Source organism: Tachysurus fulvidraco, chromosome 10, assembly GCF_022655615.1.
Source record: "Tachysurus fulvidraco isolate hzauxx_2018 chromosome 10, HZAU_PFXX_2.0, whole genome shotgun sequence".
In the NCBI taxonomy this organism is placed as follows: Eukaryota; Metazoa; Chordata; class Actinopteri; order Siluriformes; family Bagridae; genus Tachysurus; species Tachysurus fulvidraco.
In genome coordinates, this window is record NC_062527.1 from 321,786 (window position 1) to 382,733 (window position 60,948).

General features: G+C 39.8%; 1 protein-coding gene across 4 annotated transcripts; it reads right to left on the reverse strand.

Moving 5' to 3' along the window:
* Positions 1-33,799: 33,799 nt before the first annotated feature.
* fbln1 (fibulin 1) lies at positions 33,800-59,400 on the reverse strand. 4 transcript variants are annotated; one of them, XM_027140914.2, is made up of 17 exons: positions 59,095-59,369; positions 56,305-56,416; positions 55,112-55,244; positions 51,417-51,561; positions 50,939-50,992; positions 50,699-50,794; positions 50,112-50,249; positions 49,849-49,986; positions 49,038-49,181; positions 48,684-48,809; positions 47,386-47,511; positions 47,153-47,272; positions 46,941-47,072; positions 46,698-46,821; positions 42,782-42,924; positions 42,563-42,700; positions 33,800-34,434 (listed from the first exon to the last, which is right to left on the reverse strand). In XM_027140914.2, exons 1-17 carry the CDS (start codon positions 59,147-59,149, stop codon positions 34,295-34,297), a joined length of 2,064 nt encoding a protein of 687 aa, XP_026996715.1. In that variant the 5' UTR covers positions 59,150-59,369; the 3' UTR covers positions 33,800-34,294. The 4 variants fall into 4 exon arrangements, with proteins under 4 accessions (XP_026996715.1, XP_026996714.1, XP_047675728.1 ...); XM_027140913.2 differs by having other exon boundaries at positions 42,782-42,927; positions 59,095-59,361; XM_047819772.1 differs by lacking the exon at positions 48,684-48,809 and having other exon boundaries at positions 42,782-42,927; positions 59,095-59,370.
* Positions 59,401-60,948: the final 1,548 nt, after the last annotated feature.

The window sequence follows — 60,948 nt, forward strand, 5'->3', positions numbered from 1 at the left end:
GACGACCTACTGAGGTGTAACTGTTCATTCTGCACGATGATAAATAGCAACCTACAGAATAAATCAGTTACATACTATTAGTTTATCACCAAAATATAAATCCTTTAGACGCAGTTACACAGGACTACAGTGAGTGTAAGGGTTTTTCTTGACTACCGATGCATCTTTAAGTCTACCAGATGCAAACAGTCTGCTAACTCCAAGTAGCTAAAGCTACAATACCTACTTGTTTCTAATGTATATTTTTTTTGTTTTTTTGTGTTCTCATTTGTGTATTTTGTTCTGCAGCCTGTCAGAAAAGCTTGACTCACCTACTTTTACACAGTATGACCCAGCATGAAATGCAAAAATCCTGAAACATTCACCAACACCTCCCACTAGTGACTAGCCTGCTATCATGAGCCCTCTAGCACAACACCTTCTCAGCTCCACAACTAGCATAGGTCTTCTGACAGTGATCAATTCAATAGCTTCAACAAATTAGAGTACAAAGAAATGCCTTACCTGTTAGCTAGGTGGGGGGTGGGGGGGATTGAAGCACCATTAGTCCAAACTAATATTGGATTTTTACTCTATCTTTTTTGTTCACACTCTCAAGCTCCTTCTCTTTCCTTATTGGCTTACAGTTTGGGTTTCTTGCGATTTGTCTTTCCTTAAATACTAATTTCTGAGCAACGCAGGCTTTAAATCATCTGCCGTAAAGCATGAGGTAATGACTAGTAAATGCTATTGGCAGCACAAGTGATCATACGGTATGTGAGAGATATGCACCACTTTATTTCACACTTCGGTGTATCACTAAAGATGTTTTGCTTTTACGAATATCAATTCATCTTTTATCAATCACCTCCTCCTCTGCATTCCAGGCTTCCTCCCACTACATTTTGCAATAATCCTCGCTTCGACCTTCATCTAAATCATGCCTATGTGCACGGCTGAGAACCTGTACGTGTTCCTCGTGTCTCCCTGAAGTTATTCTCAGTTCGGTAAAGCATAGTGTTGTTATATGTAAAGTGCAAAGAAGAAAATTTTATATATATATAAATGTAGTCTATGTAGCTAGTGTGTAAAAATCTTCAATCAATGAAGTTTATGTTTTAGTGCATTTTGACGAAACCCCCCCCCCCCCATGTGAAATAATAAATAGCTTTCTGTTTTAAAAAAGAAAGCCTGTTTTTCTAATTACATTTTGGCGAAAGGTGAAGCGCCTGCTGAACTCCATGTCCTCCACCCAGCAAAACCAAAATAAAAACAAAACAGACGTTCGCAGCCGTGGTCTTGCATACCGGCAAAGCCACGACAAAGGCTTTCCATGCCTTCATGCATGACAGAATCCAATAACCCCACAAAAAGCATAAGTGGGGTGGGGTGGGTCAGGGGTTTGGAATGAATGAATGAAGTCACACAAATCACAGCAAAGCAGTGCTGTTTCCTGCTGAGCCTTCTTCATCTTCTCATCTCGCTCAAGCTTCACAGAGGTCAAAGTTCATGGCCACAGGAACTACAAAGTTCTGTTCTCCGAGAGTTGTATACATTAAGGGAAGTGGGGTCGAAGTTGAATTCAAGTGTAGAACAACTTTTGTAGATATAATTCAAACAGACAAACAAAAAAAAGACCTTCTTGATGTTGCAGATAGAGTTTCCCAAATCGAGCTCCAAAACAACTTTATCGTAACCAATAAACTGCCTAAAAACCTATCAAATGTTTATCAGAATTCCAAATAAAGTCATAAACAAACAAACAAACAAACAAACAAACAAACAAACAAACGGATTATTAATTTATCTACATAATGAAGTCATTTTGGCTTTGCATTGTAAAGACAGCACACAACACAGGACACAGAAAACCCTTATGCCAATACAAACACGTCAGGTCCAAGTTTATATCTCATATTAGTTACCAGAAGAAACATAAAAAATGCATCATCTCATATCGAGTTGGATGATTTTGAAAACAACACTTAAAATACAGAAATGAATTATATTCCGTTTATAACCTTCGAGCCAAAAAGCACAGCATTGCTAAGACGTTTGGCCATGAAGTAAACACAGCATCAATAACTAGCAAAGTAGCTTTTAGACAATGTACATAGATCAGATGTAGAAGGGTGGTGCAGTGATAAAGACAATGTTAAATGCCATCAGGTGCATTTAAGTTCATTTGATCTTTTTTTTTTTTACTCGCTAGAGTTAAAGGAAGCCATTTGTCTGAGCAATAGGCACTACATACATCCACACACGAATAAACCATGCCACTAAAGTGTACACAGTCTGTCCAAAACCTTTTAAATATTATCATTTGTCACCATTCTGCTCCAGAATGGCCAGGCCTTGGGGATTTATCCGATCAGGTAGACAGGATGAATTTGTGAGCTCATCTCGCTGAAGAAATAGGTTTCAGAATGGGACGATCGATCACCGGGACTTGCCTGGGTGCACTCTCGTCTTCTCCAAGTTCTCAAGGCATTTAAGATTTCCATTCTTCAGAGAGATCAAATAAAGTTTCTGACACAAATAAGTGAATCTAGATTAAAATAATCCACAAAACCACTCTCTCAGAATATTATTAATACGCTCACTGGTAAATTAACAATGTACCTTTCTTAGCTGTGAGGCAAATAAATCCTCTTCATATCCTTAGTGTACAACAAAGTGTCACCTAGTAATGTGCTTTCAGTCCGGAGAAAGGTCTCGCTGACGACTTTCACGCTGAACAGAACGTGGGTTAGAAAAGATTCATGTGAACTTTATCTTACTAATTAATTATTATCCATTTAGTGGTCTTTGGGATTAACCTGAAGACATACTGTGCCTTAAGTATTAAGCAGGTATAAAAATATTAAACCAGTGTGTGTGTTATTTTCAGGGTGAATGAATAATTAATAAGATTACATTTATCTATTGAATTAATCTAGAACCAAGTGTTACTGAAACATACATATACTTTCTCTTCTTTCCTGAACTGTGCAGAAAATGATAAGACAAGAGATCCTTCCAGCCGACTCAACGGAATTGTATTTAAATTTTGAACCCATAATTTTTGACTTGTGATCAATAAATAGACATATTCATCACTAAAACAACAGAAATTTAAGCCAAGAGGCTTATGGTATTCTGCAGCATCTAGTTTCAGGGCTTTTCTTCTTCATCCCATTTCCCTCTCTGTTCCAGCTGGCTGCTTCTTGTCCATTCGTCAGAGGATCCACATTGCTTTCTGCATCATGCTGCTCTAATTAACAGAAGCTGGACGGAGATGAGGCGAATAACAACCGAAGCTAGTGGGTTCATGATTATATGGACCAAACATAATTTCTAGAAACCACTTGGTTTGGAATTGTGATTCTCGTTTAGTAACACTCCAAAGTACAGGAAAGTTTAAAGCCTGCTCCAATTAGACCAAAACTGTGTTAATTAAATCTGCACCAGCAACTCTCTGGAATATGATAGCAATAAGCTAAGTGACCTAGCAACATGTTAGCAACCTCTTTGGGTACCCTGGTACCGTGTGTCCACCTAGACACACGGTAGCAACTACCTCAGATAACATAACAGTGTTATCTCATAGCAACCGCATAGCAACAACCTGGGATAATAGCAACCAACATAGCAATCTGATAGCAACATAGCAACCATCTGGAATACCATAATAACCACCTAGCAACACACTGGTAATATGAATAATATTACTATATAATATATAACCCATTGTAATATTATTGCAACTGATTAGCAACACCCTGGCAACCAAGCACCATCGCCAATGCATGGGATAGCATAAGAATGACCTTGGAATTCCCAAGCAACCAGTCGGCACGTCAACCACCATAACTCACAACGTTTTAACATTTTAATGATTAGTCATTTTAACATTATAATCTTTTAATCTTTAAACATTTAACCTTTAATATTTTAACATTTTTAAAGTCGATAGCGGTGACATTGTCACTAGCAGAGATTTTGTTCTAGCATATTGTGGAACATCAGCAGAACAAACTCCTACAGATGAATCCCTTCTAGCCTTAGGCTCAGTCAATCAGTGTAGATTCTGAGGCGGATTTTAATTGCAAACTACTACGTACGATAAAGGAACTGATGAAATCACATAATGTAGTGTAGAATATAAGTGTAACATATCACGAGTGGGGTTTTTTTTGAGGACATTTGGACCGATAATTGCACTTTAAATATACTGTAGTCTGTCGGTCTAACTGAGTACGGAATGCAGAAAGTGGAAGCTGATACTCTTATAAAACGATGGCTGCCAGAACAGGTGTGCTTAAGGCTTTTATTGCTTTCACCCAAGCACAATACACACCCTGCGCTAGATGAGTTAGATATTAGCTCGGGTCAACAGAACATTTCAAAGGTAAGTGAGGAGAGGGTGGATTAAAGTAAAACTGTGTGTGCTCTAGTGTGTACAGTAAGTAGACACCCACTATTGATCTCACTTCAAAACCAGGCCGTAACCTGTGATGTGTCCTAGATATGAACTTAATTCACTAGTCCGCTGATGTTTTTTGAAGGTCTCTTAATTGTGCCTTTTGATTATTAGTGATAAAGTGAGGATGATTGGACATTATATACTTTTTCGTTGCAGTAGGTTGATTTTTTTATTTTCTTTAGTTTATGAAGTGAATGTACATTTATGTCAATATATATTCAGTATAAAGTCCAGCATGTATGTGGCAGTCTACAACACATTATATTATAATAGTCTACACAATTTACAATATTAGGCTACCTTAAAAAAGTTTCACAGTTTTCAATCGTTCTTAAAGAAAGAGCAAAGGCCATCCGTGTATTACTTGCTCTACTGTACCAACACACACACACACACACACACACACACACACACACACACACACACACACATTATGGAAATCCCACAGATTACAGACCACTTTTCACATAATTACTACTCCACAAACCACAGCATAATCATGCAATTTCCTCTGTGACGCATTATCCAACAAAATCTATATCAAGTCAGTCGGTCTTTACGCAGCTAATTTGAGAAATTGAAACCGTGTTAGATGATTAGTGAGATGAAATGATGTCGGTGCATTTGTCCACTTCATTACCATGTTACTAACCCTAACCCTAACCCAGGAAAATAGAAAATAAAAGGAAACCAAACCCAAGTGTATTAAGGCTAGGTCAGGTGCACAAATATAATAAGTGAGCCATAAAAAAATTTCTGCAAGGTAAAACAAATGAATGGTGTTTTTTTTAATCACCAGCCTGGAACAAAATCACTGTATTTCACAAAGTACTTTAAGGCACAAGTGTTTAAGGCTCTGGGTTGTTGATTGGAGGAGCGAGGTTCAAGCACAGCCAAGATGCCACTGTTGGGCCCTTGAGGAAGGCCCTTAACCCTCCCTGCTCCAGGGGTGCTGTATCATAGCTGCCCCTGCGCTCTGACCCCAACCTCCTCAGGTGGGATATGCGAAGAAAAGAATTCCGCTGTAATTTATATGTGGCGATAATAAAGGCTTCCGTGCTGTGCAGCTGCATCCAAGCCTTACATCACCTAGTACCATGCTATGTGTCAGATGCAGTGGTATAAATCACACCTCCACTGGAGTCTACAGCAGTGGAGACGTGTTCGCTGGATTGGAGAATCAGGCTTCACTGTCTGGCAATCCGATGGGCGAGTCTGGGTTTGGTGGTTGCCAGGAGAACGGTACTTGCATAAATGCATTGGTCCAAGTGTAAAGTTTGGTGGAGAGGGGATTATGGTGTAGAGTTGTTTTTCAGGGTTTGGCCCATTAGTTTCAGTGAAAGGAACTCTTAATGCTTCAGCATACCAAGACATGTTGGACAATTTCATGGATGGCCCATCCCTGTTCTAACATGACTGCGCACCAGTGCACAAAGCAACGTCCATAAAGACATGGATGAGTGGGTTTGGTGTGGAGGAACTTGACAGGCCTGCACGGAATCCTGACCTCAACCCGATAGAACACCTTCGGGATGAGATGCGAGTCAGGCCTTCTCATCAAACATCAGGTCCTGACCTCACAAATGTGCTTCTGGAGGAATGGTAAAGAAATTCCCATAAACACACCTCGTGGAATGCCATGCCAGAAGAGTTTAATCTGTTATAGCTGCAAAATGGTGGGCCAACTCCATATTAAACCCTACGGATTAGGAATGGAATGTTATTAAAGTTCATGTGCATGTAAAGGCAAATGTCCCAAAACATTTGGCCATATAGTGTATGTACAAGGAGTTGTACAAGATTCAGACAAATAGGGACAAAATAGAGCAGTGAACTACCATGCATGCATGATAATGGACAATGAACAGAAATAGAAAATGGAAATAAAATCCATAAATGTGAAAATGGAATGTGCAAACGTGGCGTTCTAGGTTACGGTGCAAAATATTAAATATCCTTAATAAGCATGAGTTGATGGTTGGTTGATTGTAATGTAGTGAGACTCATGTTAAAGGCATTGTTCATTCTGAAAGCAAATTGCTAAAAGGTATTTTAAGTGCTTACAGTATGTTGTCTGTCTGTGGCTTTTTTTAAAGTATTTAAGAATGAGGAACTTAAACATCTTCCTCAGAATAGATCCGAGATCTGATAAGACAACAGGTCTGTAGACATTGGGATCAGTGAGTTTGACATTTTTGGGAACTGAGATGATTTTATTTGACTGAGGATGTGGATGTTTTTTAGAAATATCCTGGGCAGCTAAGATTGCAATCCACATTTGCTGAATTGGACCAAGATGGTGGCTCCGTTCCCTCTCCTCATTCACCAATTTCTCCAGTACTGTACTGATCCCTGTAAAACAGAAGGTTCTTCAGGTGTCATGTGTAAATTAGGTGTGTAGATCATATGATAGTGAGTCTCTGTTGTTTAGGAGAGATTCTCTGTTAGAAGTAGTATAATATAGCTTTGGCACACCAAATAACCTAAATACTAATCACAAAAGGGAATCTGTTGTGGTGAACAAAGAGCTGAGCCACAAGGCGAAGCTCTCTATTTACCGGTCGATTTACGTTCCTACCCACACCTATGCTCATGACCGAAAGGACGAGATCCCGGATACAGGCGGCCGAAATGAGTTTCCTCCGCAGGGTGGCTGGGCGCTCCCTTAGAGATAGGGTGAGGAGCTCGGTCACTCGGGAGGAGCTCAGAGTAGAGCTGCTGCTCCTCCACATCGAGAGGAGTCAGCCGAGGTGGCTCGGGCATCTGTTTCGGATGCCTCCTTGACGCCTCCCTGGGGAGGTGTTCCGGGCATGTCCAACCGGGAGGAGGCCCCGGGGAAGACCTAGGACACGCTGGAGGGACTATGTCTCTCGGCTGGCCTGGGAACGCCTCGGTATACCCCCGGAAGAGCTGGAGGAAGTGTCTGGGGAGAGGGAAGTCTGGGCATCCCTGCTTAGACTGCTGCCCCCGCGACCCGGCCCCGGATAAGCAGTAGAAGATGGATGGATGGATGGATGGATGTCGGATAGCACAGCCATAACACAATAGTTTTTTTAGCACCATCAACCTATTGCTTCATTAATCTCAATTCAGTCCTCTTAAGCTAGCTCATAAATGCACCTTCAGTTTTCCAAGCCTTCATGAATAAAATTCTTTGAGTTTGTGAACCAATTTGCTGTTTCAGTATATCAGTGATATATTACTACTTTCTTCATTAAAAATATTTTGTGCATTTGGCTCAAAGTTCTCAAAAAAGTTTGGAAAAGAACGTCTAAATTTGTGAATTTCACCAGACATCTCCCAAGAGTTAAGGTACTAGAATTGAAGGGAATAAAAATGGACCAGACCAAGGTAGATGTTGTGACTGCCTGACCTCAACTGTCTACCATGTTCTTCAGATTTCCCAGGTTCAATCTCCCACATATTTGCATCCCTTCTGAAAGAATAAAACATCTTGGCCCTATAACGATCCACCGAAGCCACCCAAACACACATTCTTCATCAGGCAGGTCCATTACTTCCATCCATAGATCGGAGCATTTTTCTTACAATGTCTAGGTAACCTGGACAAACTGTAGCCCTTTGACTTAAGCATTGTACAGAGAAATTACTGTACAGTATGTCCTATGAAACCAAGGTCTCTTAAGCATAAAGGCTGGTCTGCAAGAATGGTGGAAGTAGCTGAAAAGAGCTGAGCATCCTTTTACGCTCACTGAAAACTCGTCTCACCCTGTCTGTCCAGTCAGTTCAATCCATGACAAGGAAGGTAGTCCCTTTTTTCTATAACTACCTACAGAAGCTACCAGAAACCTCATAATATTAGAAACTGGATCCTCTTGTCATATGGGGAAGGATGGTGGATTATAAAGAATATTAGGACTATGTACAAAGTATATCTACAACAATATTACAACAATTTATCTACAACAGTACTTTAACATACACTTTACAGAGCAATAAGAATGAGAACTGTAGAGAAGTCTAGGAGTTTGAGGGGTTAATTGACAGAATTGCCGATTTACATTTTTACCCCAGACAGGGTAGCAGTTGCCACAGACAGCTGGTTGACCTGATACAGGAATCTGTTATTAAGACTGTACTGGTCAAATTATTCCACTCATCTAATGTCTCATTGCTGTCCGTACACATGCGAAAGAGCTTACATCTTCCGATTTTCCGGGAGGTGGTTGCTGGTGTGCTGCGGTTCAGTGTGGTGAGCAGACTTATGAGTTGCTTGTGGTGCAGAAGTAAGATCATGCATCAAGGAAAGGAGGAATCTTGTGCATGTAGTGTCACTATATCACACTAACCACTTAGCCACAAGTAGACTTATCAGTAGAGAATGTGTCACAATGCAAACGAGAAAGAGAGATAGAAACAGAGAGAGAGAAAGGGGAAAGAGTTGAAACAAAGGGGAGAGACAGAGAGAGAGAGAGTTTGTCTAGCCATGAGTCACTCTTTCTGTTTACCTACTGACAGCTCTAGTGGTCTGCATATTCTTGTCACCATGGCGACTGTCTTACCACCAGGACAACCTTGCTCTGTATGGGATGTCGCACACAATTCCGCTATACAAATAGCCAAAACGTTTAGTTATTACGTTACTCCTAATACACCATCATCTGAACAACTAATGTTTCTCTAAATTTTCATATTTAATTTTCTGCACTGGAGACAAAATCAGTGCTCAATAGTAACAGGATCAGCTGTAAGCGTTAAGACATCAAACCCATTAGCATTCTGGTTATTACAGCCATTCACTAGCTAGACTTTCAATTTAATTTAATTCAGATTATTTGTACGGAGCTTTTAACAATTGACATTGTCTTAAAGCAGCTTTACAGAAGTATAGAAAGAGAATAAAATTTGTTTAAAATGAAGTTAGCATTTCTCTCTAACATCTATACCTAATGATAAAGCCTGAGGTAACGGTGGTGAGGAAAAGCTCTCTGAGATGATATGAGGAAGAAACCTTGAGAGGAACCAGACTCAGAAGTGAACCTCATCCTCATTTAGGTGACACTCGACAGGAAGTAATGTAAATGTAATTAATGTCCTTTCTATAACAGTTTATGAACCAGTGGAATCAACTAAGAGCTCCTACATCAACTCACATACACGAAAAGAAGAATTGTTATGCACACACACACACACACACACACACACACACACACACACACACAGTAGGGATGTAACCAAGCATGAATACATTATGCAGGTTCAACAGATAAAGTGATGAATACAAATACCGATATAAACAATATCTGAGTATTTGTTTCGTGTTTTGTTTTCAAGAAAGCTTGCCAGATTTAAAGATTACTGGAATCCTGATAGTATCACAACCGCGAGGAGGAAGACAGACATATACGCAGGATAGCTTCAAATAAACAGGGTTTAATAAATAATAAACACAAAACAGGAACAAAGGTACATGGCGAGGCAGGTACATGGCGAGGCAGATGGGGGAGCAAGGCACACGGCGAGGCGGATGGGGGAGCAAGGCACACAGCGAGTCAGATGGGGAGCAAGGTGCACGGCGAGGCAGATGGGGGAGCAAGGCACACGGCGAGGCAGATGGGGGAGCAAGGCACACTTCGGCGCAGCCAGAGAGGGCCGAGTGACATTCACAGCCGAGAAGAAGGGCCGAGCGACGTCCACAGCCGAGTAGAAGGGCCTGCAATACCCCCCGCAGAACAGAAGTGAGGTGACGTCCTCCTCAGGGAACCGGAAGTGGAGCGGCGCCCCTCACTGCATAAAAAGCATAGCGATGTCACAGAAAAAAGAAAAATGTCCAGGGGAAAACAGGAAGACTGGAAGAACTAAAAATATTGCTCCTAATAAGCCGGTCCAGGCTGGAAGCTATCCTGCTGGGTCCGAGTTTGCATGGAATCATTCTGTCACAACCGGGAGGAGGAAGACAGACCCATACGCAGGATAGCTTCAAATAAACAGGGTTTAATAAATAATGAACACAAAACAGGAACAAAGACTAAAACTACACAGGACAAAGGACGAGGGTACACTGACGAGGGTACGCAGCCGATGGCAGCGCGGCAAGGTGTGCACACACGGGGAGGAGTAAACAAAGGCGGGGCAGAGTAAACAAAGGCGGGGCAGACACGTGACACGGAACATAAACAGTAGCACGTGGCCAAAAGTAGACAGAAGTGTGATATTCACTTTCATGTTGAGCTTTAAAGAAAGCTCATGAGACAATGGCCAGGTTCCAACAAAATTCCCACCCTAACTACAATTCAAATACCAAACAACGACTTGAAATGTTCGGGCAGAGTAAAAAAGATGATTTTTTTTTTTTGAAGGAAACAAATTGTGGTGTGCATTTCTAATTTACAGGACCGGATATATGCAAAATAGACAAGTGTATCTGAGGCAATCATGCTTGTAGATCTTAAAAAAAGATTTATTTCATTAGATGCATTTCCATTACCATGTTACTATTATTAGATGCACTATTTGGTTTTAGCCTGTGCGGCGGAGGGGAATATGCCACCGCCTTGTGGGGGAGATAACAAACCTTTGACTAAGGAAGACTGAGTGGGCAACAGGGTCCTAGTCCTCCCACCCAATGCTTTAGGTCTCAGTATAACGAGTGGTTATATGTTGGTGTCTATCGTGTTGTCATGCGAGACTACAGATAAGGTGAGGTGGGCTTCAGGATCTCTCTTATTCACGGTGGTAGCCTGAAGTGTGTGTAAGTGTGGAGAATACTCAGGAAAACCCACCCAGATCTAACAGGATAGATGAGACGGCCCCACTCCTTAGTATAAAGGACTCAGGTTAACTTACACACGTTCAATTTAACTAAACAAAAATATTTATCTAAATACAAACCGTAATCTTATGAAACGGCTCAGAATTAAACCGATATATAAAGAAAATAAAACCAATGTGACTGTTTCAGTTAAACATTAAACAACCATGTTCTTTTGCCACACTGAAAATTTCACATTCACAATTAGTTTGAATCAAATCAGTTCACCTCAAACTTTAAAGAGTTCATTTAAAAAATCTAGGGAAAATTATACTCCGTCCATTCACGAGTCAAAATGTCCGTAGACTGGCAACAAAAATAGAGGAGTCTGTTTGTGGGAAACTCACATGTCAGATTCTCGAACAACAGTTTCTTTAAAGCACAGTTCTGTGTTGATTCTTGTTGAAAAGAAAAGGTAACTTGCTTATCGACCTTCAAGGAAAAATTAACAAATTATTGTACATCACCACTCTTGGGTCCTGGACGGAGGGACAAACTCACGGAGGGAATCTTCTGTGAATCAGTGTGTGCCTGATCTGTGGGGGCTCTAGATCCATGTCCTGATGTATAAGACCGTAGGGGTGACTGAAAAGTGCAATGTCTAAGTTGATCTCTGTGTACCACTTTACATGGACCCCCTTTCTCTGGGCAAATTGTATAAACTGGAGTGTGTGCGTGATTCTGTTTCACCACAATGTAAGGCAAGGGTTCCCAGTGAAAGATTTCGTAACAGAACACGGTCACCAGGTCTCACATGTGCACCATGGGATCTGCGATCATAGGCTCATTTCCTTCGTCTTGAAGCTTCTCGTGCTGCAGAGTTAGCTACTTCAACAGCGGTCTTCAATCGGTCATGATGGTTTTTCACCCAGTCATCAAGATTGTCGACTTCACTGACCTCCACATCTCTGCCTGTTAAGGATATCCATTGGCATTTGGGCATCCCTACCAAACATTAAGTAGAATAGTGAATAGCCAGTTGAAGTGTGGACTCAGCTTTTGTATGCCATAACCAACTCAGGCAGATACTGTTTCCAGTTCCTCTTCTTGTCTGGGGGTAACATTCTCAGCATGTCATGCATGATTCTATTAAATCTTTCGCACTGGGAGTTACCCTGTGGGTGATACGGAGTTGTGCAACTCTTTCCGATCCCATAGACTTTACACAGCTCCTTGATGACATTAGATTCAAAACATCGACCTTGGTCGGAATGTAGTCGTGCCGGACAGCCATAATGAACAAACCAATGTTGCACAAGGGCTGTTGCAGTTGTGTGGGCGGTCTGATTTCTGGTTGGCACTGCCACAGTGAAACGGGTGAACATGTCAGTTAAGACGAGAACATTCTCATATCCTCCCACAGATGCCTCCAAGACTGTGTAATCCATAGCAAGGACTTCCAGCGGTGCAGAGACATTAGTGCACGTCATTGGAGCTCTTATTTTAGGAAAGACGTCCTTTGCGAGAGCACGTCTCTTGCGTTCCTGAATCCAACGTTGAACATCTTTACTCATTGTCGGCCAGTAATAGCCCCGCCTCATGCGCTCCAGTGTGCTTCTTTCTCCGAAATGACCACCATGATCATGCTGACTCTCGTACACCTCGTAACGCAAAGGTTCTGGAACCACTAGTTGACAAATTTCTTCCAGGATCAAGGTACGGAACATCACTCCTCTTTTAAGCTTGAGTCGTATGAATTGTGTAGCAAGCTTCTTTAACTCAGCATTCATGTTATGCTGCTCAACTGGGCTCGGATTCTTGTTTTCAAGAACAACACGGTAGATGGGAGCTATTTGAGGGTCGGCCTTTTGTTGCTCTTCTAGATCGCTCTAGCTATATCCAGGGACTTTCCTTGTCACAGACACCTGGACCGATGCTTGTACCCTCTGCTGATTTTGAGCGGCTGGCCATAAGCATGTGCGCACCTCATCCGAGTTCATCTTAATGAAATCTTTATCAGAGTCCTCCTTAAAACCGCAGATATATCGGTTCATCTTCTTCATGTCTCCAGTAGTCATGAATAGATCTTTAAGTTCACGCAACACATTCATTCATGGAGAATACTCAAGAAAACCCACCCAGATCTAACAGGATAGATGAGACGGCCCCACTCCTTAGTATAAAGGACTCAGGTTAACTTACACACGTTCAATTTAACTAAACAAAAATATTTATCTAAATAAAAACCGTAATCTTATGAAACGGCTCAGAATTAAACCGATATATAAAGAAAATAAAACCAATGTGACTGTTTCAGTTAAACATTAAACAACCATGTTCTTTTGCCACACTGAAAATTTCACATTCACAATTAGTTTGAATCAAATCAGTTCACCTCAAACTTTAAAGAGTTCGTTTCAAAAATCTAGGGAAAATTATACTCCGTCCATTCACGAGTCAAAATGTCCGTAGACTGGCAACAAAAATAGATGAGTCTGTTTGTGGGAAACTCACATGTCAGATTCTCGAACAACAGTTTCTTTAAAGCACAGTTCTGTGTTGATTCTTGTTGAAAAGAAAAGGTAACTTGCTTATCGACCTTCAAGGAAAAATTAACAAATTATTGTACATCACCACTCTTGGGTCCTGGACGGAGCGCTGAAAGCTGTCTGGGTAAACAGGGTACTGTTCCCTAGGGTATTGTTCCCTTTACTCTTTGATCCCCAACGATTGCCCTCGTGACCCTGTAAGACACAACACGACCCGACGAGGCCACAATCGCGTCCAACGGTGATCAATTAGAGGAAACAACGAACACACGATGCCACCCAACGAATCAGCCAATAGTATCCACAACAGAATCCACTATGCTTTGAGTTCCTTTAAGCTAACAAAAATCTGGATGTAAATCACAAAAAGAACCCAAAAACACGGGGTATTAAACTTCTGCACTGAATAACTCGAGAAGGCCTGTTGTCGAGCCTCATTCACGAGCACAACGGAAAACTTGCTACGTTGCTAATGACAACAGGCTCATTAAGACGAACGGAGACGTAAAAGCACGTCAGGTAGCTTTGATGCATGTCATCAGTCTAAACGTAACTTCCCATGCTGATTAAGTTCAAAACAAACTGCACGTCCTTCATAATCTCACCTCAGCTCTTCTCCCGCTTTCCTTCTTCTACATACAGTTTTTCGCGCACACGTCGGAGCAAAACAAAATGGCGGCGCCCATATCAAAATAAAAGTCCCCTCATAATTGAATCTGTATATCTACATATCTACACCTGATTCCCTGTCCACTTTGTGAAGGTCAACAACTCAACATACTAGACATAGATACATTACAAATATACACCACTCTACCTACTGTATCTGAGATCTTTATCTGTCAAATCTGTCTCTGCCCATTATTGAGCAATGGCTTTCTGTTCAGGCTGTATTTTGATATCAACATGGTTTTGGCTGGCTGTCAAATACACATTCCTTTAGTTTGAGGGAAACATGGGTCACATATTTGTGTCTAACGTAGTCTAAATTATGCCATCTACAGGCTGTCAACAACCTGTAATTTGATTGTCAGCAGTCAGAATATAAACCAAACTATATGTTCAGAATAGTTGATGTTGTTGATGTTTGTCTGATAATGTACGGTATACACACTCTATAGACTACATGTTATAGGGAAGTAGCATGCCAGCTGACCAGAGACAGAAGGAGGTAGCTAGTGCAACAAGCACATCAGCTAGTCAGGACAAACATCAGGAAACAATCACACCTTTTGACCAGGAGACATATCCTCGCCGGGATGCACTAATTTCCAGGGATTTCAGAACAGCGTAACAGATATTGTGTCATCGGGTGGGCGTGGCCTATTTGACAATCTAACCCTAACCATAACTGTAGTTTTTGGTTGTTTATTTGTTTTCTAAAATAAATCTACCTGTTTTGTCCTTCGTAGTATGCTGTTTTTTTTTTAAATGGGCGTTTTTTCAAGACCTCCGGAAACACGCCCACTTTACGTCGTGGTAACGAAACCCCTGGAATTTAGTGAATGCCTGACACTGGCAAGGATAGGAGGCCAGTTTCTGTATCCATCAGTTTCAAAACACAAAGCCAAAAATGGACCAGTTCCCTCTTACCTCAAAGCTCTTATCACACCTCGCAATGTACCTTGCTCCCTCAGATCTACCAACACTGCTCGACTGGTCCCACCATCTCTCAGGGTAAGATGGAGGTATACATCAAGACTCTTTTCTGTGAATGAACTTCCCCTAGATGTTCCAACAACTTAATCACTGACTATCTTCAAAGGACAGGTGAAGACCTTCCTCTTCCTAAAATACTGAACAAAGTTTTAGGTTGAGGGTATACAGTACTAAGCCTGTGACCTAGTGAACCAGTGTTAATGTATTTATTGACAGAGACTTAAACGCACTGCGGTGTGTCGCTCGGGATAAGGACATCTGTCAGATGCCATAAATGTAAATAGGCATTTTTGGTTCCGTCTTTAACGGTCCTCTCCCCAATACCTTTTGCACTCATGCAGTCCCATGTCATCGCACTCCCATCTCTGTGCTTTATTGTTTGGACCATGCATTCACTGTTGTGAGTAGCAAATACAAGTGCTGCCACTGCCGGGCCCTTGAGCAAGACCTTTAGCCCTCATCTGCTCAGTTGTATAATTTGTATGCGCTTTGAGATGTTCTTTTAAAGGCACTATAGAAAATAAAGGTTATTATTATTATTATAATATGTTGCACTGGATAAGCGCATCTGTAGTTGAAGATGATATAGCTATAGGTAGAGGTGGATGTAAGTTTTGGTGAATTTGTTCTCTCTGGTATTCAAGTTATTACATGGACAATATTCTCTGCAGGAGGAACTTTTAATGCAATGGGAAATATTTTTTGCAAATATTATAGCCATTCTGTTTTACCACATTGATTCCTCTGCTACTGTTTTCTCTGCATCAGAAAATATAAAGTAGAATAAAATGAAACTGTTAAAAGTGTCAATTTAATTAGAATTAAATTAAAAAAATTCAGTAAGCACTAGAAGACTTGCAAAGGACAAAATATAGATTATGTAGAAAAATCTATACGCATATATACACTTTTTTGACATCTGTGTTACCCTTGTACACAAAATAAAAGAATAAAGACTCATCAAGAAACAGCAAGGCTTAACAGGAAACACCAAGGCTTAACCGTTAAGCTGTTGCTGAGCTGGTCATTGTGCCAACACGTTCTTTGATGGAGAACCCTGCAGCCACTGCAGCTAATAAAAGGATCAACAAAGAAGATTCAAAATGAAGATTAAGGATTCATTGTCACTGAATAAAGTATGAAGAAAAAACATCGCTATAGTAAATTATTTGGAATTGATCAGCTGTGGCATTGTCTTGCACTGGTTAAAGGATTATAGTTTTGGTTTGGAGCTGTTAGGAAGCATGGCTGCTTTCCAGCTTGCACTTTATTATGTGTGCTTTGTCCCCTTGAAGACTTTGTGGGAGTCATGAATAGCTCACTCTTTCCCATTAAAATAATAGCCTCATCAAACACACTTATGCCAGAGCTGCCTGTTCGGTGCCAGGCCGTGGTATTCATGTCCTAAAAGCCCATGGAATGCCAGTTTAGAGCAGGAATTTTAATTGCTTCATTAAAATTATCCAGTCATTGAGAGTTCGAGTGCTGCGAAAGAGGAACGACATCGGTAGTAATCATTTGGTTTGTCGATGAGGCTAAGTGGTGCAGCTTCACGAAATAAAATCTGATCAGGTTGGCTTAGAAGAAGGAGAAACTTCCTCTCAAGCCTATCAGGTTGCACAGGTCTTGAAGAGATAGTTGGATTCGCTCAGTAATATCACGTGAAACTAATCAAAGACTGATATCACATAGCCATAATAAGCTCTGTCGTGTTAGACAATTTTATGGACCTTTTCAACCTCTACAGAAGAGAAGGAGGAGACGAGGGAAAAATAACTAGACACATGCAATCATTCTTTCCCATGTAAAAGAAGATTGTAGGAAATAAATGTTTTCCACCGGGAAGGTTCAGAGAACCAGGTAAGATATTGTGGAAGGTAAACCGTCCTTCGTTTGACACGTTTAGGGTTTTTAGCCGCGAGGCTCTGGTAATTGGCCTCTGACTCTTGGGATTGAAAGAATAAATTCCTAGAATTTATGTCATGTTGCAAAAAGAAAAGAAATAAATTGTAAAGTTTCAACACATGGTTTTATTCAAATAAAATGAGACATGACTTCTAAAATTGCTCACAGTGGGCCTCGTATTTCAGGCTGCATATGATTTATATGTAAATAGTTTTTAGGAACATTTAGGAGAAATTTGGTATTCGTGAAAATCCTATAAGCTCGAAAAAACATTTCTATCCAGCTCATGCTTCTGAGTGTCTGTAAAGAGGAGTAAAAAAACAAACTAATAAAAAACTCAATTGACCTGCATTTTTATATATGGATTTTCAGGGTATATTATTATTATTATTATTATTATTATTATTATTATTATTATTATTATTATTATTATTATTATTATTATGTAGTAGTAGTAGTAGTAGTAGTAGTATTTGAATTGTACACTAAACAGATCAATCCAGATTTGATTTAACTCCAGATTTCGATCTTTAAGCAATTGTACACTATAATATAATATACACTATTATTCGCATGAATGTGACTGAAACACTTTCACGTCTACCTTTGAAAGCATGTTTGTTGTTCACTCGTCATTTGTGTGTCAGCTCTGTGTGTTTTCCATTTTATGGTGTTTTCTGGGCCTTACTAAATTCAAACTAGCAGTGTATTGCACATGCATGATTTCGAAGTTGCCCAAAGATACTGTAAACAATGTGATATTTCGAATGCCAAAACCTTTAGTGTTCATCTTTCCTTCTTCTGTGAATTTGTTCTACTTGAAACTGAACTGAAAGTTAATTAGGATGTGTTGGAAAGTAAAGGCTTGCAACCAAATCATTTATATTTTCATAAGAGTCATTTATTATAATAAAAGTATAAAATTGATCGTGTTCATTCTTGCATTCAGACCAGTACACCTTAACAGGCAAGTCTTGGGACAATTGCAGCCTTAGTTTAGTTTAATTTCGCATCCATAATTTATTGCATTGAGTTTCCATCTATATGTCCAACCTTCCCCTAATTAAAACAGCCAGTGAAGGCGAAATATTAAACAGATCCGATGATTAGGGTCACTATATTCATGATCATAGCTTAAGCTCTGGTTTTACACTGTATCATTTAAGTACGCTCAAGACCATCAGATCTTACAATTGGCAAACAGTGCAATTGTAAAAGGGGCCTGTATTACAATGAAAACAATGAAAGTGTTTTCACTGGTGTGTGTGTGTGTGTGTGTGTGTGTGTGTGTGTGTGTGTGTGTGTGTGTGTGTGTGTGTGTGTGTGTGTGTGTGTGTGTTACAATGAATTTTCAATCTGTACATCTTAAAAAAAAACATTGTTTTCCGTCACACACAGTATATAAATTGTAATGTCTAGATTGGGCTGAGTGAGCAATATCTTAAAGTCTTCTAACAATATACTTTTGTTTTTAAAAAAAATTACACCATTTTAATTGTTGTACATTAATATAAAACACTATTTACAATCTTCTCTTTTTTAATCGAATATCTATAAAAACCCACAAAAATTAAATTAGAGCACAGCGAACTGCTTCCCCATTTCTCACCCATGTGGAGAATCGTGAGCTTTGAAGATTAAGACAAAACAATAAATCCGTCAGAATCCATAGCATGCAGCTATAGTTGGTTGTATCAGTGATGCTGATGAGACTGAATACAGGTTTACAATGGATAATTTTGTCATATGGTGTAAGCAGAACCACCTACTCAATGCTCAACATGACAAAAAACAAAGGAGCTGGTGGTTGGCCTTTGGACTAAGGCATCTATGACCCCTGTTTCCATCCATGGGGTCTCAGTAGACATGGTGGAGGATTACAAATACCTGGGAGTTCACATTAATAATAAACTGGACTGGACTAAGAACTACAAGAAGGGACAGAACTATCAGAACTTTCTACTTTAGGAGGAGGTTGAGGTCCTTCAACATCTGCAGCACGATGCTGAAGATGTTCTGGGGTAGCCAGTGTTATATTTTTTGCTGTTGCATGCTGGGGCAGCATACTGAAGGTAGCTGATGCCAACAGACTGACCAAACTCATCCATAAGGCCTCTGACTGTAGTGACAGAAAGAAGGATGTTGTCTAAGCTACTGGCCATCTCAGACTGTTATGTTGTTTAGCAACCAAAGCTTACTGTTAATCGACTACATTATGTGGCAGACGAGCTGTTTATTGTAAATATTATTATAATAATCATACTTATTAAAAACTGTATTTTATCATATTGGTTTTATTGCCATTAAAAGCAGTAAGCCACGAGAGGGTGTGGCTAAAGTACCCCTTTTCCACCAGAAAGACCCGGGTGCTGGTTCAGAGCGAGTTCTGGTGCAGGTTCAAAGAACCGGTTTGCCTTTCCATCAGTTAGAGATCATCACAGCGCCGAGTGTGACGTCACTGTATACGTGTCACGTGTCCCAGCGACGTTAGCGCAGCAGCGACAAACACAAACACAACAACAACAATGGTGGATGTTACTTTACTGTTAATACTCATGGCTTTGTGAACCTACATTAACACCCAAACGCGGCGAATCCGACGTGTACGTGCGGCTCCGTGTAATCTGTATAAACGGAGGTTGTGATGGAGAAAGTACTTAACGTTATTTTATCATTAACACAGAAAAAAGTTAGCCTTAGCATGTAGCTACCTACTATCATGTGTGCTGATAAATATCATGATATCGGGCCGGGTTTAGGTGACGTCTGGAGCTGAGCGGCTGCGAGCGGCAGTGGTGTTGTAGCTTTGGTGTGGAGAGAAGGTGTGTATCGCTCTTCTCTCTGTTCACCGGTACTTTGTCATGTTTAACAGTGCTTGGTGTACGTGTATATTGTGTTTGCTCAAATTTAACCCACAAATTTGCACGAAACAGACGTCGTTAGAAAGTTAGAAACTCTGCCGGTGTTCTGGATTAAAGTCATGGCGGAATACCCTGAGATTGTCACCACAGCACTTACATCCCTATCGCCATTTCCGACATGCTATCTGTGTGAAGCGGGGATTTCTGCAGTGATGGCAACCGAAACAAAACAACGGAATAAACTGGACATAAAACTCGTCTCGTTGTAAAAAAAACAGGCTCAGGGTTCTCATTGATTTAGAGTTGTAGTGAGTTAAAAAGGCATGTTTAAATACAATTAAATTTTTATTTAATTGTATAGCCGCCACCCCCCACCCCCAGCGGGCCGCGGTAAAATGATCAAACATTGACCGGTCCGCGGTGAAAAAAAGGTTGGGGACCACAGGTATAAAGTACTAGAAAGCAATACTTGAGTAAAAGTATAAGTATCGTACTAGAAAAAGACTTCGGTAGAAGTGAAAGTCACCTTTTAGAATATTACTCAAGTAAAAGTCTTAAAGTATCTGATATTTAATGTACTTAAGTATTTGAAGTAAAAGTAAAAAGTACAATTTTGGTGATTTTCGGTAGGTATAAGAGGCGCTTCATACAGAAGGAAGAATCTTTCGTTCCAATGTACAGAAACATTTCTTGTAAATACGGCCACGTGTGTATAACGTTATCTTCATCACCCTGTTCACCGTTATCGTCTGGGTGGTCGTCTACAACAAGGGTGGTCCTCTCAGACAGGGGTGACCAACCCGCGGCTCCCGACCCGCATGCGTCTCTTTGCCCGGTTTCATGCGGCTCTTACGTTCATATTGAAGTTTGAATTTTGTCCTTTAATTGTGCGTGTTCGCTTCGCTTGAGTTAAATTTGGTATTTTCATCAAACGTGCATGTGAGTGGGATGAAAATACCTCAAAGTTTCCCAGTAGGAGCAAGAGCATTTGAGTAAACAATTTGTGTCAAGTTTGTTCTCAAAATTGCAGGAAAAAGGTGATGATTGTGTGCCCATGTGTATGATGTGGCTCCTTGCGGTAAGACGGTAAATAATGTGGCTCTTGGTCTCTGACCGGTTCGACACCCCTGGTCTACGGTAACAGGAGGTCCTCCAGTAGGTGCTTTCATGGCGGTTTCAGTTGTGCTTCCTCCTCCTTTGGCAACATTCCGCTGAAAAAGAGCGTGCGGAGCGTAATACAATCTAGGAGCAGTGATACACCAAACCTCCCTTATTACAGTCACACACATTTCTTCTGATTTTATTTTGTAGTAACGAGTAACGAAGATGTTTAGTGGGAATATAACGGAGTAAAAGTGAACATTTTATCTCGGAAATGTAGTGGAGTAAAAGTGAAAGTTGTCCTAAATTTAAATAGCGAAGTAAAGTACAGATACGTGACATTTCTACTGAAGTACAGTAACGACGTGTTTATACTCCGTTACATTACAACACTGGAAAAGGGGCATAAGATTCCTGCATTTACATGTACAGTAGGTGTTTACACACAGCTCGAACCAGAACATTCCAATGGCCACTAATGCTCCAATGGCCTCTGGATCAGTTATAAATTATGGTATTGTGTGTCTTGGATGATAAAGAAAGCCCGTAAACTTTCTGAATGTCTACAGAATTAATTCATGTGGAAAATGTATCTGGATTTGTACTAAAGGTGAAAGAATAAACCACAATCGGGATAAACAGCATTTGACTTGTAGGGAATATTGAAAATAAAGTACATATATAGGTTGTAAGTAACAGAAGACCTCACCAAGCTAAGGAGTTTGGGGACTTTGAGGAGGGACCCATCAGTGGCAGCATGAAGGTGTTTCGGGGTTGAACCCTGACCTTCCGTAAAGCAACACAGAGTCTTAACCTCTTTTGCCACCAGAAAAAAATAAAAATAAACAACAAGAAGTGTAACCTACAGTTTAAATGATATTGTGTCCCACTGAAACGTTTCCCCCATTAGGTGTTCTTGAGGTGATGGACTTACGACCCTGCTGATGTGCGTAACTGGACCAACTGTGCTTGGTGTCTGCTAATAAAAAACAGAAAAGTGAAAATGTAGACACAAAATGGTGGAAAAAGTGGTGGGCTAGATGGCCAAACAGACCAGAGCAGGATTGTCATGGGTTTTGGCTCTTATGTTACAATACTAATTTGTTTTGTCTGTAGTAGTGCCTGGTTGTTTGTATGAGGTAAATGCTCCAAACCATGAAGTTTTCAAATTCCTGAAACCCAAAAGTATGCTTTCATGGTGTACCTCAAGATGAAGTATTCCTTGACTTTATGTCTAAAGGTCATCACATTTAAAAAAAAAAAACTTTCAGGTCTTGTTATCATCTTGACAACAAACATAGGGAGACCTCACCAACTATCCTCCAATGAGTTCCATTGTTACCCTAAGTTCATTTGGATGGGTTCTATATGGTTAATGTATAAACATTAATTTATAAGATGTGTTGAAGCCAGAAAAAGTAAACCGCCTGTATTATGTTCAGATGACCTGTTTAGATTTGACCATAAGCTGATTTTAGTGTTCCAAAAAAGGTTATTATTTAGGATGTGAAATATAATAATTTCAGTTCTAATGGATGATTACCACATTCCCAAATAAATGAATAGCAGTTTGTCTGTCAGTATAGATGTCATTAGAGCGTATTAAGGGAAACCATCCATTCTTGTCAACTGTCAGAATGTATGATTAATGCTTCAACAATTTTCTCAACTTACACACTTGATCAAAATTCCTGGCACAAGAAATAGTGCGAAAGTCTGTTTACATGGCCATAATAATAGAAGAGAATGGGTATATTATATCTCATACATAATATATGTGGTACTGTCTTGGTTTGGTTTTATTGGACAAATGTCTGCTGGTCTGTTTTTCTATCTAGACAATGCACCACCAAAATGTTGAGGCACTACAGTTACTAAACTGTGTGCTGGGAACATAAAGTATTGCCCTAAACGTTTGTTCTAAGGCTTTTGGGAATCTAACAGAAAAACAAGCAAGGAGGCAAAGCGGTGTAGTGGGTAACGTTTCTGTTTACTGTCTGTATAAAGTTTTAAATGTTTACCTTGTGTTCGCTTGGGTTTCCTACAGGGTCTCCAGTTTCTATGCATAAATGTAGAATGCTGCAGTAAATTGCCCCAGGTCCTAATAAGTGTCTGCATAGCAGCCTTTGGGTTCCCAGTTTTGGCTTTGAACCCAAATTAAACCTGACCATAATCAAGTATTTACTGAAGATGAATAAATGAATGAGTGTAAAACATTGTTTGTCAGAATGGAGATAGCGTTTGTTTTCTTTGACCGAATGCCACTATTGAGCCGAACACTTCTAGCACTTTTTGGATGGATTACAATAAAGAGCGTTATGTGCTCAATATAGCATTGCCAAGTGAGAGACATTGGTACTGCTGAAACCCTGTCAAGGTGGAGATAGATAGGAGAGATAGGATTTACTTCTTTATCTGAGAACTGAAAACAAAAGCTAAGCCAGAGCAGACAGGATATTTTAGTTAGTATGATAGTTTAGTTGGCTATTCATCTTCAAAATACAGTAGTTGGAGCTGTCAGAATGTTTGAAGTGATGAAAGATCACAGACTTTTGGGACAGAAGGAAAGCTGGGGGATTCCAGAAACGGTGTCTTACTCAATACCTCTGACCAGAAAGACTGCATATGCACACATACAGTAAAAGAAAAAAGATTAAGTGGTTCAGTAAATATGACAAAATTGAGTCTGTGATTGTTTTTTTTTTTACACAAAAAAAAGTAAACTATTAAAATTAAATGAATGCATAAGTTTATTTATTTATTTATTTATTTATTTATTTGTTTATCTATTTATTTATTTATACTAAACTAATTAATGTAACTGTGGAGCTAAAACCCAAAGTGTGTGTGTGTGTGTGTATATGTATATATATATATATATATATATAGATATATATATATATATATATATATATATATATATATATATATATATTATTTGCTTACTTGCTTTGTGTGACAGTTCAGTATTTTGCAAGGAAAAAGCTAAAATAATGTTTACTTGAACTAATTACAGACTAATTTGTGTTGCATTTTAACTCCATTTGCAGGGCGATTTGAATATTATGGAGGGATTATTTTCAATATTTCTTTCTTGGCATCTGCTTTAAGGCCGACGGCTTTATAGGGCATTATAAAATGTTTTAATAGATCAAGTTTTGACAGTTTTCTTTCTGCACCCTCTGTTCATTTATTTCAGTCTGGTGTAAAGTTTGTTTGAGTGCAAACAAGTTGAAGTTGCCAGCTCATTCTTTATGAAAGCTGATGTAAATCCATATACCCACTGGAGTTTTATTTCCCGGCTGAAACTATTAAATGTTAGTGGCTGTTAAATACCCATGATTTACCAAAAGTCCAGACATTTTTGGGGTCCTTGTAAACTTTACTTAAAATATGCATAGTTACATTTATTAAGAACTTTTTGTATGTAAATTTACATTTTACGTAATTGTTTTGAACTATACGGTAAAGTTTATATCCGGTGACCAGATACGGATACAAATGCGATTTTGATGGGCATAATCCTGTCTTTAAATTACATTCAAATCGTAGTTCAGCTGATGTTCAGCTTTCCTCTTGCAGACACTAATGTTTCTGCAAACATCTCAGTATGTCTGCTCATAGATGGCAGCTCATCCCCTGAAACTGAATCCTGGTCAGTTGCTGCTGACTGAACTGTAGTTTATCCCGTGTGATGCATCCACATCTCAAGATCATTTGAACTCTAGGTTAGTTCTGCAGTTACACAGATCTGAACACGGTGCTCTGAAGAAAAAGAGAGAATTTATTTGCAGTATAGTTAAAGTTCCAAGAAAAAGACATGTTAGTAGATAAGATAACTATTATAAATTAGCCCCAGGATGTTAACAACTGCATTCCTGTATTATGCTCCAGATCCACTGCAACCCTGTTTACTGAAGATGAAATCAATGAACAGAAGGTTGTGTGTTTGAATCCCAGGTCCACACAGCTGATCATACACACTTGTTCCCAATCACTTGAACTCACGGCCACAACACAAAAGGACTTTCATCTCTGTGAAGTAAATGTTCAGTTTGGTTTAGTTCTTGAGATTATACAACTTTTGGATTGTGGAGAATTTCCTGGAATTCTGACATTGCCTTGTCATTTGATTTCCGCATTTTATCTGGCCCGTGCCCATCACCTTATCTTTTTTTATCTGCTATTGCTTTTGTCATTTTAATTTCAAACTGTTTTAAATGCATTTGCATCCTCGCATCCAATTCAAAAGTTTAGCAAGCTCTAGACTCCCGGCGGTTCAGTGGTAGGATCCCACACTCTCATTGCCATGGCCTGGGATTGATTCCTGGTCAGGGAGCTAATCCAGCCACTGAAGGGTTAAATCTCATTACTGGACCCAAGCCCAGATAACAATGGGTGGGTTGTGTCAGGAAAGGCATCTGGCATAAAACTTGTGCCAAATATAATATGTGGACCATGTGATCCGCTGTAGTGACCCCCAATCAGGAGCAGCCGAAAAAAGAACCAACATAAAAGTTTATCACACATAATTTGGTAAATAAATTTTATTTAATAATTAATAAATAATAAAATTTGCATTTAGAAATATCCGTGAACTCTAAAATGTGTCATTTTTTAATCATTATTTACTTTTGAATTAACACCCTGAAATCCCTTTCCGTTTCTTTTCCGTTCTGCTAACAGAATGCAATGCCAATGTACTGGTAAAAAAAAAAAGGGTTAATAACCCAGTAACTATGAAATATGAACTACTCATTAAATGATTAAAAATGTTTTGTTCCCTCCATAGTTACTATAAAAAATACAATACATTTGCACAAGTGTGTCCTAGTTTAACGTAATTCTGGACGTCAACTTAAACTGATTGTTCTTAAGACAGTTTGAGTGAGGGAGCAATGAACGAGTGCGAGTAATTATAAATGGGGGGTGCAGGGGTGTACTTCTCTTTGGTCTTAGGTCAATGGATGCTTTGGGGCGGACGGTTTCATGTTATATCTAAAAAAAAGGATGTCACTATAATAATCCAGGCCTTTTTTTGTGTCTTGATCCACCCTTTCCAGACATCATCTGACAAATATTACTGCTTGTTGGACCTGACAAAAGACCTAAATGTCTGGCAGCATGAATTTGAATGTTGTTTTCATAGGCTGTAGATCACAGGACTTTCATCAGATACAGAAGAATATTGTTGAAAAGGCTTAATAACTAAACTGCATCTATCTTGGTCTATCTAAGTTGATGGTCAGTACTTACATAATCACTTAAACGTGCTATGAGACTTCTCTTAGGATGTCATCGACTTGTGCAGTCTGTGAGACTAAATCAGCCTACACTCGGTTGTGGGGCAGTCGGTCTGAGTCTCCTACTGAAACAAGAAGAGACTAGAGACATTTAGGCATACATGATTTTCCAGCCACAGAACAAATGGCTGGATACAAAATAAAAAAGTCCTGGAAATCGAGAAATAATAAAAACTTTTAGGTGACTTGGCTACATGGATAAACTGACTAAAAAACAGACATTGTGATTAAGTGAAATTGCAAGGATTTCTTGTAGACCTGAGGCATTCTGGTAGACCTGATTTGATGATGCAACAGTAAAAGTGGTTCTGTAAGACATTGATGGCTAAAGACTAAATCAATATTCTCATGCAAAATGGTGCTAATTCTGAAATAGATGTTTGATATCAGTAGCCATACAGTATATATAGCAAAAAAAAAGGCAGATTAACACTGCTATTAGTTCCTGGGCAACAATTTAAAAGCCAGAAAATTTGACTGCTTCTTCCCGTGATATAGCTTATTAAAAAATACTCAGCACATCATTCAAAAACAGTAGCTTTTATTTGTCACATATATATTACAACACCATTTTATTATCGGCTGTTTACAATGCAGTTATTCTCTCATATTCCAGCAACTTGTGGTCAGAGTGAAGGGTCAAGAGCGGACAGTGATAAGAGCCAAACAGGACAGCTTGGCAGTGTTGGGGCTTGAACCATCAACCCTTTCATCATTAACCATAACATTAAATTATTTTTTTCCACATCTTACCTAAAATAGTATTATTCCCACAATAATTGTACCTGTTGATGAAACGTCTCTTCATGCACTACTTCTACTGGTGAAAGAACAAATGAACACCATTTAGAGATGTCACCCTGTAGACTTGCATCATAAACCACACAGAAGACTAAACAAATAAAATAGAGAGTAAAGAAAAAAAATAGTGAGTAATATATTTTGCTTGCAGTCATGTGAACTCAGTTTCAGACCTTCCAAGAAGGGCATAATTAATATGTATTAATAATTAATAATTCATATATACAAGTACTGTGATATTTTAGGAATATAACTACAATGGAGATTTACTACTGCTTTCTTTAGAATAGTTGCAACTATTGTGGAAATATTATGATGTCTATTAATGTAAAATGACATCAGCTGAAGCATTGAGGTGGTTTTACAAAATCCGGATCAGTATAGAATTTATCTCGTGGGCTCTAAAGTATATAGAATATGATTGGGCCCTTAAATGTAGTCTTCCAGGTACAACCTTCATAGTACTAAAACTAAACAAAGTTTTAGACAAAGTTTAAAACAAAGTTTCCCGAATAATTGGGCTAACTAATCAAAAACAGGTAAAAAAAAAAAAAAAATACAAAACAGGTTCAAACTATGACAAGAAAATGACTAAACTGGGGGTTGTAGGGGGTGAGAGGACCAAACAAACACATACATAACACATGACACTTGTCGCCATGGGAACTGGGGCATGAGGGTAAATCAATGACAGCACTATAGGAAATCTATAAGGTATTATGAAAAATGTATGGTTTGGTTTGTATGTTTTTTTATACTATATTTGGGGAAAGATTTACAGTAACTTTGATGGTCAATAGCTGTTAAACAGATTCATGTGGTTCTCCATACTATGCAACGTGATAGTAGCAATGAAACATAACTATTGTTGACGATCCTTGATACTGTTACCAAAGCTAAATCTTGCTTAATTTCTCTAGTTCTTATTGTTAATTATCTCGCTACTTGAAAATATTTGATCTAAATATATTAAAGCTATAAAAATGTGGATGATATAAATAGAAGGATGCTGGTAATCCCACAGTCCCACAGGAAGCAAATGAATTCAACCCTACTGCAGAGTTCACTTCTCAGGCTAAAAGCAAATACCCGAGCACACCCAACTTACTGACTAACAAAGTGCTCACATGGCCCACAGCTTTCTGGTCCTAAGGAGGTGCACATGGCTTTGAATGAATGCTTCCTTCAGCTCTTCCAGATGGTATTTTATCACTCTCCTGAGAGAAGGAAGATTGGTGGGAAACCCCTTAGCCGAAGCAAGGGAGCCTAAGAACTGCTAAATTCACCGTAAACCTTTACATTTTAGCCACTGGAAGTGACTGGAACGAACCGGCTGTCAAAGCACCGCATCATCAGGAGCTCACTGCTAATATCCCTATTGTCTTCCAGGATGATCAAGCCAGCTTTAATTTTCTTATCAGCTTGTCTATCCATCTTTATATCATGCTATGGAACCCATGAATAATCAAAGTCACGAATCACGTACTGAAATCTAACTTATAAAACACACCAAAGGCATCAGAAAGAGAAATTGTGCTATTACTGGTGGGATTTCTGTCACTATCTGAGGCACTACAGCTGACTCATGAACGATCACCTTTTACCTCTTTTTCCTCAAATCAAATTCTAGGGCAACTTCCTCTACATTTAAGTGATAGATGTCATGTCACAGCTCTGGTTGGAAATTTCATACACAACATCCTTGCTCTTCATGTCCAAACGCTGGATCGAAGCCCCACTGGGGACCCGCCCATGACCCTTCATGTCAGCACCGTGTATCAAGAATATATCTCACTCCTCATCACAATAACTGTGAGGTTTCCCTGAAAGGAGACCCAAAAATTTGCTAGAACAGAGACCGACTCATTTGGATCTGAAGTGCACATACAATCTGATCTGGTTCTGGAAGCACACTAATGGAGCATTTTGCACCACCTCAGGACATTTACACTTCCAGCATTTGGCACACACCCTTACCCAGAGCGACGTACAAAAGTGCTTAAGTTTCTATCATTGGATGCACGAACCACAGTTAATGCATCCAATGATATCCCATATTTATTAATTTGTTAAAAAGCAATGTTTCGACCCTGCTGGGTCTTCTTCAGGCAAATGGAACTCATTTGTTAAAAAGGGGATATATTATATAGGCCTTCTGTTTCTTTTGTCCTGCACCTGCCAGAAGGTGGGATGTGCACACAATTACTTATTTAACAGGGTCAGTAAAGTGCACCAGAGGCTCACTAATATTCCATATCCGTGATTAAGCTACCCTCAGAACGTTTTGCAGTCTAGATTTCCTAACGTACTTGTGGTGTAGCCTCGAAAAAGCATTCGCTAGGCTTCCCTATAGGAGAAAAGATTTACTGTCATCTGCAGTAGTACTCTTCTACCAAATCTACCTGGACTAATTCCATTCACAGACCAAAATCTATGCACTAGAAGATGAAATATAAAACTTAGATTATGTATAATAGATCGTCCATCTTCTACGAATGACGACAAATATGCTAAATTGTAAAAGTTAGTAGGACAAACACTTTAAAATGAATGGAAATATGAATTAGAGACACATAAAGAAAGAATTTAAAAATGCACATGCACATAGTTTTACTGTTTGTCATTACATCTAGACCCCTGAATTCTTAATAAGCGTATAATAGAAATCCAATACTTTAAGAATTATGACACACCACTCATGGGAAAATGACTGGGTGTGTATTTACCACCTCAGACAAAACAACGCTATGACGTGGCTGAGTATTCTTTTCCGACAAGGCAAATTAAAACTGCAGGGTCAAAAGGTTTGGTTATGTCAGTATAGCAGAGAGAGCTCATGATCAGTGGGTGGGTCGCCATGTCCCTGCTGAAATCCTGAGTCTTCTCATTTTGCACCATGTACAGTCACACTATCACTACAATATCCTGATGCTACTCCTTAAACAAACACCCGTTTGCTTTGTATTGGATTTGCTAAGTATTTTTGTTTTACTTTCATCTTGCATTTCAGAAACTCTCTCTCTTTTTTTTTTACTTATCATATCCATTGCTCAGGTTTAAAAAAAAAAACCTGTCATCAACTTGTCAAACTCCATTTCTATACACATGCAACCGTGTAAGGATCGTCTGATGGCATCAAAATGTATCCTATGAAATTATGGGGTATCGTTCTAACTTTTCCAATTCACCAGCTGCAAGAACACCAAAAAAAAAAAGTCCACTTGTTTGAATTATGAATTTTCATGAGTGTGGGCTACATCCCTGTAAACCATGCCACCCTTGCTGATGGATCTAGTGTGTACTCTGGCATGGGTTTCTGTCAAAAAATGGCTATAACTGGTTGGGGTTGGTTAGAATTGGAGCTGTAAGTCATGTAACCTCACGCATCTTTTTTTGAGCGCGTTGCTTTCGGGTTAAGGTAGAAGCTTGCTTTAGTATCCTCACTCCTAGAAACCCCCGTGAATCCCACTGATCACATAATTGGGAGTGTGTGTAATGTGATAAGGAATGCCAAAGGGAGGCCTAGCCTTGTGTGTGTCTGCCACCTGTTGGACTGCTATATAATTAGCACTCATCCAAACCTTTATGTTATAATGCGTGTATGTAAAAATACACTGCGATCTCTTACAGTATAACAAATGATTCTACAGTTGTCATTTTAAATGATAGTAAAAGGCACATCACCTCGTCAGAGGACAGGAATATAAATCTCACACTATGACCTTGAGGATTATAAACAGATGAAGTTTAGAAATGTTAAGAAACTTTGATCCGATTAGCGAACAGTCCCTGACTTGGGACAGGATAGTCACAGATGAGATTTTTATGGATCAGGATAATTGATGCTCAGTCCAGTGGATTTGTCCTCCTGCAGTATTAAATAAGGAACTGGTTCAATTCGTATATGTGCTGCAAAAAAAGTCCCGGTTCTTCCACGTACTCCTTCCTAAATGCTGTAAAAATCCAATTTGTGTAAATATCGATATAAAATTTGATCCAAAGTGAAATAGAATTCATAAATCAAAAAAGGGTGCAATTTAATACAGCATTTTAATGCTTGAAGGATGTGATTGAATGTTTGTGGGAAACATCAGCAGGCACAACAGGGCTGCATGTTTCTGAAGCATTCTCTTCAAAGTAGCATTTTTGTGTTTAACATAATGAGAAACAATGGTTAGAAAACCAGAGGAGAAATACCCTCACATTTTTATTAAAAGAACTCGCTTATATCTTAAAACATGTGTTGCGGTGGAGGACAGGGGTCCTGGCCAGGAAAAAAGCACAGGGTAAGTGCTGTGTGTGTGTGTGTGTGTGTGTGTGTGTGTGTGTATGTGTGTGTGTGTGTGTGTGTGTGTGTGTGTATGTGTCTGCACAGTGCATATGTGCACATACTGTGTGTGTGTGTGTGTGTGTGTGTGTGTGTGTGTGTGTGTGTGTGTGTGTGTGTGTGTGTGTGTGTGTGTGGTATATGTGTATGTGACTGGGATGACCCTATATAGTCTACTTGCCCAGAACTGGGCCTTCTCCCAATCAAGCATGGAAAGACTGGACTTGACTCCCCCTCATCCCGCTTTCCCTCTCTCTCTCCTTTCACTCTCCTCTCCATCTTTCTTTTTTCACCACTCTCCACCAGCCAAAAAAACCCTCTTTCCTCCTGTGCTCTGACCACTACTCCAACACACACATATACGCCTACATACGCATGCCCAGACCACCACCAGGCCACAAAACAGTACACACACACACACACACACACACACACACACACACACACACACACACACACACACACACATATATACACACACACACACACACACACACACACACACACACACACACACACACACACACACACACACACACACACACACACACACACACACACATATACACACACATATACACACACACACACACACACACACACACACACACACACACACACACACACACACACACACACACACACACACACACACACACACACACACACTGTACCAGCAGGTTTGCTGTCCTACAATAATTCAGTGACAGTTTGGCTGCTTATATGCCAGCTATCTCCTCTACACAGCAGAATGAGGGGACGTTTGTCTCTGCACGACTCTACACATGCTCTCTTTTCTCCTGGTGCACTCAGGTCATTCAAACCTTTTTTGGATCAACGTCCCGACACGTCTCACGATCAATTAACGAGATCGATTAGGACAACGTAGTAGCTGCTTGTATTTAGTAAAAACTAAATTACTACTTTGTAATATATTTGTTTGGCACATTTAAGTTAAACCATATGCAAAAATGTATTCTCGATGTATTGGGCAGCCAAAGTTTATGAGAAAACTGTACATTCTGGAATGCTTATTCTCTGAGGATGAGTAAAGCCTGCAGTATGAGCTACGTCGAGGACATAATGCTTCTTCATTGAAGTGCTGGTCAGCAATGTTTTTGTCATAACCACAGTGATGATTAACCAGCCATGGTTCAGACTAGTCCCTCCATCTGCTCAAATGAGCTCGAGCTGCTTGCCTCATGTCCCCTGACATTGAGAAAAGACAGTCTCGGTTCAGTGGCCCCCGCTGGCAGGGATGTGGTCACACATAAGCGTTCTGAGCCGTCTGTACTATATGCATTTTCCAGTGCAGAATTGAACTTCATAATATGAGTTTGCATAGCATATCATGATCGCAGTCAGTTTGTGAACAACAGCATTGTGGAACTTGTGGAACTTTTTGGCATTTATACATGTCTTAAATTGACCAATGAGAAAAAACAGAGGCCTTTTATTTGTGCAAGCATCCAAGCCAAGTTACATGGAAAGTTTGATTTAGTAATGATTTGAAACAACCCAACTAAATTATGGTCAATTTGTAAGCCTGTGTAATAATTGAATTACTCATTTTTACCAGGAAAACTAATAGTATTTGGACACTTTTTGGATTTGTGTATGTTTTAGAATACTTAGCTTACTTAGCTTAGGCTTTTTTTTTTTTTTTTTAGGAAAACAAGTTTCATAATGAAACCAATCGTAGTGTACAGAAGTGTACAGTGAATGAGAGGTCAGATATCATACTATACAGTAGCATCCTGGGTCCATCTTCCAACTCCCGGCGTATCAGTCTGCTTCCTCAAATCAGGTGCAGAAAAAAGCATGAATGATTTTATGGTGATTAAGTTGTCGGTGGTGTTGTAGGGAGACATATTAATCCTGAGCTCCAGTTATTACACAACTTCTCCCCTTGTCCGAGTACGTACTGTAACCCTCTGGTTTCTCTAACAGTAAGTGAACTGGTTGTCTTAAATTGCTCTTCAGTGTGAATGAGCTTGGGAATATTTGTGGTTTGAACTGGATTGGTGCGCCATTCATTGTTCTTGGCTCTGGATCTACCTCGACCCTGAGCAGGATAAAAGTGGTTACCGAAAATGACAAATAATTCGACATAATGACAAACACAGGAAAAAGATCATAAAATTAGCAAAAGAGAAAACTCTTTATTTATGTAAAAATAAGTGGTGAGCTTTTGAAAACGACTCATTTACAGGTTGTGATTCTATCAACAAATTCTCAACAAACGGTCAGGAGCTGATGGTTGTTAATGTTTAGCAGATAAACTTTAAACACTTTATAGATTATGACATGTAATCCTTTTATACGGATAATCCAATATATTGTTGTTGATGTTTCGCTCATTTATTGATTAGCAACTCATCTCAAATCCTTACACGATTTCAGACCCGGTCCACGTGGACTGTGTTGACACGGTGTTTAAGACATGCTGTTGCAATATAGAAATGTTATGCTGCTTCGTGACTGTTTACAGATAGTCTTAACTTGATTATCAAAATAAAAGTTTACCTATTTTTCATTATACTCTGTGTTATCTTGTGGCATGCAAGCATTTTAGAGTGCATAGTTAAAGGCTCAAAAATAGACATCCATACGATAGCTATGTGTGGTCTGTTTAAAACCAGAATTCAGAGACATAGATGTGAACGTTGATGATGTTCCGATGAGAGATGACTCCGTTCGTGACGTAATTCATGGCTAGCTTCAGGACTGTGGTCAAAGGGCCGACCAGGGGCTTCACCTGTCTCACAACACCTGAGAAGAACAAAGTAAAGTCAAACAAAAAGAAAGATACGAGCAATTCTTGTGCAATGCAATTCAGTCTTATGTTGGAATCACTGGTGATGTTGGTGATAAGGCTTTTTTTTTATCTGATAAACAGATACGCTTAAATAATAAGGATAATAATTCAATACACGTATGAATTAAACTATTTAAAGATGGTTAATACAACCTAATTAAAAAGTTTACATCGATTAACATAATACCTTATACAAGGGACCAAGATGTATTGAATGTTAATTTTATGACACTTCTGCACTGATGCACAAATTCGAGATGCAGTTTGTAGCTCAGTGTATTTACTGCACCTTGCTGTCATCTGACCAGACAAACATTTAAAATTCACAATGTTTACTGCAAATAAATTGTGCCTCTTCTTCCTCTCTATTAGGAACACGTGTTATTTCTTTATTCGAGATTTTTGCCACCTAGTGGATGAACATATAATAAGCACATTACACCATATTGCATTTCAAACATTTCACGAAATAATTCAATAAATAATAGAGTTTGATTCTTTTTTGATCGTTGTACTTTGAGACAAAATCTTTTCTACAAACCTGGTTTTAGACATCACTTTGCAAGTAGGCAAGACTTACAGGAAAGTTGCTCCACTGTTGATTCTACCCTTGACAAGGTAAGTAATACTGTATAACTAAGCAGTCCATGTAAAGAATGGTGGCTTGAGCACTTAGATACACCCTTCTGGATATCAACAGTAGTCTGTAATACATAAGTCACTTCTGGTCACCTGCTTCCATGTAGCTCCACTGAATGGTCTGGCAATGTCTATGAAACCTTTTCTTCGAGGCTTTGTCAGTCAGTTTAAGCACAAGAAGCAGGTGCCTGTCTTGTTACGGTATACCCAGTCTTTTATACCTTTCTTGGCCTAAATGCACCAGTTTAGAAGATACTGTCACTGGTGAAGACAGCTATAAAATCAGGTTGCATTGCATTTATTGGACCATCATTTGTACAGAATTTAGGAAGCTACACCTCCTACGCCTGCTTTGAGATGAATGGGTTCAGCATGCATAGTTACATTAGATTGTGTGGTGGACATACAGTACGTTCCACTGCCTTTCCAATATTCCAGTATGCACTCTCTAATAAAGAGTAATGCAAGTGGTAAGTGATTACAGAGTAGATTACAGAGCTCTAGTATTGAACAGACAGAAGTTCTGCACTAATTGTAGTGAAATCTGAGTTGCCAGGTAAGAGTAGGGCGTTAAACAAAAGAAGGTCCTAATAGTCAGCTTGGGCATCTGCAGTCGTTCCTGTGATTACGCCTCTGATGATCCTCCTGAGCCACCAGGGATTTACGTACTATGTATATGAGGTTTTACCTCCACAGCAGGAGGCAGATTTGGTGTGTTTTTGCTATGCCTCGAGAAGACTGGTTCTTCTCAGACTCCTGGACTTCATCTTTCCTGTGCTCGTTGTAGAGCTGTAGACAAGGTTGTTATCGTCATGTCTAAGACAAGTCCAAGAAGAGGACGAGCTGAGAATGAGTCAAGGCTGAGTCGGAAAAGGGTTGAGACCAAGTCAAGTTTGAGTCCAAATGAAAGTGAGGCAGAGTCACGATCAAGACTGAAATTCAGGGCAAAACCTCTGGATATGGGGCATGAACTATTATTAGGGCGCTGTACTGTACATACACTGGAATCTACAGCAAACTTTATGTACAGAAATTAAAGTCCGGGACCTAAATTACAGATTAGAAATCGAAAGAAACATAAAAATTAGGTTTTAATTAATAACTGATCTCCTTTTGTTTTTATGCCTTAAAATGTTTTTTGTTTTGTCCTGACCTTAATGCCCTAGCATGCAATTACAGTATGATGAGACATATGGAAAAACATTCCCTTTTACCTTTTCCATCCCAACAGCTGGAGAGTTTACTTTTTATTTTGTGTATCATGCGTCACTTCATAAATCCTCTTCAAATTGTAATGGTAGGACAGGAGGTGTCGAGCTGTACTGACTGATTGTCTATTACTTTCTCTTGGTCAAAGACATGAATTAAGGTATTGTTGTGGAACTGCTCCAAAGGGAAACCCCTGAGGAAATCCTTATGGAGAGCATGGGGTCAGACATGGATCTGCCATTGCTGGTTTGGCACTAGCCACACACAATACTGTACCTTACTACATTACAACACTCGTATGATATTTACAAAGCCGTGAAATTTTAATAACCCATTCCCCAAGTCAGTGGACCAGTAAGCAAAAGACTAACTTTAACGCTTTTGTACCTGGAAATGGATCGTGATAAGCACAATGTTGGTACTGTATATTTCCAAATATTTCCTCATTGTCTTACTTCACTCGGTATATATTGTGTTAAGGTGCAACAACATGATATGTATCATCATGGATGCCACATCCCAGGTTTATTAGGGAAAACTTTGGTGTCTCACAGAGCTGATCCAATGTTCTCACCTCTGTGAAGAGACATCAGCTGTAGACATGCCTGGGCTTCCCACACCACCATTACGCCTACCTGGGCCACACAGCTTCACCTGCCGTATCATTCATCACCCAATAAACTGGATGGTCTTGTCCAATTTCACTGGCTAGTGACACTGAATGTTCTTGACTGTGCCGAATACGAGCCGTATAATTAAAATGCTCCGGCACCCTTGACACCATCCAACAGACAGCAAAAATTTTCAGCAGGTATTCTATAGCAGTTTAACAAACACACTGCAGAATGGTTAGCTGGAAAAGAAGCCAGTCTGCATTCTGTGGAAATATACAGTATATAACAGTATATAACAGTATATAACAGTATATATAACAGTATATAACAGTATATAACAGTATATAACAGTATATAACAGTATATATAACAGTATATAACAGTATATAACAGTATATAACAGTATATATAACAGTATATAACAGTATATATAACAGTATATAACAGTATATAACAGTATATAACAGTATATATAACAGTATATAACAGTATATAACAGTATATATAACAGTATATAACAGTATATAACAGTATATAACAGTATATATAACAGTATATAACAGTATATAACAGTATATAACAGTATATAACAGTATATGAAAGGGAATTAATTGTATGGTCACAGGGTGTGTGGCTCTCAGTGGCCTCTGGATCATTGACTGGATTCACTATATACAGTATATATATATATATGTTCGTTTGTAATCGTTAATATATATTGATGCTTATGAACGTGAAACTGGTCATATTTGATTGGTCATATTTGATTTTGACAAATCTTTCTAATATAGGCCAGAAAATTAATGTGAAGTGCATACGGCAGTCGGCTAATCTGTAGATAAAAAAAAACGAAACTTTCCATTTTAATCCGTGTTATATCATCAGTTTCATGACACTGATAGACTAGAAACACACTAAGTTACAAAACCAGTTGCTATTATATTCAAACTTGTTCTTACAAGTCATCCTGAAATGTGTCATAACACAACGCCATGCCAACAAAAATCTGGCTTTAAAAACCACATATAGGCTTCAAAAACATATCAGAAGGATAGAAGATAGCCAAAGTGACTAAAACAAACCTCAAATAAATGTTTTGATTGATCAAATCAAGCCTCGACAAAAAAAAAATCAAACTGTGAGAGTGAAAGTGTAAATTACACACTTAATGTTCTGAAATGATGTCTTAATGCTGGCAGATTAGTCAGTTCTCATGTAAATGTGTTCCGTCTTGTGCATTAGTAAAATGGGCGACTTCAGAACGTATGTATTCACGGCAAGTCCTTCCTTTTCCTCCGCTGCTCGGCGTTTTGGTTTCTCCATCCGTTTATCGACGTGTCAGTCAGAGTCTCGTTACTGAGAACGAATGCTTCAGTATTTACAGGATTTAGATTGAATTCTCAGAGTAAATATCAGATGAAATGATTCGCTTTTGGAACAGGTTCAGGATCAAGTACTTAGCTTCCTTTGTGTTTAAAAATAGTGAGATGTGATATAGTGGTCAGTGGTGACTCAAGTGGTTAAGGATATTGGTTGCTGTTCAGAAAGGTGGGGCAATTGAGCAAGACCTTTCTCTCTCCGTGCTCTAGGGGCACTGTACTATAGCTGCCCCTGTGCTCTGACTCCAACCTCCTTATTTGGCACATGCTGAGGTTTCTCTGCCCCAATTTGATTTGAATGTATTCAAGCCATTCAAGACGGTATGGACACGATTCTGTTGGTATCGTATTTGATTTGTTGTGCTTATAACAATATTAAATATCTCTTTATGCACAAAGGACTAAAAATGTTAATGAACATGTCTTTGAACGTCCCTAAGTGAAGACCAATTAACTCAATTCAGTTACTTTTTTTCAGGGTTTTTTCCCCTAAGCCGATATTTTTCTTATTTACAAATACAGCAAAATTGGCAAAGTACACAAACAGTGCAAAACATTTTGTACTAAAAAAAAAATCAGGTGAAGGGCAATAAATATTTGTCAATCCTGATGTCTATAAAGGCTTGGCTAGTGAAGGCTTACATGTAAACAGTACAGTTTATGGTTTTATGGTTACACCAGCTTGGGTAAGAAGTATATGGCAGGATCTGTAATGAGCAGGTTTTACACAAATGCAGGGACAAATGAAAAGTATAAGTTGCCTAAACCGCAGTATTGGATAATGACATGCTAGCCAACAAGTTATCCACTAAAGGGCACTGGAAAAATCCCAAAAGGCAAAAACCATGGCTCAGCCTACAATAGGAAGCCCAGTAAGCTTATCCTCAATGGGCCACCACAGAGGGTACAAAAAGCCTGGCTAGGCGTGCTATGGGCAGTGTGGCAGCTTACACAAACACCCATCGGCAACTGTAAAAGGAACATGACTGTGCCTTGCCTCGTCTGTCCAGAATGCTAGTCGCATGGTCTGATTTCCCAAAGCTCAATTAACAAGAAATCACAATGTGAAAGCAGTGAAAGTTATTTCTGGGTTTAATCTACACACTAAAACGAATCTTACAACACATGCTGATTGAGATTAAAGCTGTAATCATTCCAATTACAAATGATACAAATCATGTATTTCTGATGCAGACAAAACCGATGCAGAAGATAAATCTGTTGAGATGGACGTCCTTAATCCTTAATGGACTATAGACGTCCGTCCTCCGACAGACAGACAGACAGACAGGCAGACAGACAGACAGACAGACAGACAGACAGACAGACAGACAGACACGGTCGTCTCCGTGAACGTGGCCCTGCTTCTCGTATATCTAACGATGCCGTTTTTTTATGATTCATTCCCTGACGTGTCGAATCCCAAAGACGTGTGTGTCAGCATGGTCTTTCCTAGCCTCGGTTTTGTTTTCCTGTGAACTTACTGCAATAACCAAAATAGAAGCAGCTTTTCTTAGCGAGTTTCCACTAGAAGTCGGCCTCAGAATAGCATGACAATGTAGGGTTGATGTGAAAAAACAACAACAACAACAACAAAAAACTCTTACTGTATGTGTGGCATCTGGCAGACGGATTTTCTGACCCTTTAGTTTGTCGGCCCCGTTGTACATAATCTATTTATCGTTATGGCTCTCATGATAGTAAACTCATACGTACATACTGTACATTTATTTCAACACAAAACAGATTGCAGTTTCCTTTTTATGCTGTGTTATGAATGGTAGCAGTGAGCGATAGATAAAAGCGATGAAACATACACACACACATACACACTCACACACACACACACACACACACACACACACACACACACACACACACACACACACACACACACACACACACACACACACACACACACACACACACATACACACTCACACACACACACACACACACACACACACACACACACATACACACTCACACACACACACACCATCCATTCAGAAAGCCTAACACGGTTACATTAAATTCCTTTGGTTGGTGTGAAGGACAGGCCACTGCCAGTGACACACACCTGAACACAGACAAACTGTCTGTCGCGTCGTTTCCCACCATGATGCTATTTCATCACAGACTATTTCATCCCTCAGGTGCACATCCCTATCAAGTGTTCTCATTTTTTTTTCTCATCGCATCTTGATTATCTCATCATATTATCTATTCATGCTTTTAATCTCAATAAAAAAATGTGTTCGGCCGGAGAACCGCCGAGCTGGATGTCCTTAAGCAAAGAGACAACTGCTTTCATTTCTCCAGCAATCGTTCCTTCGGTTGTTGGCAGATTCCCTAAACCCGTGCCAGTTGAGGGGAATCAAAAGTGTGCGGTTTTCTCTGGGCCTGAATTTCTTGCTCTGGTTATGTCACTGGAGGATCTAGCCAAAGTGAGATATGATCATTTATCTAGAAAATAAAAGGGTCTGATGTAACAGTACTTTATTATGTAATATTAAAGAGGGGACTGTGAAGCAAAGGTGTTCATGGAAAGTCTCACATGCCCCTACTATCTGGATCAGACAAACCTACGGTCATTACATAAGTCTTCCAATATGGAAAATGTTTCATTCGTGCGTAACTTAGATCTCGTAACGTACTGACAGTTTATGAGAGTGTGAGAGCCATAAAAGTGAACTAACGGCGTTAAAATCAAACAGACATGACCGAAGATCCTACATTAATCTTTACATCATCCGAATGCTCATTTGAAAAGAGCGATTCATTTTGATGCCTCAACAAGGTTTAGTTCATCTAACCCTCAGTTCAACTGTTCATCCCGCAGTGTTTTCACTCAGATGTGACAGCCATGAGAAACCTTCCACAGTTCAGACAGTGATGGATGTGAGAAGAAAGACGATGCTGTCTTTTTTTCGTGTACAGTATGTTGCTTGGCACAAGAAAACTCCAACCCAAAATAAAAAGGACATTTCTTAGCCACGTCGACTTGTGACCAGACGTTTCTAATGTGGAAATTTTAATTGATGGAGATTCTTGCGATGCTTCAGTCTTTGTCTAAGCCACTGTACGTCTTTGTTGTGAGAAAGAGCCACAGCTTCCTTTGTATTAATGGTGAAACTCTGTATGTGGGAAAATAGGGATCTTCGCAATAAAGGCTGATGAGGTTTTTATGTGGTGGCCAACTTTGTGGCTCATGCACCAAGCCAGACACTACAGAGGACTAGAGGGAACAGTATGTAACAATGAGCAACTGCATGAATCACACATCATGACATGATATTAGCATTCCACAGAACCCTGGCTGCCTGCTGTTTGAATTACTTGAGCAATGTTTTGTTTGACTCTCCCAACAGCATCGAGCATCTGAGAAACATTTACCTTCTGGTTCTGGGATATTTAAAGATGGTCGGTTACATTGTTTAATAATGAGATAGCTCGTCGATTAAAAGAGCTATGTGTTCTTACTGGGCTCAGAGACACAACGAATGAACAGATGCATGGATGGGTCGAAGTGTTTCGAGAGCATTTTATGCCGTGCATCTTAAACCATGTGTCCTTTCTGTAACAAACATGCATCAGAAATAATAATAGATGAAGTGTTAATGTCTTTGGTGTGTTTAATCGTCAGTCTCGTCCTGTACATGTTTACCTCGGTGTGTGTCACCCGGTCTGGGAAGACATTACATACAACAATACCCTTTGGGTCCCTGAAGCCATTCGGGATCTTTTTTTAAGTAGAGATGAATAAACAAAGCTAGCAGTTACAGAGTCAAGTGAAGTCAGCTCTGCCACAAGAGAAAAAAAAATGTCTATGTAGTTAAAGAGTGAAAAAAAGTGGCTCATTCATCTAAAAGGATGAACAGAACATGAACAGCTTTTCTCTAGAGGGGCCACGTAAAGGCTGAAGCGACCACAAAAGATGCATGAGACTCTTAAGGCCTATCATCAGCTGAACCAGTGCTGGAAGAGTGGTGTCACGATCACCTAAGTGGTATAAGCATCTACATGCTGTTTCCAAGCCTCTCAGTTCTTCTTGTCCTTCTCTCCCACACAGACACACATATGCAATTGGTTTGTTTAAAAAGAAAAAAAAAGTCAGGAGAATCTTTCGTAATGCAAAATTAGGCCAGGAAACCACTTGAGGCGAATTAAATTTCCAGAGAACCGGGCCCCAGGGTTCAGCCTGTGATCATCGGGCATTGTTAAGAGCAGATGCCACTTACCCACAATCATGCCATGCTCGAAACGTTTAATGATGTCAAACGAGTTCTGAACGTTTCCCTCTTGAATGTCATAGACGATCTCTGGAGAATCCACATGCGGATAGTGGGATGGGGTTATGGATCTCAGGAACACGATTTCTGGAACGAGAAGTACGGATTAAAAGGAAATCGTAATAGGAACCGGGATGAAGCGAGTGTGTTTGAAATAGTTTACTGTACCTTCTGGTTTAGTGAACTCTCTAAACGTTGGCAGAGAGATGACGGTGTGTGAGACAGAGTGAACTGGGTCCAGCACACAGGTGATATCGTTGGGTTGACAGGACTTTACACAGCGGATGATGTCCGAGCGATCGACCCTCGGTCTGCTGAAGAGAAGAAGGGATTCAATTACAAAGCAATGCTTTAACTCTGACAGTGCAATCGGGCAGGATGCTGCAGCACAGCTTTTAACTGAACGTGATGAGAGAATGTACAACAATGGAGTGATTTCCAGGACGACTCACCACAGATCTTGATGCCCAGCAAGCCAGTGAAATTTCCACTGAAAAAATATTATCTAAACAAATATAGTGGGCATACTTAACATGGGACTTGCATTTAGCCAATCATGTTTTGGGGTTAGGAATCAGAATAGAATCACACCAGGGGCCAAAAATCACACCAGGAAAGAGATTTGGTGGTCGAGTTTCCTGTTAGTCGCTCAGAGTTTCGTTGCATTTCTCCTGTCTGGGCGAAGTTCTGACACTGATCTAAAGCCTGTTCAAAAAAATATTTGGTTTTGTAGAGCAGACCTAGCTTCATATCCAATAGTCTTGTGTAGAATTTATGGGCAGAGGGAGTTGATTCTTTGGAGTCTCTGACTAGACGACTCCCAAATTTCAGCGATGCTGTGCGATGGATTTATTTATGACGTTGTTTGTGTCACAGGATAATCAGAAGCAGCATAATGATAAATATCATTATGAACATTATCCACAAGGGAATTCCCTTTTATATCTGGTTAGTATTAATATCAGCTCCTTCATCCAAATACTTGTGCATGCACTTATGAGCAAATCTACTACTGCAGTGTCAGTGTGGTTACGGGCGAGACAGTGTGCTTGGGATTCCTCTTAGCGCTTCATTCTATTTGAGAGTTAAAAAAATCTATTGCTAGTTAGTCTCTAAGAGAAACACAAAAGGATATACAGTGGTGTTAGTGCTGAGATTAGTTAACCTTCCATCACTGCTTTCTTTCATCGGGATGCAGAAGCTGCAGCTAAACCTCAAGGCCTGGATTGGGTTACAGGCGTTCTTTCATGCTGAGAGGGGAGAAGCCCCTGACAGAAAAAGTCAAGCCACCACTGGGCATGGACTTGTAATTAGCAATTAGCGGGTGGGTCCACGTTTTGCTTAGATCAGAGCCAAAACCACAAAATGTTCTCCTCACCCATAATAACTCGCCTTGTGCACGGCACGCACAGAAGACAAGTCGTGGAACTCGTGGCAAGCATTTGCGATTGACCATAGAAAGATTTTACAAGGACATAAAGACCTGAACTGAACTCCTACGTTTAAGTTAACATCTTTTGTAAGATCAAAGCTGACATGATTCTAATTATGCCTCATAATCATACAGTTGGTGGTCTCAAGATACACTTGAGGACTAAAGCATCTTTTTTTTTTTTTTAAATTTTTATGTCAGACCCTATGGTCAAACACAAGATCCTTTTTTCCCTGGTAATTATTATTTATAGTCAGCATGTTGATAAAGCCCCAACACAAACTCTGAAGCACATCATTCTTGGTGCACAGTGGTGATGCTTCTGCACCACAAATTGTGCAGACCACCTTCCAGACCCCGGCCCCATAACTCACTGTCAGAATGTAAGGAGCACAAATCCATGCTTTTTTTTTTTTTTTTTTTTTATATTTTAAGAACGTTCTCTGCCTGGCATTGAGAGGACGAGCATCTTCTTGTGGCATGGGAAACCCGTTCTCAAATTATCATGAACATTATTTGGATTTATGGCATTAAAATACTGCTGAAATCAAAATAGAATAATAAATCAACCTACTAAGGAAACAGGAAACAGGTAGTTATTTCATGCACACTTGATTAAATTGTCTTAAATGAATTAAAGTATGAAAACATACCATTTAAACTTTTTTATTTTATTATATTGTAGAAAAAATATTAGAAAACAGACCAAAAAAACCTCTGTTTTTCCAAAAGCGCCATCTAGTGGCGACAAATTATAAACACAAAGAGAAAAGAATTGTAATTTACTGAAATTGTTCAGATTTTTAACAAGTCTGCTCTTAAAATATTCACTTACAGCACCGGAAAGGCCAAAAACACAGACTTTCTACTTAGAGGGAAAATCTACTATTCTTATATTGCTTATAATAATGCAAGGGGGAAAAATTTAACTTTTACGAATGGAATTTTTCTTCCATTCGAATTTCAGTGGGTGTCAATAATTATAAAATGTTTCGAGAAATATTTATTGTTTTAAACGTTGTAAATCATTTATAATGATGTATTCTAGGCATTTTTGTAATAATTAAAAATGTATTCATTTATGTAATGAATAAATGGACTAAACTGAAGGACAGTCCAGGTCTCATGGGCACAAAAAACAAGATCAAGATAACGCACAAAACATATAAAGGTATTAAACGTACTACAGATACATAATGAACAAGACACTTAAAGGTACTAAAGGTACCTTGTAACATATACCCATATAAAACTGATAATAGTTAAAGATTATTATCAGGTGATCCCGACTCTAAAACCATGCACCATCTACTCGTACGTTACAGTAATATTAAAAATCTATGTTAAAAACCCCATATCAAGTATTTTTTTGATCGAAACCACACCTGAGGAGAACATAGCTGCTACCGGTGATTCCTATACAGATTACGTTTACTGTTTACAGCCGATCGTAACATGTTTACTAGCTAATCGTCTGCAGTCGTAGGAAAACGAAGGCAGAACTGCTACTAAAATAGTTTCTAAAAAATAAAACGATTTCAAAGTATTTCTAGGTAATTAATCGTCATGGGAAATGACTGAATTGCTAAGGTCTTCTTCGGTTACGAACACCCGTATTTTGGAAAGGTAGGTGCTCGGAATCCCGACGCGCCACAGTTTCATTTCCATTAAGATTTCAAAGTCCTGCGGGACAGAAATCGGCTTCTGAACAACAACGACACCTCCGTTCTCTAGCCTCTGTGCAGCAAAGTAGCCTGCTTGGTTTCCGTCCACTATGGCCAACTGCAGTCTGTCTCCAAGCACAGTGTTGGAAGGACCCATGCGGAAGATGTTGGTGGATACAGGGAGGTTGGTGGGAAAAGTGAGATGGTAGTAGGTTATTCTCACAGGCAAGGCCAGGCATTCACTAGTCTCATTGCAAGGCAAGCGTTCACAGCGACTGCAAATGGGACACAGAGAGATGGAGGGAAGGAGATGAAAGAGGGAAATGTTAGAGCGATGCAGTGCTCGACATGCAGTGACGTTAAGGAACGGCATACGTATGGTGTCAACAAAGCCATCATGATAAATACCCTTTCTTTGGAGCCAGTAGTCTTAATGACTATCCAGTTTAAACAGTGTAACACAGCTTGCATTTAAATAAAGTGAACTTTATATAGCTGTATGGCGAATTACAGTCGATGAACGACCTTTTTCCGTTGTTCATCGACTGTATCGGATGAATCAGTTCAACATAATAAATTAAACCGATGAAAATTTTATTCCGTTTCAAATTTTTGTTTCTACATTTATTTCACCAAGATCTTTATTATAGTATGTTTTGTTACACAAACTCGAACTTCGCCACAAAAACGGTCGACACTTTCGTCCGTAATCGTGATCGAGTCATTTTAAACATTTATCTATATTGTTTGGGGTTGATTTTTTTTTTATTTCCGTAGTGCTTTTAAAATCCCAATAATATCCCAGGTCACTCGAACAAACCCAAGGAGTCCGAAGAGCGAACGTTACACACGGGTTATAAGCCGTTATTACTCTGATACATGCAGAGTTTCAGTGGAAAAGATGCCCACAGAAATGCACTGCGTCCGCTCCTCACACACTCCAACATGATGTAAATCTGTAATTCTACAATAAATCCTTTATACTTACGTTTCACTCGAGCGCCTGTAGTTGGTAGGGCATTCGAAATTCAGGCATCTAAATCCTCCTTGAACGTTAAAGCAACTCTCTGTTTCTGAGCAAGTGTGTGTTCCTGTCACACACTCATCGATGTCTAAGACAAGAGATAGTATTGATAAACTTGTATTTTATTTTAAACGATTGCTTGAGCTAAGCAAAGACTAGCAGTTGTCTATCTGGGGTTAATTCATCTGTAGAATTTTTCCTTTTTACCCTGACAGCTGCGTCCATTAGGGGCAAGTGTGTAGCCTTTAACGGGGCACGTGCAGTGGAAGCTGCCTGGCGTGTTCTGGCAACGGTAAGAACAGATATGTCCTCCAGTGGGCAAAGCACACTCATCAATGTCTGAGGAAAGAGACAGCATGAAAGTTAAATTCATACTTTAAAAAATTCTAATCTATTTTGATTCAGTATACCTACAGTACCTTCACACGTAGACCCATCCACATCACTCAGTTGGTAGCCTCGGCGGCAGTAGCACTGGTAGGATCCATAAACGTTGGCACACTCTTGACTGCATGGATTGCTCTCACACTCATTGAGGTCTGAATATCAGCCATCCAGAGGATTAGAATTGTCAGAATTTTGGTTCTCGATTCAGTACAAACTTTTTTATCTACATTTTGTAGAGCATTTTGTCTTCTAAACGCAGTCTTACCGTCACAGTTCCTGCCGTCGGCGGATAACTTGAAGCCTGTGGTGCAGCTGCACGTGTAGGACCCCAGAATATTGTCACACTTATGTGCACACAGGCGACCAGGATAGTGCCGGCATTCGTTAATATCTGAATTCATAGAAAAATAAGAGTACACAAGAGTTTGGTAGAAACATTAAAAACGAAGTAAACAATCTTCGATGTTTCAGACTTTACTGGTAATAAAGGCACTTGGGATAGTGTATGTCAAAGCCCCAGAATAACCAGGCCCCATCTTACATGTTGCTATGTTTTACTATCTAACACATACAGTATAGATCAGTATACAGCCAAAAAAGTTTCAGCTTATCAACATATCCTGTATTCCTGATTTATTCCCCTTTACAGTTATAATAAGCTTCTCAGCTCTGCTGTATGGGTTAGAGACCGTAGCAGTGAGGAAAAGACACGAGGCAGAGACGGAGGTAGAGGATGAGAGATGAGGATGTTGAGGTTCTCTTTAGGAGTGACGAGGATGGACAGGATCAGGAAGGAGCACATCGGAGGGACGGCTCAGGTCGGCTGTTTTGGGGACGAGGACAGAGAGACTAGATTGAGATGGTTTGGACATGTACAGAGGACGGAGATGTTATATTGGTAGAAGGATGTTGGAGATGGAGCTGCAGGTCAGAGGTCAAGAGGAAGGACAAAGAGGAGATACATGGATGTGTTAAATGAGGACATGAAGGTAACTGGTGCGAGAGTCGAGGATGATGAGGATAGAGTTAGGTGGGAACTGATGATTCGCCGTGGAGACCCCGTTAGGATCATTCACTACAAGGGTCTGGGGTGCAGTTGGTGTTCCAGTTCATCTCAAAGGGGTTCAGTGGGGTTGAGGTCGGGGGTTAACAGGGAGCAGGACGCTCAAACTTTTCCACTACAAACCTTAACACACCATGTGTTCATGCAGCTTGCTTTATATCACGCTGGAACAGGTTTACCTTTTAGTTCTAGTGGAGTTAAAGTGTAATGCTACACCCTAAACTATTATGTGCTACAATTAAAACATACATGTAGATGTAGTAGTCACGTGTCCACATATTCAGCCATCGTGTATGATGTATGTCAGCGATGATGCAAGACTGAAACTGAAGCCATGTGGTTTTATCATATAAATTTAGACATTTAGACTATTTGGCAGACGCCCTCAACTGAGGGTTAAAGGCCTTGCTCAGGGGCCCAGCAGCTACGAGACCCTGGGATTTGAACTCATGACCTTTAATTTCACTGTGACTCTTTGTAATGTAATAAAGTGCTCTCACCTTCACAGGTCCTGGAGATGCTATTAAAGATAAAACCAGTTCTGCATTCACAGCGGTAAGAGCCCACAACGTTGATACAGCTGTGACCAGCACACACATCATCCCCACCAGTACACTCATCAACATCTGTAATGTATGTGAACAGATAGATAGATAGATAGATAGCTAGATAGATAGATAGATAGATAGATAGATAGATAGATAGATAGATAGATAGATAGATAGATAGATAGATAGATAGATAGATAGTATGTATAGATAGATAGATAGATAGATAGATAGATAGATAGATAGATAGATAGATAGATAGATAGATAGATAGATAGATAGATAGATAGATAGATAGATCCATACCCACACAGCGTGTCCCCTCAGCATTAAGGTGGTAGCCACGCCCACAGTTGACCGAGTTCCTCTGGCATGTGTAAGACCCAACAGTGTTCATACACACCTGGCCAGTCGGACACGGTGCTGCCACAGTCAGGCACTCGTTGATATCTGCAGCACAGACAAACGTACATCAGTACAGACACACGCTGTGTTTTACAAATCACCTTCTATTCTCACTTGTCATCACTCAACTAGCGTGATTCCGAGCGCACTCGCTTCTCACAGTATTCATAACGCGTAATAATAACGTAATATAACATCATATGTGAACGCTGACTCTGACTTTAACTTCTCTGACCATCATTTGTCTTCCTTAATTCGATCACCTGCTAATTTCTATCCAGCCGGCTCTCTCAGCATCCACCTGGGGATAGTGAAGTCAGCCAAACTACAATGTCTGTGACCTTGTCAGTTACATGAGTGTAAAATACGCTCGCCAACCAGTTATATCACCTCCTTAAGGAGTCCTTAACCAGTTATATCACCTCCTTAAGGAGTCCTTAACCAGTTATATCACCTCCTTAAGGAAACATTTAGCATATAACTAAACATCACATTACACAAGATTGAATAGCTTTGTAAACGATCGTTTACATTAAAATACATGTGCATGTGTTTGTAGATGACACCAAAAATGCCTTAATGTAATTTCCTTTGTAAATGATCTCTGGGAACCTGCAATGCAAGAGCATGTGTTTAGGGACAGCTTTGGGATCTGTGTAGTTCTGAAATCCCTTAATTATATCGTTAAGCTTTAATTGTAGTTGTTAATCACCGATGCAGCTGCCCAGTGCATCCTGTATGAATCCCATAGGGCATTGCATCTTGGGTCGGCAGCGGAACGACCCCGGCGTGTTCTGGCACTCAAACTCCAGAGGACAGTTATGAGTTCCTGTCTCACACTCATCAATATCTAAGTCAAAAACACAAAAGAAGAAATAAATGTGTTTTAAGGTCCATTTAAACACGATAAACCTTCTAAATCAACCGTACAACACACAGTTCCAAAAAGATTCAGTCTTTGACTCAATGTACAACCTTTGCAGCTGTTGCTGTCAGTGAGCTCATAGCCTGTACCACAGCTGATCTCCCTCTGGCACCGGTACAAGCCCGGAGTATTAATACAGACTTCACCGGGACGGCAGTGATAAGATCCCAGCAAACACTCGTTAATGTCTCGAAGGAGGAAGCAAAGGAGAGAGAGAGAGAGAGAGAGAGAGAGAGAGAGAGAGAGAGAGAGAGAGAGAGAGAGAGAGAGAGAGAGAGAGAGAGAGAGAGAGAGAGATGTGAGTAAAGGAAAGAAAAGTGACAACAGGTCAAAATCTGTGAGACGTGAAAATCTTGCAAACCTAAAATAACCTTTAAACATATGTAATAATATAATTATTTATATTTAATGGTCACAGAAGAAAGCAATAAGTATGCTTAGAATTAGCATTAGCGCTTAGCTAGTAGAAAGCTAGTCTTAGTATTGTTGTATTCCTTTTTTAATATTTTTTTCCGCTACGGAATTTTACAGATTACTTTAGAACATTTAAAGTATTTTAAAATATGTAATATGTAGATTATTTATGGTGTTTTAAATCTATAAAACTATTATAATTGTTGTTGTTGTTTTTTTTTACCTTCACAGTTTTTCCCATCAGGTTTGAGCTTATAACCAGTAAAGCAGGTGCAGGTGTTATTTCCTATACAATTGTGAGCACAGTTCCCAGGTCCAACTGTAACACACACACACACACACACACACACACACACACACACACACACACATACACACACAATGACAATTTTAATATTCTGATATCTATCACACCTCTATAAAGGATTAATACTAGTATGATGATTCGTGACTTCATTCCTACCTTTGCACTGTTCACCTGAACCTGATTTGTGTTCCTTAAAAATAACAGTGCTGTCTACAGATATAACAAAAAGCAAGAACATACAAATTAGAATTTGATATCGTTTACGCTGAACAGGGTGAAAAATACGAGGTGAGAAATCCTTCAAAACAGAATAGAAATCTTACAATCAACCTCACATACAGTATACAGCATGCTGACGAGAGCCCACTAGGGGGTAGCACAATCCTCATAGATAGAACGCAGCATCTCGTGAACGTTAACGTGAAAGTCACCGATTATTGGATGAAGGCTATGTCTACTTTACAAGAACATACAGATACAGCACCTTGTTAATCAGCTAAGACAGATGTGCCAGATTTTAGGTCACAAGGCTGCAGGTTGAGAAGAAGATAACTAAAGACCTGTTAATTAAAACATCTGTATCGGGATGTCCTGGAAGTACGGAGTGATTGACTGCGGTGTAGTTTGTGCTGACCTTGAGAAGAGTTGCTGTCACTGTCTGCTGATTTGTTCTGACAGCACGATTGAAAAACAGATCCACACTGAGAGCTGAGTTTAAAGTCACACGTCAGACCGTGTTTCTGAGCCTCCTGACCCAGTAAACAGCACTCGCAGCACACCTACACACAGGAACAGGAGCGTCAACAGTACTGTGCATGTGTACGTGTCCTCGGTATTCACTATGTCATGAGTGTGAACTTGAAAAGTACCTCATCGAACATTTACAGCTTCTGACCAGAGATGTGAATTGACTCGAGTCAGACTTAAGTCGCAAATTTGACAAATATTAAAAAAAGACTCGACTTGACTTTGACTTGAGACGTACTTGTGACTCGCACGTGTGTGACTTACTCCTACATCTGCCTCTGACCCGATCTACAGGAACAAGCTGCTGGTGATATATTTATCATACAGGGTTTTGTTCCAGTATGTTCCAGGCAAAAATGTCCGAAACTGGGAAAATATGGTGGCATAACGGTGGAACCGAATGCAAATAAAGCAAGCTATAAGAGTCATAAGTGTGTTGGTGAGTTATCACCTGAGGATTTATTGAGAAATATGTATACCGTTTTGTAATTTTATGGTATGTTCATCTGTTAATCTCATTCTAAATGCCATTTGTTCCGAGCTCTCTGAAGCAGCCGTGCGTGTTGTTTACACACATTAGCCATAGCAGCATGTCCCTGTAGGATAATCACATAAAAACAAATAACATAAAGGATTGCACATTAGCATCTCAGATAACCTTCAGATCCACTTTAGGTGTTGAATATAAAGTACAAATACAACGGATCGATGACATTTTGTAAGAGTGATAAACGAACGAAACGAACGGAACGGATCAATGACATTTTGTAAGAGTGATAAATGTACTGACAACTGAATTAAAAAGCATTTAGCAGACGCCCTTATATCCAGAGAGACTTACATTTTATCTCATTTTTATACAATTGAGCAATCGAGGGTTAAGGGCCTCGCTCAGGGGCCCAGCGGTGGCAGCTTGGTGGACGTAGGAATCGAACTCACAACCTTCCGATTGGTAACCCAACACCTTAACTACAGTACTAGGCTATCACATCACCCATTACTAACACAACAGATTAAATATACAACATCTAGTGGCTGAATGCTAGTAATTAATCATGGCTTAAAGCTTTACCCCTGACAGGAGTTTATTGGCCTACAGTAGGGGCAACTGTTGAACGCAGGCAGACAGATTTTTATTAAACATTAAATTTCCTTCAGGAATGCAAGGGTTTCTTTTTTTAATCAATTATGTCATAAGTCCGACAACGAAGGATAAAATTGTTCCGAATCTCAAGTAGCATGATTTATTTATTTATTTTATTATTTTGACAAATCTGGTCATCTGAAATGTAAAGAGTGCGTAATGTTTATTCTCTAAACCTGGGAGTAGAGACACACGATAACCATACGTACGCTACCTTAGCGGTTTGACACACGATAACTGTACTGTACGCTACCTTAGCGGTTTGACACACGATAACCATACGTACGCTACCTTAGCGGTTTGACACACGATAACCATACGTACGCTACCTTAGCGGTTTGACACACGATAACCATACGTACGCTACCTTAGCGGTTTGACACACGATAACCATACGTACGCTACCTTAGCGGTTTGACACACGATAACCATACGTACGCTACCTTAGCGGTTTGACACACGATAACCATACGTACGCTACCTTAGCGGTTTGACACACGATAACTGTACGTACGCTACCTTAGCGGTTTGACACACGATAACCATACGTACGCTACCTTAGCGGTTTGACACACGATAACCATACGTACGCTACCTTAGCGGTTTGACACACGATAACCATACGTACGCTACCTTAGCGGTTTGACACACGATAACTGTACGTACGCTACCTTAGCGGTTTGACACACGATAACCATACGTACGCTACCTTAGCGGTTTGACACACGATAACCATACGTACGCTACCTTAGCGGTTTGACACACGATAACCATACGTACGCTACCTTAGCGGTTTGACACACGATAACCATACGTACGCTACCTTAGCGGTTTGACACACGATAACTGTACGTACGCTACCTTAGCGGTTTGACACACAATAACCATACGTACGCTACCTTAGCGGTTTGACACACGATAACCATACGTACGCTACCTTAGCGGTTTGACACACGATAACTGTACTGTACGCTACCTTAGCGGTTTGACACACAATAACTGTACGTACGCTACCTTAGCGGTTTGACACACGATAACTGTACTGTACGCTACCTTAGCGGTTTGACACACAATAACTGTACTGTACGCTACCTTAGCGGTTTGACACACGATAACCATACGTACGCTACCTTAGCGGTTTGACACACGATAACTGTACGTACGCTACCTTAGCGGTTTGACACACGATAACTGTACGTACGCTACCTTAGCGGTTTGACACACAATAACCATACGTACGCTACCTTAGCGGTTTGACACACGATAACCATACGTACGCTACCTTAGCGGTTTGACACACGATAACTGTACTGTACGCTACCTTAGCGGTTTGACACACAATAACTGTACGTACGCTACCTTAGCGGTTTGACACACGATAACCATACGTACGCTACCTTAGCGGTTTGACACACAATAACTGTACTGTACGCTACCTTAGCGGTTTGACACACGATAACCATACGTACGCTACCTTAGCGGTTTGACACACGATAACTGTACTGTACGCTACCTTAGCGGTTTGACACACGATAACTGTACGTACGCTACCTTAGCGGTTTGACACACGATAACTGTACGTATGCTACCTTAGCGGTTTGACACACAATAACTGTACGTACGCTACCTTAGCGGTTTGACACACGATAACTGTACTGTACGCTACCTTAGCGGTTTGACACACAATAACTGTACGTACGCTACCTTAGCGGTTTGACACACGATAACTGTACTGTACGCTACCTTAGCGGTTTGACACACAATAACTGTACTGTACGCTACCTTAGCGGTTTGACACACGATAACCATACGTACGCTACCTTAGCGGTTTGACACACGATAACTGTACGTACGCTACCTTAGCGGTTTGACACACGATAACTGTACGTACGCTACCTTAGCAGTTTGACACACAATAACTGTACTGTACGCTACCTTAGCGGTTTGACACATGATAACTGTACGTACGCTACCTTAGCGGTTTGACACACAATAACTGTACTGTACGCTACCTTAGCGGATTGACACAAGATAACTGTACTGTACGCTACCTTAGCGGATTGACACAAGATAACTGTACTGTACGCTACCTTAGCGGATTGACACAAGATAACTGTACTGTACGCTACCTTAGCGGATTGACACAAGATAACTGTACGTACGCTACCTTAGCGGATTGACACAAGATAACTGTACTGTACGCTACCTTAGCGGATTGACACACGATAACTGTACGTACGCTACCTTAGCGGATTGACACAAGATAACTGTACTGTACGCTACCTTAGCGGATTGACACACGATAACTGTACGTACGCTACCTTAGCGGATTGACACAAGATAACTGTACTGTACGCTACCTTAGCGGATTGACACAAGATAACTGTACTGTACGCTACCTTAGCGGATTGACACAAGATAACTGTACTGTACGCTACCTTAGCGGTTTTAGTCTCGCAGGTGTTTCCAGAAAGAAGAGCATCACAGCTGTTCTGGTCCTTGGCCATACTGATACCTTTACTACAGGTGATACCCTCCAGAACTGCAGCACAGCACTGTTCCTGGGCTATCCTAAAAAATAAATAATTAATTTCATGAATATCATATCAGCAACATATCAGTACACAATTTAATATAACAGACGTTTGTGTTTTCACGTGATCCTGCCCAGATACGGTAAGAATACCCCATGTATAGTGAGATGTGCATGTGTATGTAATGAGGTATATCTTCTCCTGTCATTCATTGTTGCAGTGCCTTTTAAGGGCACACAGACTTTTCTGAGTTTTTTTTTTCTTTTGATGTCTAAAATAATCCACAGATTTCCTGTTATTGCTCCCTTCTCTTCTCCATCTCTTCTCCATTCTTTCACCTCAGTGGTATTTCCTGGATTTGGAAATACCCCCTTGACTAAGCTCCCCATTGCCCCCTTCGATCCCCCTCTCAAAACCAAAACTCTGTCTCTCTTCTCACACACTCTCTAATTTGAACAAATTCTCGATTTGCCGGCTTGCCAAAACAAACGCATTTGATTTTGGAAGGGCAGACAGAGTAACCCTTTTGGTTTGGAAATGTACTGAACATTTGGCAGCACTTCTCCTTGTTGCACTAATATTAATGCTGCTACCAATCCCTCACTATCAGACTCTGGGAAACGGTCAGAAGAAGCATTTTACAAGAATACAAGAAGGACAAAAGACTGTTTTTATGATTAATACGTTCCAAGAAGGCCCCGGACTGAAATGCGTTAATGGACTTGTTGATGAAATTGCTATTGCTTTACTACACGATTATTGCGCAATAGACGATGAATTTAAAACAGCCTGTGCAGATGAACATTTTCCACCTACCAAAAATGAAGCATTGCCAAAACTTTCTGGGTGTTTATAGGACCAGTATGTGGTTTACTACTGTATGTCAAGTGACCTAAGAGAGAGACCCTGAGACCTTCTTCACCAATGAGAGCATGGTCATTTACATCATCCTGGCATTCAGTACACATGCCATGAACATATGCTTCAAAATATCTATGTGCCTTTAATTTAATAGAAAATTATAGCCATTGCTGTAGAATGCATGGGTGCAGGTGGGTTATAACCTCTGAGATATAATGCAGACAGTGTTTACTAACCTGCAGGTTGTCGATTCTGAAATAAGAGGGATACGTGTGCAGTCCTGGGATTCTGTGGCCTTCTCTTTACCATCCTTACAGCAGTCATCCAGCGAGATTGGATCTGTGGTCTCTAGAGAATAGACAGTTACTCAGTTGTAAGTTATGCAAACAAAGAGCAGCTTTTCTTTGGACCACTGCAGATCCACTGGACTGAATTTGCCACGACTTGCCCAGTATAAAAGATCTCATCGGTATTACACGTCACGTCGTCTATGCTTTTCTTCTTGTTAGAGTATCCGGGAATGGTAAAGAACGTCTAGAAGGGTGCCAACTAATTTAAAATCCATATCCACAGACTAAATAGTGTTTATAGGCTGAAACTGAGGAAACCAAAGCCTTTTAACTGTACATTCATTCATTTGTGTAAGCATCACGTTGTTGTCCGATGTCCCTGAAAAGTTCCTGAGTTGTTTTGCGGACATCGCTGTAATGTCGTGCTTCGTTGTTGTCAGTTACGTCGCGTATGATATTTATCTATTATTATATTCCATAGATTCATTCCTTCCACTCCAATTTTAAGAAATGTATTGATTCTCAGACGGATCCACACTGCACTTCATGTCTGTCTGTTCTGCTAAATTAAAGTTCAAAATATCTAAACAAGGTCTGGTCTTGTCATTTCATCAAATGTATTTATTTCCATGTGGTTTGCTTGATCAGCCAAACACAAAATACCTTTGGCATTTGAGTCTTTTGGCCTCCTTTTATTCTGGCGTTAGTACGAAACACTCTGCCAAGCTGGTTTTATGCATGATATTCCATTTAAATGGGGAATAATTGCAACTAGGACACTGTTTTTTAGGTTTGCACATAGTTCAAAGAATATATTCACAAGATAGCAAAGGTAAAAACAAGTCCCTGTTTCTCCACATCCCCAGTTATTATAAGCAGTCTCTTTGGCTTGCCAGGGCCCCCTTTAATCCTAAGTTCTCAATGTGATTCACATTGTGTCCTTGCCAAGACATTCAGCACAAGACCGACCGAGACAATATGAATATACAGAGTGCACATGAAAGACAGATATCGAGATAAAAGTATTGCTCAAATAAAAAAGAAAATTGCTCAAAGACAAATAAAGATAAAAAGACTTCCAAATTAAAAGCCAATTCTGACGGATGTTAAACAGTAGTGTTGTGATTAACTTGAGCTGTGCTGTTCTTTAGCTGATAAGTAAAACTCCCCCACACACTACTAAGCCTAACTTACTCTGGCATGTCAAAACGTCTTTTCCTCTATCTCTTAAGACAATTCACAGTCGTGTTCAGTTACAGAGTTGTAAAAAAAAAAGTCTGCTGTTTTTATCAGTCCAGGCATTGTATCCAGGTCCACTGGCTCTCCATTATCTCCCTTTTGTATTGTCTCTGTCTCTTAAACCCTGAATCTCTTCTTGGAACAGATTGGCACTCGAACATAACACTTAACTTAACACAGACCAGGCTTAAATAGTCAGGCCCACAGGAGCCGAGGACTATGAAGGGCTCTCAAAATGATCACACCACACATGTTTTGTAATGGATGGACCTACGTAGATGGAGAGCCAGGTACTTGGTTAGGATGTTTATATACTCCCATCTAAATAATGGAAAGAGCTTTGGTAGAGAAAGACAAAACAAATTTCAACCTGTTTAATATAAAACTGTATGTACTTGTAAATCCACCATGCTAGGACAAACGTTGCTTATTTTTGAAGCACGTCACTAAAAGGATGGTTGTTCCTAAGATTTATCTTCCATCAACTTAATAGTCAACTAAAACCTTTAGACTGACGGCGGTAGAATTGACCGAAGCGTATATTCAGATAATGATGAGGTCACTGGTTCTTTTCTCGATGTTTTAAATAACCCTTATATAGAATGCAATCAAATTTGCTCCAGTGTCTTTAAATTGATGTAGGGATCCAATTTCTTAGTTTTCAATAGAAAAACATTAGTAAGATTTTAGATGTGAAGGGCATTGCAGAAACTAAAGTTAGCAGTATCCAGTGCTTATTGCTGCAACCTCCTCCAAGTGCCGGTCCTGAGTGGGTAACAAAAACTGTGCCTTTTGGTACTTGACCTTTGGTACTGGACTAGCGATAGATAAAGCACTGTTCATGTGTTAAGGTATTGTGCAATAACAAGGCTCCATGCATAGCTAGAAGTTTCCAGACTTCGTACCTTAAAACCGTAAATCAGATCAGAATTATAAAAGATCACAATAAATCAGAAACCATTAGGGAGCTAATACCTTAATGTACATAATGTACCAACAAATTGCCACAGGAAATTCCTGTCTATAATAATCACGTTTCTGTGGTAGCTGAGTCTTGTACTAGTTGTTCCACTTCTACTTAATATGGTTCTTTCTGGATTACAGATGACTGGGAGGTTATATTTTTATGACTAAGGAAAACATATATCTCTACAAAGAGAAATGAATATGAATTAGAACATGAACATGATAATTAAGCATTTTTTTGTTAATATGACATGGGTGTTAACTGAAATGCTCTTTAAATACATCTTCTGTAATGTGATCCGTTAAATAATGTCTATAGATCTTAGTAATCTACAACATGAAAAAGAAATCTACTTGCTTTGAGAGCAACTGAAGCTGCGCACGCACAAACCGTAATACCGGTAACATTATTATTATTATTATTATTATTATTATTATTATTATTATTATTATTATTATTATTATTATTTATAAACGCGTATTAAATCTAGATGAAATATACGGTTATGGAAATGAGTGAAGGTGACTTACCTTGACTGCGTATTAGGCAGAACAAAGAGAAGATGATGAGCAGTTTGAGAGCCATTTTTACGCGCAAGTTTAAAACTCTCCAAAGGTTCACAATCTACCTGCAGCCTAATTCAGACGGAGCCGAAAGGAACCTGCATGTGGGTGTGTAATGTAAGATTCAAGAAAGAAACCGCTGGTTTACAAAAAAAAGGGGCGGGTTACTCCAGACGCACTCCAGGCGCACAGTTTTGGTAAAGCACAGTCTCAGTGACGCAAGAGATTTGACGCTATTTCCCAAAACTGTCTCTTCAAGCGTACAACAGAAGGTCACGTCAGATTACGCAAGAAACGCACACGAACCTACTGACGAATAGGAGTCGTTTTGTCTTAAAATGCTATAAATCAGCCAATTCCTGAACGAATGCTGCCTTTACCTTCCTTTTTATTTCGCTTATCCTATAAGAGTACCTGCTATTATGACAGAAATATAAGCTCGTTTTAAGACAGTCGGGCCAAACAGCTGGGTTTTAAAGGCGCGCTTACGTGAAACATCTGGATCGGTTTGGTGGTGAGCTGTCTGCTGCGGTTCCGTCCAGACACTGAAATATGAGACAGAAAAATAATGACTAGCACTAAAACTACTGTTTGTTACGTGAATGCTGAAGAATTGTTGCTGTTGGTAATATTTATGGTGCTTGAGTGCAGATCGGACTTGGCTCGGGTCGTTGCGCACAGCGATAGGTTGCTCCAATGAGGTGATACCCTGCACTGGAGAAACGGTTTGACTTTATAGGGTCCTTCCAGACACTTGGAAACTTTTGGCTTGGTGGAACCAAACGGCTGCACTTTCACTTTGCTGAACGAGCTTATGACGTTCACTCATCCATCAAATTCTCTCTGCTGAGAAACCTCGTGTTGCATTCCTCACAACACTAATTTCCTGAAATGAGCAATTATTAGGAAAAATTATTGTCAGCCAGCCATAAACATTTCTGGGTCTGAATTTCTAATCATGGCTAGATCCAGAGAAATAAACTACAATAATCAAAGCCACATGTGCTCTCCAACAAGAAGAAGCCACTTTCGAAGGTCGCAATGAGTGTGTGTGGGAGTGTGTGTGTGTGTGTGTGTGTGTGTGTGTGTGTGTGTGTGTGTGTGTGTGTGTGTGTGTGTGTGTGTGAGAGAGAGAGAGAGAGAGAGAGAGAGAGAGAGAGAGAGAGAGAGAGAGAGAGAGAATCATCATTTGAATCTTTTAATTAATAAATGTAAACATTGTTAATCTTTGCCATTTATTTTAAATAAGACATTTTGCCCCCTCGGGACTTAATATTAAAATATTCTTTTTTAAGCAATAGTATAAATAGTGGAGCTGTTGTTAATGGGATTTTTTTTCTTCTTTATTTTATGCCATTAATCCTGAGGCGTCTACAGATCTTCCAGCTCCAGTTAGACTCTGCTATACTGAAGAGGAGATGTGACTCCATGTGGTGTTTGAGGACAACAACCTCCTCATCACTACAACATTTATCAGACTGTATATATATAATCACACGCCCAGTGTCACCCAGATGAGGATGAGGTTATATAATCACACCCCCAGTGTCACCCAGATGAGGATGAGGTTCCCCTTTGAGTCTGGTTACTATCAAGGTTTCTTCCTTTACCATCTAAGGGGGTTTTTCCTCCACAGTCACCTGAGTCACCTCAGACTTGTTCATTGGGGATAAATACATACACATTTATATATATCTAATATTAATCTGGGACTTTTGTATTATATTAATCTTTATAATATTCTTTATATATAACCTTTTGTTCTATGTTTATGTTCCTGTAAAGCTGCTCTGAGACGATGTCAGTTGTAAAAAAAAAACT

What these genes read in the sequence shown, in the direction of transcription:
- fbln1 (XM_027140913.2), bottom strand. Translation starts at nt 59,149, where the DNA reads ATGGCTCTCAAACTGCTCATCATCTTCTCTTTGTTCTGCCTAATACGC. An exon ending in TTCAGGTGAACAGTGCAAAG is followed by an intron (nt 50,795 to 50,938) that starts GTAGGAATGAAG and finishes TGTGTGTTACAG; the next exon opens with TTGGACCTGGGAACTGTGCT. An exon ending in TAATGGACGCAGCTGTCAGG is followed by an intron (nt 46,822 to 46,940) that starts GTAAAAAGGAAA and finishes CTCTTGTCTTAG; the next exon opens with ACATCGATGAGTGTGTGACA.